Source organism: Gossypium hirsutum, chromosome D10 (assembly GCF_007990345.1).
Source record: "Gossypium hirsutum isolate 1008001.06 chromosome D10, Gossypium_hirsutum_v2.1, whole genome shotgun sequence".
In the NCBI taxonomy this organism is placed as follows: Eukaryota; Viridiplantae; Streptophyta; class Magnoliopsida; order Malvales; family Malvaceae; genus Gossypium; species Gossypium hirsutum.
The window spans coordinates 26,695,686-26,767,774 of NC_053446.1; the positions used below are offsets into that span (position 1 = coordinate 26,695,686).

At 34.3% G+C, this 72,089-nt stretch overlaps 1 protein-coding gene across 2 annotated transcripts; it reads right to left on the reverse strand.

Annotated features, from left to right (window-relative positions):
* Positions 1 to 16,780: 16,780 nt before the first annotated feature.
* On the reverse strand, positions 16,781 to 37,377 carry LOC107914742 (small subunit processome component 20 homolog). Of its 2 annotated transcripts, XM_041102283.1 has the most exons (31): positions 37,069 to 37,377; positions 36,853 to 36,975; positions 36,442 to 36,599; positions 35,247 to 35,291; positions 33,414 to 33,492; positions 33,210 to 33,283; positions 32,381 to 32,487; positions 31,818 to 32,000; positions 30,817 to 31,020; positions 30,494 to 30,704; positions 30,330 to 30,404; positions 29,891 to 30,240; positions 29,508 to 29,700; positions 28,928 to 29,180; positions 28,502 to 28,841; positions 28,145 to 28,325; positions 27,907 to 28,047; positions 26,966 to 27,227; positions 26,387 to 26,836; positions 25,656 to 26,119; positions 24,456 to 24,592; positions 24,196 to 24,377; positions 23,715 to 24,107; positions 23,089 to 23,214; positions 22,827 to 22,892; positions 20,922 to 22,741; positions 20,561 to 20,840; positions 19,534 to 19,767; positions 18,070 to 18,654; positions 17,349 to 17,481; positions 16,781 to 17,239 (listed from the first exon to the last, which is right to left on the reverse strand). In XM_041102283.1, exons 1-31 carry the CDS (start codon positions 37,135 to 37,137, stop codon positions 16,983 to 16,985), a joined length of 8,175 nt encoding a protein of 2,724 aa, XP_040958217.1. In that variant the 5' UTR covers positions 37,138 to 37,377; the 3' UTR covers positions 16,781 to 16,982. The 2 variants fall into 2 exon arrangements, with proteins under 2 accessions (XP_040958217.1, XP_040958218.1); XM_041102284.1 differs by lacking the exons at positions 30,817 to 31,020; positions 31,818 to 32,000; positions 32,381 to 32,487; ... (4 more) ...; positions 36,853 to 36,975; positions 37,069 to 37,377 and having other exon boundaries at positions 30,494 to 30,525; positions 30,633 to 30,692.
* Between the last annotated feature and the right edge of the window lie 34,712 nt (positions 37,378 to 72,089).

Consider the following 72,089-nt stretch of genomic DNA (forward strand, 5'->3'; position numbering starts at 1 on the left):
TTTCTCACCCAACCTGACATCAACCTATCCAAACAATTTTTATACCATTACAAGTCACTATAAAACATTCAATTCAAGCCAATTTCAAGTTCAATACATGCCATAACATCTCATTTATCCAAGTATTTGATCTTCCCTAATTGGCCATATAAAAATATGAGTAAATTTTACCCATTCATTCAACCATTTCAATACACACATCAAGCATGATAAGACCTTATATAACTACATTAAAATATGCTTAACAGTAGTCATTCCAATGGCTAGTTACAACCAAAATATTTCATCATTATGCCTAACTTAGCTTATACATGCCATTATACCAAAAGTTAGCTTGCTTTATATACCGAGGAGTTCAAGAGATAGTGTGATGTGTCTCCAGCCAAGTTCCAGCCTTCACGAGCTTCCGAGCACTATAAAGTAGATAAAGTAAAACAGAGTAAGCATATTATGCTTAGTAATTTTGTATAATAGAAGATTTACTTTCCAATCATTTACATTTAATATAAGCATACAAAATTCATCCAAAAGAAATTTGGCAATTTGCCTAAACACATACAATCTCAAGAAACTTTTTAGTCATGTATTACATGTAAATATCAAGAATCAAGGATGAGCTCATCATGTAATAACTTTCATATACATATGCTTTTCATATCATATTTTCATTTAACATGTTCATTTCGATGACAAATTATCTTCATCTCATTTTAACCTTGTTAGAACTTTACCCGTTGAATTTATTTGAAATATCGGTGGACACACATGTAGTACACTCGAAGTGTACAAAACTGTAATCCGTCAACTCATATTCAGAGGTACCCATTAAGGCACATAATCAGGAAGCAGTCTCTCGAGCCATGTAACAGGATATTCATGTGATCCATGTAACAGGAAGCTTATCCAAGCTATAATAGGAAACTCATAAGAGTTTAAAACAGGAAGCTCAATGAGCTTAACAGGTAACTCCGAAGAGTTATTATTAGGGAGCTCCGTGTAGCCATATAACATAAAGTTCAAGCGAGCCATATCAGAAAGCTCACAAAGAGCCTATATCAGGACGCTTATAAAGAGTTGTGGTATGTCTGCATTATATGCAGAATCCATACCGATCATATAATAGGACGCTCACAAAGAGCTGCGGTATGACTGTAACACATGCAGGATCAATACTGATCAAGATGGTCACAAGAACCATGTAACGGAAAGCTCGAGAGGGCTTATAACAGGATGCTCGTAAGAGCTATAGTGTGTCCGCATCATATGCAGGACCACAACCAATATGGGATATCATTTATCCATCGAACTTCATTTATTCAAACTGGACTTAGCACTTGTCAGACATTATCAAATATGTGATTAATGTTTATACATGGCAATCATATAGTTCACAATTATAACATTAAATTTAAACATATAAACATACATTTTAGTTACACAAACTTACCTCGACACTTTTTCGTATTCTAGAATCTACTAATTTGGTACATTTTCTTTTCCTCGATCTAGGGTTTTCATGTATTTTAATTTGGGGAAGATGATGAAATAATATTATATTAGCTTATTTCCTTCTTTAATTAATTCAATTTCCAATTTAGTCCTTTTCTTTTTCTAATTTTTCATGGATGAATTATCATAAATATCTATTAACTCCATTTAATGGTTTAATTTCCATATAATGACCTCAAATTTTTGAATACTATAGCTACTTAATCCTTTTAGTTAGTAGAACTCAACTTTTTCATTTTATGCAATTTGATCCTTTCTATAATTAAACATGTAATCGGTAAAATTTTCGCAACTAAATTTTGATACATTATTTCTATCATAATGCAGACCATGTAATAATATTAAAATAATTTTTCTTTCTAACTAGGATTTGTAGTCTCAAAACCACTGTTATGATTTAATTGAAAATGGGCTTTTACATTTTTCATATAGAAAAACCATGTCAACTGAATCAAATTGAGTTATTTCTGATAAAGTTGAAAATAGTGTTCCTGCTTCTAGACAGGGAGCTGGTGTTAGTGTTCCCGTTTCATAAAGGCTAGGGAATGAGGAAAGTGATGCCTTTTTCTAATTGATTAACCAGTGAATTACCCAATACTTGGGAGCTACTCTTTCAACTTCGTAGCTGCAAATGCACTTCCCCCAGTTATGCCATCTGTGGAACCCCCTCATCCTCAATGTCCTAATCCAGTATCTAAAAATTCTTCACTAATTAATAAACTATGTAATTGTGGGACGAATGAATTCATTGGTAAAAAGGAGGACATGTGTAATGAGAAAGAGCAACATGGGTTCAAGATTAGAGATTCTGAAAAAGCAGTACATCCAAGCCATTTTTGACACCTCTACCTAAAAACTCGAGATAGTTCGTGGTTAAGATGAGGAATATTAGCATTATGGATAAAATAGTTTGAAAACATTGTTGGAGAAACCACATAGGTGTTGGATTTGGTGCTTTAAGTGTAGTATTCTCACTAATATACACTTGTAATTTTTTTGAACAGATTGGTTAAAAAAAATTCATTGATTACATTAATATAATTTGTATAATTATCCTCACATGATTTTTGCATGCTAAGAAAAATAGAAGCAAATGTTGCTAATTGGTTGTCTATTGTTTAACTAATACTAAACAATATTACGTGGTCAGATCGTAGTACAGAAAGATAGCTTGTATGAGTAGATGACCCTAAACGTGTCCTTAGTCTAATCTGAAATGAACAAATTGATTGAAAGACTAATATGTTGTCTATCAAGTCCAATTGGGGAGATGTTTTGTCTTGGGCGTCAGAGCTAATGACTCGTAAAAGATAGATACACAGATGTGACTGACTGGACTGACAATACATCGAACAAGACCCAAGTAGAATAGATCTTAAATCCATTTATGGATTTATTCACTTATGACGTTCATAGTGTGGCATACCCAAATCCTAAGTGGATGGCGAACTATGTATACGTGACTCATACACTTTGAAGTAAGTAAAAGCCTGGGTTCAAATAGATAAGAAACTAAAAGCTGGTGCGTTGGATGTATGACTTCTATAGTATGTAACATCATTCATAATAGTGGAATTCATAGCCCAACACATGGGTAAATGATATCCTCTCATTGGCATTACATGGTTGATTAAAAGTAAACGTGGCCATAGGTCGTCTATCTTTGTAATGGATGACTTGATCACTATTTGATAGTGATTGACTTTTCATGAAGGAAGATGTAATGGTTACAATGAGATAAAATAGAATCATATTGTGAGAACATATATTATCTGAAAGAGATCAAGGATATCTTATGAGAGTAAAACATTAATGACAAGGTCATTGGACGAGCATTGAGTAGTTCCTTTTGTAATGGTATGTCATTGGGGAGAGCTCAGTCATGATAATAAAGTGGAATGAATTCGTGACTAAATAAATTTATAACTAATAGGCAAAAAGCTGGAACTTAATTATAAATAATTTGAGCCTCAACTAAATATGTCCAATTGGTCTCTCTATTAGCTCGTTGAAACCACAAATGAATTATGTGTTTGAATAAAAATGAACAGAATGAATAAAAAAGAGAAACGGGAAACATTCAGGAATGATTATGGTTTTCTTTAAAATAGAGAAATGGAATCATTGATAAATGAATGTAGGTTTCCAAAAATAGAAATGAAAATGAAAATGGAAACTTGCAATCCTATATAAGATTACTTAAAAAATCATAGAAGAATGGGTTTATGTTTTTGGACTATTCTGAAGCTCGAAAATGAAAATAAATCATTTGGTCATAGTGAACATGTTGAGTTGTGACATATTGAACGAACTTTCTCGAAATTTTATCGAGGGTAAAATCGTCAAAATTTTACCAAGGGTAAAATTGCCAAAAACTTTACTAGGGTAAAATTGGGATGAGAAAATTACTTAATATGTAAATATTAAAGTTTATTTTGGAAAATAAAAAAATTGGACCGAATTGGATCACATTACAAATTATTGGGTCAAAAAGGTTAGGAAGTACTCGTAATTGGACCTGATGTGAGGGAGGCCCAAAACCCCTCATACAACATGAAGGAGGTGACAGCCCTAGTAGAAATGCAAGGGTGAGTCATTCAACCCTCTCCTACTCTAAGTAGTATGTTGTTTTTTTATTTAAAATAAACTTCTACAACTCTACAACTCTATAAATAGATGACACTAGTAGAGCTATTAACACAACTTTTGAGAGATTGTTATTCTGCCAAAAAATAGAGATAATTTATTATCAACTTATAAATATATTTTTCAAAATAAAAATTTTACTGATTTCTCTTAAAGAAGAGAATTTTCGTTTTGACCCTAAAAGGAAAACTTTTTCTAGTTTTGTGTTTTGATTCAATTCGTTCGAGCCTACACTCGAAGCAGTTTGTGGTACGAGAATAGTAGAAAAGATCATTTGGTTGAAAGATGAGAACAAGGAACGCCCGCTAAGTCAAAAACACATGTACGAATTCGGATATGGTTTATGCTATAAATATCACAAATTGGGTTAGTTTTCAAAATTTTAATTTTTCACTATGTAAAAAAATGTTTTCAAATCAAGTTTTTTTCCAGTAATTGGTATCAAGAGCTAGGTTGTGCTATGTTTATGGTGTAAACCGAGACCGAATCTCTCTTTTTGTAACAACCCATTTTTCATTGATGTTGGAAACAATAGTTTCGGGACCAAAAATCTGACAAGTAAGTTCGTATAATAAGTATTTAAATCATACGAGTCAATAATAAATTTTATATTGAATTTTGATTTGTTGAATTTAGCTGACTGAACTAAAAGTTAGTATAAGTGGTTTGATTCAAAAGTCAAGTGGTTATTGAAAACAAGGTATTAGGACATTGTTTTTGTAATTTAAGGTCGTAAATATTTTTATTAAATATTTACAGAGTCGTATTATAGGTGAATTGAAGTTTGGTTTGCTAATCTTGATGATTGATTGCTTAATTAAGGTAAAAGGATTAAATTGTAAATGAGGTAAAAGTTAATTGCTATAGATTTAAAATGCTAAAAGGACCAAAATGGTAATTAAACTATGGTCAAAAAGTCCAAGCGATGGTGACATGATTAAATCCGCTAACTTCTGTGCTATTTGCTTATTTAGTCCTAATTAGTTTAGGGTTAAATTAAAATTAAGTTTGTTTAGTTAGAATTTAATATAATTGAAGGATTAATTGTGTAATTAAACCCTCCTTGAATGGTAAATATACTATAGGTGATGATTATGGGCGGTAATGGGCTTGAAATTGTTAAGATTGAATGGAAATTAATAGGGTAAAATGGTAATGGGATAATTAAACATAATGTAAATAAAATAAAAGCTAAATAAACTATCATCTTCTAGATTTTCTTCTTTCTAAAACCGGATAGCCATGGGAGAAGGGAGAAGAAACTTTCGGTCAACTAGGGTTCTTGGATCTAGGAGGTAAACCTCACCCGTTTTTAGTAACTTTTATGTTTTTGAGCTCGTATTAGCTTAATCTAGCTAACTCGGGTATTAATTTGTAAAAATATCATGTTTTGGATTATGTCATTGATGAGTTTTGGATATTGTTGAATTTTTATGGTAGATTATTGAGCTTAGTTGTTAAATAGGACTATTTTTTAAAGTAATTTTTGGTAATTTTAATGTTTATGGACTAAAATGTTAAAGTGATAAAGTTAAGAGGACTTAATGTGACATAGCAGCATGAATAGGCCGTATAGAAATAATGAATAATTTGGCTGAAATGAGATTTGGTTAAAATTGGTTAAATTGCAAGTTTTGGGCTTAAGGACTAAATTGAATAAAAGCAAAATGTTGAAGGCAATTTTGTAAAAATGTCAAAAAAGATTTAATTGCATAAAATGAATTAATTTTTTTGTTAGAATAGTGAATTGAATAGAATTATTATTTGAGATCTTGAACGAGGGCAAAACCAAAGAAAAGAGAAAATTATCGAATAACCCTTGTACTTTGTTGTTGTTGCAGATTAGTCTGGTAAGTTCGTATGGTTTAATTTTAGTACATTTTAAGTGTATTATATGAACCTAATTGCATAATTTTGGATTTGTATGTAATTGAAAATGGAAATAATGAATAAACACAACGTCGATCATTGACTGAGCTGCTCTGGACCATTATTGCAAATCAGTCCTGTAAATTCATTCTGTTTTATTCTAATACATTTAAATGCATATTAAATGAATTAAATTGTTTTGGTTTGAACATTATAATGATGCTATGTATATGAGTAATGAAACAGTGTATTGTTGTAGCATTGAGCACTAATGAGATATTCTGAGTCGATGAATGTTTGGTTGATGAACTAATGCTTGTATACGGAATATGAGATAGTGAGTTATTCATATATTGTTCTGTGTTAGAATAATCTAAAACGATGAATGTAGAATAGAGTACGGTTGGCATGCCAGTAGGTTATGTTGCTCAGGGTACAGGGTTGATGGGAGCAGTAGAGATGATTACAGTAGATTCTGTATTTACTAAATATGTCAAGGTCCTACATTTGTTGTAGACTAACGAGATAAATTACAGTGGTATTTGGTGTGCTAGATAGATTAGTTAATACGAGCATTTGGTATGTTGGATGGATTAGCTCATATGAGCATTTGCTGTGCTAGATGAATTAGCTCATACGAGCATTTGCTGTGCTGGATTGATTAGCTTATATGAACATTTGGTGTGCTGGATGGATTAGCTCATACAAGAATCTGGTGTGTTGGATGGTTAACTGTGTACTCGTATCCACTTATCATTCATCGGGCTATGTTTTATTGATCTTTAAAAATTTATTGAAATGTGGAATCTAATTTTTATTATTGTATTGAGCATTTTTCACATGTTGTGAGTTGTGATTGACAGGAATTCTGATAGTAACCTCGTTCACAGGAACTCTGTTCATTAATCTTTTATTTGAATTATTATTATGTTTGATTCAGTAAGTTTTACTATTCAATCGACGAACTTACTAATCTTTACAAAAGCTTACTCGTGTTATTTATCTTATTTCTTATAGATATGTTTTGTGGATTGGAAGATCTGATCAACCCAAAGAAATCACACTATCGAGGATCTTGGTAGATTTTGAATTTGAATTTGGCTTATATAGCATGTGATAGGATAATTTGGTTATGTTTGCAAAAGTTCATAATTTATTTTTAGGTGTAAGTGTTATGCTTTGATATAATTTGTTTGAACAACTATAAGTGGTATGCATGGTTGATTCAAAGTTGTGCTTAAATGACCTAATATGAAATAGTAATTGTCATGTTCAAGATATGGTATGATGAAAGTGAAATAGGTTGGTTTGTATGTATGTCATGGTTTGTAGGTGATACCTATGATAATGATTGGATATAAGCATTATTTTTATGGTTTCATGTATGGTACAATGGTTGGGTCTTAGGTGGTTAAAGTTGGCATGTTTTGGTTGCTTTTAAGTGTGTTTATAACATTGGGATCACGTTTTATGAATTGGTTTAGGTACATATGCGATTAGGTGAAAAATAAGCATGGTTTAGGTACATATTTATTTTGATAATTTTAGAAAGATTATTTTAAAATATGTTTTCTATGTACCAAGTTTCAAAAGAAACATAATGTCTGTTGCATGTTTATATAAAGACGGCTTAACTGTACTTTTAATCATGGAATTGCAATATTTAGAAATCACAATCTTATCTGTAATTGTTGGATGTCAAATAATCTCTATTTTATCAAACTAAAGATGTACACACTACTTGAGACTAAAATATCAAATAAAAGACTTAAAACTTCTCACTCTTACAAGACATGCATTTGGCATTTGAAACTTGGTCATATTAACCGAGAAAGAATCACTAGACTTGTGAAAGACGACATCTTAAGTTCGCTTAAAGAAGTTGATCTTCCATAATATGAATTTTTCTTGGAAGGTAAGATAACTAAGTGATCTTTTAATACAAAAGGAACAAGGGCCGGAAAACCCTTTGAACTTGTGCACACTGATGTGTGTGGCCTTACTGAGAGAGTTACATAGGTGAGAGAACAGTCTGGGACTCGGCCATGTGTCCCTCGTTCGAAGGTTACACGGCTTGAGACATAGGTGTGTCTCTCAAACATGTGAGACACATGGCCGTGTGTCCCCTTTTTTCAAATTTCACTACTTTTTCCCAAATCTTTCTTAATTGATTCATAGTGGTCCAGAATTTGTTCTAAGTTATTTTTAGAGCCTCGATGGCTCGATTTAGGGATAGTATGTATGCGTATGAATGTTATATGTTTTGATTATAATATCAAATGATATGATGCCCAAATGTTGCTGATTGTTTAGTAATACCCTGTAACCCTAATTCGATGTCAGAGACGAGTTAGGAGTGTTACATTTAGTGGTATTAGAGCTACGATTTAGTTGATTCTTGGACTGAGTGTAATGTGTTTAAACTTAGAAGGTACATGTCGTATAACCTGTGATAGTGTTATATAAATTAATCCAGTCTAACCCTATTTCTTTGTAGATTCTAAAGGAGGCCATCAGATATTGAACACGAAGTGACTAATCAAGTGGACAGTAATGTCTTGACTACTGAAACTGGTACGAGCCATAGTATACTGATCCTACCAATGTCTGAAAATGAGGTCAAGAATATGTTCTTTGGGCTCATGAGACAGTGGTTCCCTGAATTTATGCAAAGTAATCCAATGCTGCCCCAACCATTGCCTCATCCTGCACCATATACAGTACCACCTACTGCTCCTCTTACGATACCTCCTAAAGTACCACCTACTATACCTCTTGCGATGCCACTACCCCCTCCGACAATTGGGTTGAACCAACGAATTCCTACTGATAAAGTCAGGAAGTATGGGGTTGAAGAATTTCGGGGTAGATCAGAGGATAATCCTGTAAAGGCTAAATACTGGCTTGAAACTATTCAACGGGTTTTTAATGAAATGGCCTGTCCCCCTGAGGATTATCTCAGGTGTGTTGTATCACTGTTGAGAGAAGAAGCTTACAGTTGGTGGGCAACAATAAATGCAGTACTCCCGGAAAATTATTTTCACTGGGAATTTTTCAAATAGGAATTTAAGATGAAATACATCATCAAGAGGTACCTAGACAAGAAAAAGAAAGACTTTCTGAAATTGAAACAGGGAAATAAATTAGTGGTTGAGTACGAGAGAGAGTTCACCTATCTCAGCAAGTATGCTCGGGAGATTGTGTCGTCGTTAAAAGAAATGTGTACTCGATTTGAAGACGAATTAAATGGTGAATCAAAACAATGATAGGTGGCACAGAAACACAATAGTTTGTAGTATTGTCCGACCGGGCTCAGAAGATGGAGGAAATTCTTAACCAAAAGAGACAGAGAGAAAGAAAGGCACGAGACTTCAGTAAAAGAAAGTTTCCTAGTAGGTTCTCCGCGTCGCCACCTAAGAAAGTAAGAGAAGAAGATAAATGTGTTACTGTATTATCAGAACTTTCTAGTCAAAGCAGACCCAGACAGCCTGATTTGAAGTTACAAAATCGACCTGCTGATAGTATGTCTAGTGTTCATAATGCCCCGAAACTGTTATGTGATTTCTGTGGTAAGCGACATACTGGAGAATACAGGTATAAGTAGGTGCGTGCCTAATATGTGGAACGAATAATCATTTAGTACGAAACTTTTCGAAACCACCAGGAGAAAAAGATGATCGAAGTGTAAAACGCCCCATCAACGCCACAAAAGGGCAAATGCCCTAGTCAGAACAGTAATGCAGGGATGAGGCAGAGAGGAGGCTACTGTGCCTGATGTTGTTATTGGTATATTTTGTCTTTTGATGTTACTTTATATGCTTTGAATGACCTTGGATCAACCTATTCATATATTTGCACTGTATTAGCCACTGATAAAAATTTACTGGTTGAATCAACTGAATTTGATATTCAAGTTACAAATCCACTAGGTCATAGTATAATAGTTAATTTAATTTGTCGCAATTGTCCACTGAAAGTCTAGGGCTATGATTTTTCTACCGATTTGATGTTATTTCCTTTTCATGAGTGTTATATAATACGGGGTATGGACTGGCTATCGTTACATGATGTAGTGGTTAACTGTAGACAAAAAGGAGAAATGCCTTATAGGTGAATTAATCACAGTTGAATCAAACAGATTAAACAATGTTACCAGAGTCGTATCGACGATCATCGCACAGAAGATGATTTCTAAGGGTTGTGAAGCATTTCTAGCTTAAATACTAGATACTTGGGATCCTGGCTTGAAGTTGAATCATAGTTTATGTTGATAATGAATTTGCAAACATATTTTCTAAAGAATTACCAAGTTTACCACCGGAACGTGAAGTTGAATTTGTTATTGACTTGATACCGGGAACTACACCGATATCGATTGCACCGTATAGAATGACACCGACTGAGTTGAAAGAACTTAAAGTATAGTTGCAAGAATTATTAGATGGAGGTTTTATTTGTCCGAGTGTGTCTCCTTGAGGTGCACCAGTACTATTTCTAAAAAAGAAAGATGGTACATTGAGATTGTATATAGATTATCAACAACATCGTTTGAGGCTTTATACGGAAGAAAATGTAGAACGCCACTGTACTAGTCATAGTTGAGCGAATCTAAGCTTGTTGGTACTAATCTGATACGGGAAAAGGAGGATAAAGTATGGATAATTCGTAACTGTTTAAAAGCGGCATCTAATCGTCAAAAGTCTCATGCAGATTTAAAACGGAAGGATATAGAGTTTACCATTGGCAACCGAGTATTTCTGAAAGTTTCTTCTTGGAGAAAAGTGCTACGTTTCTTGAAGAAGGGAAAACTGAGTCTGAGATTTATTGTACTATATAAGATTACTAAGAGAGTTGGCCCTGTAGCATATAGATTAGTGTTGCCCTCAAAACTTGAGAAAATTCATAATGTCTTTCATGTTTCAATGTTAGGACGATATCAGTCAGACCCTTCACATGTAATCACTCCCTGTGAGATTGAGATACAGCCGAACTTATAGTATTCTGAAAAACCAATCAGGGTTTTGGCACGATAAGTAAAAAAACTTCAGTATAAGAAAGTACCACTAGTTAAAGTCTTATGGAATCGTCATGGGGCAGAGGAAGCTACTTGGGAGACTGAAGACTCAATGAGATCATAGTACCCACATCTATTTATTGGTAAGAAATTTTGAGGACAAAATTTCTTAAAGGGGGAGAGCTGTAACAGTTCAATTTTTTGTGGTGTCGAAAATAGTTGTTTTGAGACCATAATTCTGGAAAAATACTTTGTAAATATTATTTAATTAGTCTATTTATTAGGTTTCTAGCGTCATATTAAATTTTGGTTGTGAAATTTATTTGTTTGGATAGTTTAATAAGTAAAAATGACTGGATCATAAAAACTGCAAAGGTTGAGTAGTTAAATTAAAAAGACTAAATGAACAATTTAACCATGGAAAAATTAGTTAGTGGGATTTGGTGAGGTTATGTTTGATAAATTGATTTAATTAGGCTTAATTATGATTATTAAAGCTTAATTAAGAAATTTAAAGTATTTACAAAAATGCCAAAGTATATATATTAGATTAAACCTAAAATTTAAAGGAAATTTTCATATTCTCTTCATCTTCTCCACGGAAGAGAAAGGAAAGGTTAGGGTTTTCAACCTTGAATTTTAAACTTTGTTTTGATCAAGAACGTGCTAATAATCGTGGAAAAAGGAAAACCGTGAAATAGTCCCTGTATTCTAGACTCACCTGTAAATCAGTCCAGTAAGTTCGTATGTTCAATTATACTTATAAATGCTTACATCCTTGTTAATATGTTGTTAGTGAATGTTGTATCATCTACTAAAAGTACGCTCTATATCGAGCCAAATCTGACTATTATACTGAATGAAGCTCAACCGAGTAAATCGTACCATTATACTAAATGAAGCTCAATTGAGTAAATTTCAATGTTATATTGATTGATGTTTATTTGATCAAATTTTACTGTTATACTGAGTGAAGCCCAAATGAGTAGAAATATACGGATATACTGATGAAAAGTTCAATCAAGCAATGCTCACTGAGTATACTGAACTATTGAATTGGTCGTGATTACTGTTATAAACTACGTATAATGGAAATCTTTATGCTTTAGTTGATTAAATCTATGTTGGATTAAAAAGGTTATGAATTTCTAAGTGATCTTAATAAGCTTCATATAAGCTTACCTTTAAATTTGTTTATTTTGTATATCACATTTTGAAGGCTAAGAAGATCGGGTCAATGCTAGGAATCACACTATCTGGGAATCTTGGTAAACTTAATTTCTCGGTTTGGTATATGGCATGTACTAGGACCCTATGTAATGTTATGTCAAATGCCTAACTTTTGAGTAAAATGTGTGACATGTTGTGCACTTGATCAACTTGTGATTTTCTACTTGTTACTTAGATATGTTTGAAATGTCATGATATAAAATGGTATGTTATTGGTTACCTGTATGCTTGTAATGAAATGGATGTATGCTTAAAGAAATAAATGTGTTTGTGGTTACAAGTTGAGAATGGATATATGACCATGTTAGAGAATGTTTGTAATTGAATTGCATCTTCCATATGTGTATTTGAAAGTGTGTAGGTACCTATGCCATAAGGGAGTGAAATTGAGCAAGAAATAGGTAAATTTGGGCTCACACGGCCTGAGACACGGGCGTGTGACTCGATCGTGTGAGGCATACTGCCTGGCAGCACGGCTGTGTGACACTTGATGGTTTTTTTTATGCAAGTCAGTGAGTTACACAGCCTACACACGACCTGGCACACGGGCATGTAACACGGCTGTGTGGCCTTACTCAGAGAGCTAAACGGGTGAGAGCACGAGCTAGGACATGGCCGTGTGTCCCTTGTTCGAAGTTTACACGACCTAAGACATGGGCATGTCTTTCAACAGTGTGAGACACGGCTATGTGCAAGTCACAAATGCCAACAACTCAAGATACATTTTAATTGTGCAACAATGTAACAATTGAAATAAATAGATGGATAAAGTTCCCAACAAACAAAAAAAAACTTTAACACTCATGGATGTTGAGATCCTTGAATTGTATTTCTTTAGTACTTCTACTGACAACTAGGGTCGTGGATTACATGAAGAATATATCACATAAACCTTAACACCAAGGTATCAAAGTATTCGTCAAAAATATTTATTCTAAAAAAAAATTTCCTATATGCATATATTAAGAAAAAAATTATATTATTGTAATAATAAATCAAAAAATGGTATCATAACTAATTGAAGCAAACCTAAAGCCCAAGTTACTTTTCAAATGCATTTGGGATGAATATAAGTATGGTAAATTTTGATATTTATAGACATTTTAAATTTATTTTTTTATAAATTTTGATATCGAAAATGAAAGTTCTGAAATGATACTTGCAAGAAAAAACAAGCATTTCCAGAAACAGTGCTTAAGGGCAGTGCCAACTACTTCAGGCACTAATTATGGACAAGGCAAAAAAAAAACATTGGATATGTTTACGTAGTCTAGTTTCCCTATGTCTATAAGGCATTTCTTAGAGAGATAATCCACTATCTTAACAACTCGTACACCAAGTGATTACAACCTCTTACACTCACTAAATTAGATTCCTCACTTTTGCACTTAAGATCTAAACAACTCTCCTCTAGATTTTCCCCTGAAAACTTAGGATAATAATCAAGTAATACTTGATTTTGTACTCAATGCACTTACAAGAAATGTTCCTCAATGAGCAAGAATAAGTGTTCTTAGATCAATACATCACCTATACAAGTCTCTTCAATTTATATGGAATCGAGACTTGCTAACATATTATATCAGTTATAACTAATCTTCCCATAAAACTAGCAATATAACAAGAAAAAAGGAATATTTTCAATAATCTTAAGATAAGTCTTGAATCTACAAGATATGCTTCCAAGTTTTACTCGATTTGATCTAATCTCTCCAAAGTTGGGAAGTCGATTACCTTCATCAAATTCAAACCAATTTCTTCAGGATATGTTGTTATAAACATTTTGGATATCATAGATGGGTTTGTAGTCGTCCAAAGTATCACTAAGAATCAAAGTCTAAGGATTTTGTTACTAAAATTATCTAACACTAATCATGGCAAGTTTCTAAGTTAAGCACTACCAAACACTAGTGGACACTACTCCTTGGCACTGCTCAAATTTGCCTCAACAATCTCCCCTAATTGAGCATATAGTCGACATAATAGTCCCCTATTATTTAAATCATTAGCTCAATTTGATTCTAGAAACTATGAACAATTTAGATTACTTACTAATATAAGTTTCCTGCATTATAATTTGTCCATACAATGCAACTTAATATTTGTTAAATATTAAGTAATTAATGAGCCAATATTTGCTTGTATATTTTGCTTTTCATGCAAAAAAATCATTGAGGACAATCTAGCATAGAGATGAATGACGTTTGTTCATTTCCATGAATAATCAGTTTGACTATTTCAATATTTTATCAAATATTATAAAATTACTACACTAATGGCACAAATTTCCTAACAGCAAAAACTCTAGTCCCACACCAAAACTACCTCTAAGTCCTATTGTACAACAACAAAAAAAAAACTCTAGTATCACATGAAAAATAGCTCATAATCTAACTCATAGCAAGAAAGATTTAGCTCTACACTAGATTTAGCTCACTACTTCATCCAATAAAGTTTTAGCTCCATACATGCCATAGCCAACTCACAATCTTACTTCACAACAAGAAAGTTTTGGCTTTTCACCAAAGTTAGCTTACAAACTTGTTCCATAGCATAAACATCCTACTCCCCACAACCCAAACTCCTACTCCATAACAACAAATTCATGCTCCAAATAACATAAAGTTCTACTCCATAGCAATGAAATCCTACTCCACAATGCCCAAATTCTTGCTTTATAACAGCAAAATCTTTCTCCAAACAACCTAAATTCCTACTTCATAGCGAAATCTTACTCTATGCAACCTGAAGTCTTATTTTGTAATAGCAAAATCTTGCTCCTTGTAGCCCAATATTGTTCATAGTAGCAAAATCTCGCTACTCCATATAGCTCAAACTCTTCCTTAGTAGTAGCGAAATCAAGCTTCGAGCAACTCAAATTCCTACTCCATAACAATGAAATATTACTTCTTGTAAGCCAATTTTTTACTTCATAGAAACAAAATCCTGCTTTGTGCAACCTAAACTATTGTTCTATAATAGAAAATTCCTACTTTATGCCATTCAAACTTATGCTTTGTAACAACCTTAAACTTGCTCCCAAAAAAGCGAAATCTCCCTATCAGTCTCAAACTTTCCCCAAGCAACAAATCAAGGCTTCATAAAAGCCATAAATATGCTTAAGCAACACATTAAAGTCCCATAATAGCCAAAAATGTGCTCCAAGAGCACATTAAAGTTCCTCAACAACCCATCAACTATTGCAAATAACAAATTAAAACTTTACAAAAGCCACAAATCTACTCCCAAGTAACAAACACAAGCCTCTTGCTCAAACACACATGCACCTTCACTCTACAACACCACCAAGCACCCAACAAGAAATTTGGAAAAGCAAACATCTTTCGAGGGATGCAACCAAGTAAATCTTCAAATACACAAAGCTTGACGAAAAACTTGACGCTCTCCACATCTATAATCTACTCATTATGTAATACTTTTTTGCTTGTTTTGGCCTTCGCCTAGTCACTTTATAACTTGCCCCAAATCTAGAGGAACAATTGTTATGCTAAAATATAAAAAAGGCTAACTGTTAAGCATAACAAAAAGTTGTTAAAAGCTTAAACAATAATTAAACAGCCAAGCTTGTCTAGTCAAGTGCTAGCCACTAGCCATTGAGGTAGACTTATAGTCATGTAACCCTTGAGCAACCTAGAATCATGTATTTTAAGACAACACAATAGATACACGTTATTCCATGATAGAAGGCATCGTTTTCATCTCAACTCATTATTCATTACATGTTACCCTCCCTTCTCCTTATATTGACTTAAGCATTAGATAATGCTACAAAAACACATATTCTAACACCTCGTTCATTCTTTAAGAATCTAAAAATACCCAAATCTATCTCACCTTCTTCAAATATACTTGGTCTATCACCTAAAATACATCAATCAATTATATAAGATTCATTTCTTTCTTTGCCTTCATTGACTCGATCTTCATCAATTCAAAATTGTTGAAATGTATACATTTTGCATTAATTTTTAAAAATTTATCATTCTTTATATGTTAAAATATCTAATATATCCCATCTAAGATAATTGCATGTTTATGGTGAATTAAAGTTATAATGAATTTATTCTAAATTAAAATTTAATTCTAAATGTGGATTACTAAAGCATGGTAGTTAATCGAGGGTTGGTTTGAATGAGGGAGAGATTGATTCAACATAATATAATAACATAATGATTGTCATGAGATTAATTACCAAAATAGTAAAATTAAACATAGCTCCCAGTGAGATTTACGTTTGAATTTAAATCCCACACTAATAGTAAAGGTCAAAGATTAATTGCAAAATTAATATTTTATTTATCATCTTTGTTCAAATTTAAAGATAAAACAAGTGTATTATGTAATAAATATATATAAATATATGTGACACTTGTCGCACCCTCAACTTACTTATGAAATCTAAAAAACACCACAGACAATGTATCAAATAATTACCCTATATATAATGTTAGAGAAAGGATCGACTTGCAAAATTCAAGAAGTCACACATGGTTAACGATTAACTGAACTTTACTTCTATTTGAATATTACGGTACTGTTACAAGTGAAGGCAGATTCCTCAGCAGGTGAATTTCTCAAAATTTTCTTGGGAAAAATGCAACGGCTTTCCAAGTTAATGATATCATGTGTAAGTTACTATACAATGCAACTAACGAAATTTCCTAATGATTTAATGGAGAAACAGGGATGGGATTTACCGCATCCATCTTTCCATTTTCATTGCCATTATCCTCCTCTTCTTGTTAGCACGATTCTTGGCTGCAATCCGCAACTTCCTCTTGGCATTGCGGACCGGGTTGATAACAGCCATGCGCTTCTCGTCTCTTTTCCTTTTATCCCTCTTCGATTTTAGTTTTTTCTTGATCTCACTGTAAACTTGTGCAAATTCTTGGCTGCCAATACTGTTTCGAATACTCCCCAAAACTTCTTGTGCTAATTGCTTTAGATCATCTGTGAGAAAAATGAAAAAAAGGTCACTAGAGTATGAACATGTCATTCAAAACCAGGAAGCACCAAAGCTGTATGTAACGATTCTAGCATGGCAATGTCTTCAACTCACCAGTCATAATTTTTCCGGCAAACCCTTCACAAACTTTATATAACGGAAACATCATTAGCGACGCGTAATGTTGAGAATCATCCTTATCAATTTCTGGTAAAATTTTCTGGAAACTATAGAAGACAATCCTCATCTGCAAGCAGCATTTTAACTTGATTAGCACAATAGTCTCAATAACACAATCTTACAACCAACAAACAAATAAATAGGGGTGATAACAATTCCAACTCAGTTTCGGAAAAAATTTACAATTAATATGCATTACTCTGGTTTTCTAAGAACTGAACTCCATATCATGGACAACAGAACCAAATTCCTTTGCTTCGGAAAGGTCTGGTTCATCAATTTTCTAAAATTTTTAAAGATTCTTTTATATAGTATTTATACTTCTTTTACTTTAATATTATAAGAAAATTTTAAAAAGTAATTAAAAGTAAATAAAAATATAAGTTGGTTCAGTTTGAATGATTAGTCTTTTAATTTGTCAACCGAAGATGGATATTATTTTATTCAATATTTAATTAGTTTCTTACCTTATTATAATATCTGGACCTAAGACAAATCAAATTCAATAAAGACCAAAATAAACCAAACACTATGATTCAAATCGATTTTCAGTTCTCGATTTTTTCACTTAGCACTACTAGCAAATAGGGCTGAAAAGGTTTTTCAGTTGAAACAATTTTCAGGAATTCAAATAAACAGCAATACTCAGACCAACCTGAATAGCCTCCATTTGAAGAGCAAGCTTGCCCAGCTCCTTAAGCAGATTTGAGACAAGCAGATATTGAAGGTCCTCAGAATGGTCTGCATCATTTTGGTCATCTGTGGCACCAGTAACAGACAGAAGCATCCCAGTTGCTTCCCTCGAATTAAGCAATCGAAAGGCTTTAAGAAACCGCTCCTGCTCATGCTGTTCAAAAGTAGACCAGAACTCTCTGCGGTTCACACCAGCCCACTCTTTCATCAAGGAGTTCAGACAACAAATAGAGAACACAAGATTTTTTGTAATCAAACCACTCCGGTGATTATGGTTCTTCTCATTTTCCTTCTTAGCACCAAGCTTTACGTCCTTAACAGCAGCCTCATCATCGTCAATAGGTCCTTTCAGTTGGCAGCAAAGAGAAGCAGCAATCATAAAAAGTCTACTTGGCTTCATAAGAAATAAAGATCCATTTGACTTCACAACACTTCCTCTTTTAGACTCATTTGCACAAGTAAAATACAAGGAAAGAAGGCGATTGGATACGTTGCGTAACCATGCATGTGGATGCAACAGCAACTCACAGATCATTTCCCAAATCACCTGAAAATAAGTAGAGTAGGGGTCAAGATGGATTCAATACAATGATCGAGTATAAAGGGACAAAGCATATCCCATCATTACAATACAAATGGGCATATTATTGTTTGATGTACAATTTCTAAAACTCCTTTGATTCTGTTGGCATTTGCCTAAACAGACAGGTTCCCATCTCATGGAAAACAGCTACGCTAATTGGACAGGAATGTGAGTCAAATACATGTTCCCAACAAAGATATATTCAATTAAAAAAAATCCATGCACTTCAAGAGTCACCAAGGGGTCATATCCCGATACCCATGTCCACAACCATGCCAGACACAGATATTTCAAGAAATAGTCAGAAAAACATAGGAAAACGAGTATGGAGCAACTGTTGATCAGGATCATAGGTCAAGTTACTGTAATGTTTTGAACCTTGTCGTATACGTTTATAAAAGCATCACTTAGGTTTCTAAAGAACATTTCATTTTAAGTTTTCCCATTATTTGAAGGGTCCTTGGAGGATCATATTGGCCACAAATTAGCAATACTCAGTTACCCTATCTCTCAACATATATACAGGGGTACCACTTGCTATTCAATAATAGATGGACCCTAGTTTCATAGGGATAATGTTTACTCGGACTCAGGCATGTGTGGGACATAAGCATGTGTCAACCATGGGTATGTTCAATTTCTTTTTTAATTTTTTTCCATGAATTTGGATGGTCCTTTAAGGGTCATATCCTCATACCCATGTCGAACACAAATACTTCAGGAAAAAAAATGAATAGCCAGAGCAACATAGTTATAGAGAACATAGATAAGACAAGAGGGTGAAAATGGAAGTCTTATCTCAATAACATTTTTACTCAACAATAAGAAACGGCCAGGCCCTACCTCAAGCTCCCTTTCAAATATTAAATCACGAAAATGATGTAGCATCTTCTCCAACATAATTAGTGAATAGTATGACTCTTTCCAGAAAGGAATAGCAGCTTCATCAGGAAGATCCATCTGCATGTTGGTAAAAGCATCAATAGCAGAGTGCAAAATTCTTTTAGTCACTGGCAATATGCTACTTATATGCCTCTGAAAATTTTTCTTCATGACCTCGACCACTAATCCTAATACCTGCACAAAGACATCCAAGATCATCATAAAAGAAACATGATAAACATGGAACCTAAACTAAATATATTTATAGTTAACTTGATAGTTTTGAACTGCAGGCACTTTTCAGAGCGATATATCTATCAACATATTAATTTCATAATGATTATTACTCTCAACATCACCTGTGGAGCTTCCAAACTCCAAAGTGGAGTTGAAATTTTCTACATGTCCCTTTATTTAGCAACTATCATATTAATTTATTAATATTTTAAACACACCCTAGTATTTATAGTTAACTTGATAGTTTTGAACTCCATTAACCGGTTCATTTTTCTTCATAATATGAATAAAAACTTAGAAGAGAACAAATTCCAACTCTATACATTGAAACCTTGATCATGAGTTGGAAAGGGTCTGCAGACATTGAGCATAACAGCAGAAATAAAACCATTACTACATTCAAAGGGTTTTTATTGGTGTCATACGGAGAAACAGCAAATTTTAGAACTGTGCCTAATATATGGTCAAGAATGCAGAAATCAATAGGAAGACAAACAAGGATGAGGATCATTTATAACGAAGATCTTCAAAGAGATGAATCATTTCTACCTACAGCAATAAATTCAGAAATCATGCCATAACATAAGAAGCAGCACTTAAGGTTAGAAGGTCATACTTGCATTTCAAGAACCCCCCCCCCCCTACAACAAAACTCCTAAAACATTTCCCGCATTTTATTTAATTCTGAAACTCCAAGTACATAGCAACATTCTGAAACAAAAATCTGACAGACACCTTTAGAGAACAATACCTGTGCACCTGCACTCCACAGTTGCTGCTTCTCACCCAAATACCAGGACAGACTATACTCAAGAATGGAATTCAGCGAATGTTGGCTTATACGACCAATAAGGAGCTTTATAACAGCACCAGTCATAGAACGAACTTTATTATCTTGATCGTTAGCCAAGCACACCACCAGGTGGACAAATATGGTCTGTGACTGCTCATCAACAATGGCTTTAGGAAATTTTATCATAATTGTGTGGAGCATTTCAAGCACAGATTCTCTCCCAGTTGGATGCTGATACCTGCAAGAAAAGTAAATTGGCTGTAAGACATCAATAACTTAAAAAAAAAAAAAAAAAACTCTTTAATATTTCAATACATGCCTTAGATTTGCAAGCAGGAAATCTAAATGTTGCTGCAAGCGTTTCTCTGAAAGATGATAATCAAGTAAGAACTGCAACAAGATCTGACTGCATTTCTTGCGAATTGGTTCCACTTGACTAGTTACCATCAATTCTGCAACCTGAACTACAATATCGTAGATCTCATGAACCACTAGCTTGCGGTTAACAATTGCCTTTAGAAGTGAGAGGGCAACAAAGGAGGGATTCCTTTCAAGATCCACAAACACTGGAAACTGGACTAACATATGTAACTGATCCGAGGATAATGTGATTTTTGTGCTTCGCAAAAGTACAGTCAACAATTTTAGACACGATTCCATAAGAGGATTGCCAGCATTCACTGAACCTTGTGCGATACCCAACAGTATCACCTTCAATTTATCAGCCTGGGATTCAAGGGATGGAAGAGGCAGCCTCACCAATGGAGTAAGACATCTAAGGCATGCAGATAAAATATCTTCATATTTGGAACTCAAGCAGTTGCCAAGCAATTGGACAAATGGATCCAACATTGATAATAGTTGCTCATCATTTCTGTCCAATTTCATGCTTTTTATTCTATTTTGTAAAACCCCTAGTGCAAACGTGGTAATAAGGTGAGAACATGCAGATTTTGTTTTAAAAGCATGGTCTGTAGAAACAATTTTCTCACTGACAATATTTCCATGTTTATTTGCTTCTGTGCCAATTGAACTCACACCGGACCCATTTTCGTCATTAGTTGCATCTGTTATGAGGCCATATACAAAAATGAAGAGATCAGTCTGATTTACTGATTGATTACACTCAATTCCATCCGCAATGTGCTTTAACATATTCTCCAATTTTGATTTCACTTTTGGAGTCAGATGCTTTTGCAAGTGACTTGTAACGGGAGAAAGAAGCTTTAATGCATGGATTTTGAAAGTTATGCTTTGGGCAATCAGTTTCAAGGCTTCAAAAGACTTGCACTTTCTCGTTTCTTTCATTTTAGAAGCAATCTTGTCCACCTCTTTCTCCTCAGCAACATCTCCAAGAATATCATTTTCAACCACACCAAGGAGATCTTCTAAACAATAATCCAAACTCCCATCAGAAGAACTTGAAAGAGTCTTTGACAAAAGAAAATTAAGTGTATATCCTAGAACATGCAGCTCAAATCCACGTTTCAAGGTCGCTCTCAAAACTCGAATTATAAACTGCAGATATTCAAGTCCAAGCACCTTCAAACATTCAGCCAATGCAGATCTAGCTTCATCACGAATACTTTCTAGACGGTTCTTTAGAAAGTTCGAAATCCGATGAATGATGCTAGAAAGCTGAGACTCCATTACATCTCCTGGAAGCAATTTCAGAAGTTTCAGTGCTGCAAGACTGATACTAACATTGACATTATCAGAATCAGAACTCAATAATTTCTGTATCTTTGGCAAAACAGTTTTCTGAAGAGAAGTCTGTATCTCAGAAACCATAATAGAACTGCCACCTTTCTGCATTGCTGAAGAAACAATACTATTGGTTTCAGAACCTAAAATGTTGTCAACGGAATTTATTGCTTCTTGACTGGAACAAAATTTTGAATAATCAAATCTGTCCAAGATAAAGCAAATTAACCGTAAGAGAACTTTCCGCTTGTCTGGATTCTTCTTCATCTCACTAAAGCAGCGAAGCAGTAATGCATAGTATGATTTCCATTCCATCTTAGCAGAAACTGAAGCAAGTGCTTGCATGCAAGCAGTTCTAATATGTTCATCTTTTCCATGTTGTAAATCAAACAACATGTTGAAAAAGAGCGGAAGGAACACTTTATTAATGATATCCTGCAAGGTGAAAAGCAGCATAGAAAGCTTTAGCACCGATTGAAAAAACTTCCCATTGCTAGAAAACAAGAGTCAAGACAGTTACCATAGACATATAGGTTTTATTGATAACATCTGCAAAGCGAGACAAAGCCTTTGCTCTCTTATGTTTCTGCACCCAAGAAAAAGGAAATTAAGAAAATATTGAAACATTCTTGTGGCTCCATTTATGTTTATAGCTTAAGCAAATTAGTTCTATTAACATTACTAAAAGCAAAAATAGAGAGGCACGAGAGGTTGTAAGATCCAATTGGAGAATAAAGAACAAACATAAATGAACAAAGGAGCATATAAAATAAGAACATAACCTGTAAATGAATGATATTATTGAAAAAATCTTGATCAGCATCTTCAGAGCATAAAGCTCTGAAAAAATTAAGATTCTCTAACTGCGGAAGCTTTATAACCATTTCTCGCAGTAAATCAATCCATTCCTGAAACCATTCCCATCCATTAGAAAATGTACTGAATATTATGAATAGAAGCAACTGTATTTCTCACATTTTTTTATAGAACTTATTGAAACTATATTGCAAATATTTTTGCATATTTCTCACTAAGCTGAGCTTGGAAACCTAAAATGAACCCCTAACAAACTGGCAATGATAACAGCAAAATATACTAGTAAAGTAAAAATAGTATATGGATCCATGAGAATCCACAGAGGAAGGCAAGCCCACCACACCGGGCTCCAGTGAGAAAAAAGAAGCCTCAGTGCAGTGGGGTTGCTCCCCATTGGGGATAAGTATATGCATGTGTATCACATTGGGTGTTACAATAACCAAATTGCTTCACCCAAGTAGAGTTAAGAGCATCTATGGTGGCTCTTATGCACATTAGTACATCTGTGTATAGATTGGAGCATGCGAGTTAGATGGGGTGGTTAGTAAAATATCATCTATTTCTACCAGAGGACTAAAAGTACGCTAGATACCTTTCTCACAGAAGTTCCCCGACTAATTGCATCCCCCATATGCTTTAAAAGAAACTTGTTAATGATGCACTGAACACATGCTCGTGTCCAACAGCCTTCATCAACTTTCATAATCTCTTCAGCAGTCTCATGATGATCTGTAACTTCTTGGCCAAGAATTTTGGCAGAAAAATCTAGAAATGTAAGCAATAACCTATAAGCATAGTGCCTTAAGATTAATTCGTCTGATGACATATCATATACAGTTTGTGACAAAATAAGTAATGCATGCTCCACTGGCACAGAATGGAAGAATCCAATTCCAATTCCTTCATATGCCTGTCCTATAGTGTCATAATCAAGCTCATCCAACTCAAAAGCTGAGGTTGCATTTAATTGTCTGACATGTCTAGCCTGCATTTCCATCACCAGAATTAAAACTTAACGATATTTATAGAACAAAGGAACTCCAAAATTATAACAAAAAAGAGGCAAACATTACCACCACAAGTACAGACGAATTAGTTCTAGCAAGTGCTTCAAGAAGATTGCAAATTAACACTCGAATATCCAATTTAGCATAAACAAGAAGTGGAGCAACTGCATTAAGTATTTCAGGGGTTCTCTCATTCCCTAGCACAGGAATGATATCTTGAATGACTTGTATGGCTTCGAGACAGATGTCTGGAACAACAAAAAATGTGTTGATACAACAAAGGAAGAGAGTAAATTGTATAGATACTAATTCTAAAACATTCTTACCAGAACCTTGAACTCTTTTTGATAAGAAAGGAAGCAAGATATCAACAAATTTCTTTGCCAGCAATGGATTTCTGATGTACTTCAACAGCAATTTGAAAATTCTGATTTCTGTTTCCCCAGGACATCTGACCAATTTTCTGTAACAGCGAAAAGAATGGATCAAAGAATAATCCAGAGTTGACATTTTCCATCCCCTAAGAACTTCGAAATTGAAAGCAAACAACTCAAGTATATATGAATCATTAATGCAGAAACCATAAAAGGGGAACTCAGAATGAAAAAAGGCACAAAAGATTCATATATTGAGAAAAGAAAACAAAATTTTCATAGCACCTGATACAGATCAAAATAAAAGAACAAATTATTAGTTACAACAAAAAGAGGTTTTTGTTACCAATGCGGTCTTAAGGTCTCGAGGAAAGAAGACAAACGATAGTTTTCTTAGTTTAGTTAACTGACATTTTCTGTTATGCTCAATATCTACACAACCTATATGTGCCCTCCTATGGACTTCAACTTCAATTTTGGGGGTAAAAAAGTTCAAAATTTTAGACTTGAATGTTAAAACTAGGAACTAGTTTTTTGTTTTCACACCAAGAATAGGTAAGGCCACCCATGTTTCTCATTGGTCCTGTGACAGGCCTTAAGTGGAACTGATTTAAAGATTACCATACTTGGAAATCCCCTTACCTCTCCCCCTCCCCCCCCCCCATAACAAATATCTCTAATTGCCAATTATCTTTATTTTCTTTTAAATGCAATTCCCTCAAACCACGACTATTTATCACTAAAATTAATCTGCTGCCCCAAGTGAACAGCACTACACTGAAGGCACCAAAGAACTGAATTACATGTTCAAATCACTGACACTTCTTTGAACATTCCATTGATGATTATGAGGAAACTTCTTATTTATACAATATCAGCACATTGATTAACCAGTATGAAAATGGATAAACAATAAGGTTTAGCAGAAGGGAAAGCAAAGAAAAACAACTAAAAACCAAAAGGACACTAACAAAGTAACTAACTATTAATTTCACATCTATTTAAACCAGTTGGTTCAAGAAAGATCTATATTTCATATATATAGAATATTACACATGATACGGCCATTAGTCCATCCCTTATATTATTCTATAGTCGACAGATATCAGCACACTTTTGCACATGTATTACAGGTAAATGAATCGCTCGTACCTCTTGGATGCTTTATCACTCTGAAACAGATGATGCAAGCTGCAGACAAGTGCTTCTAGGTTTGGACATATCAAACTCTTTATAGGACTGTTTTCGTAATCCAACTCACAATCAAGATCAAGCAGGTTTGAAATAAACTTCAGAACACAAGAAACAATAGCTTCTGAAGCAGTTGGAACAGTTAGAATTGAAAATATATCTGGAACAAGATTCCTTTCCCTACAAAGTAGGGACACAAGTTGCAGGCTCCGACTCATAGCCAAAAAGCAAGAGAACAAGGAGCTTGGTTTTTCACTACTAGAACCCTCCTGCTTGAAGGCATAAATTAAGGGTTTCAAAGATGTAAAAAACAGGTCCCAGAATTCAGTACCAAAATCATGGTCCTCATATTTATTGAGAACAAGAGAAACAATTTTCAAACATAGAGACCTCAAATCTTTGAACTGCTTGATGCCCGTCCCAATCTGAGAAAGAAATAATTACCGTCATCAAAGCTTAATTTTCTCAATAAAGAATCTGATTATTTTGAAAAGTTTGTTAGAAATCAAAGGAGGGAAAAAGAAAACAATGCAAGATGCTGTTACATTATTAATGGAATTCTAAAGTTCATCTACAAATAGTTTAACTTATTTGAAATTAAAAGAGAGAATAAAATATTCAAAAAGAGGAACAGCAATTGATCAAATTTAAGAAAAGAAATCTTTTTTCCTCAACATAACCGGAAATATTACCTTCACATGGTTTGCCTCTGCACTGTCTTTGTCATCAGAGATCATCTCAGCATCAGGATGATCACTTACAGGAGAGGATTCAGCAACCTTGGCAGTGTCTATGTTAGAACTGCAGCTTGCTAATACCCGAACAACACATCCCATTAATAGATCAAGAAAAGGTCTGACACGAAATTCATCAAAAACACCCATAACATCCTCAATTACATGTAGAAAACCATATCTTTTCTTCCAGGAAAGGGCTGTTATATTTTCCACGGTGAAGTATTTCAGAAAATTTAGGGAGTGAAACTCATCGATAGGGTTTGAAAACAAATTAGAAGCATAACCATCTTCATTTGGTATAATTTGCAAGGGTTTCAATAACAAGGCAAAGAAAAGATGGAGCTCATTAGAATCCAGTTGAGCTATGAAACCAAGAACTGCCTTTCGAAGATGTACACTTGCATTCTGTCAAAATTAGGTCATACAATTAACATTGGTGATAAGAATGACACATCATAGTAAAAAAAATTAGATAGAATTTAAAACCCATTGACTGAAAGGTTAGGGGACAAAAGATTTAGATGATGGGCATACCTTTCGTGGAGCAAGCGTTTTCAAGTTTCTGATTTTTGGGATCAGGAGGCGAACAACTAAAGGCACCAGATGAACCCTATGACCTTCCTCAATTAGACCGGCTTCTTTAGATAAACTCCATGTTGTCAGTTCTTCTCTCAGATATTTTGAATTGATTAGATTTTTAAGATGCTGGTCATATGGGAGTAAGAAGTCGTCTTTCCACGATAAAAGGCAATCAAGAACCCTTGCCTGTATGTCAGCATCATTGTCATCTAGCAGCCTGATAAATAAAAAGAAACAAAATCCATTAAACGCCTAAGAAACACCCGAACTTGAGTCAGCGGTTTGCATGTTATTTCAATGAAAGCATCAATTTTACATTGTTTATTGTAAATTATCATATAAAAAATAGTTCACTATTGCTATGTCCTAACATACCATATACTAATTTTTGAAATTCAGTTTGTGTCCATGCCATATCCATATTTTGTGTCTGTGCTTACTACATCTCTTCGCTTTACTTTTATTATTTCGTTCTCTCTCTGTCCTTTTTCTTTCCTCTCTCTGAAACTTTTATCTCTTTCTCAATTTCAAAGTTCACACTATTCTTTCAAGTTGTTCCTCTCAATCTGTCTTTCTTAATAACTGTTAACAGTAATTTAATGTTTAATTCATGATTAGGTTTGCTTTGGATCTAAGTTGGTTTCATCCAAACGCAGGTCCTCAAGCAAGAGGACAACTTCCTTTAGGCCAAAATCTCCTAGAAATGATCTCTAATCTTTGTTGGTATCTTTTTTCTGATCTGTGAATCGACTCATCTGAACTCGCATATTCGTGTTGTGTTGTGTTGTGTAATGTTGACATAGGTATGTTACCTTCAACTATCAAGTCCATTCACCAGAGGTGACAACTAACATAACAAAAAGGAAGCAAGAGATGAGACAATATAAAGCACTGACCTACTTTGCAGAACATCTTTTAGAAATTGACTTCGATAGATTGCTCTGGTGTTCCTCATCAGTTTTAACAAGCCTAGCCATTCTTTAAGGATACCCTTCCACTCTTTCCCTTCATAAATGTCTGAATTGAATGAACCTGGGCTGCAATCCGAATGAGAAAATATATCAAATCCTATAAGCTTATTTGTGTTGATGCTTTACATGATAAGAAAGACAAATCAGTGAAGAAGATGACTACCTCACAAGATTATCACTATCATATCCCAAAAACCTTAAAAATAGGGGTATAATTTGACGGGACCGAGATTCAGCAACAGAAGGAATCTTTTGCAAAGATTGGAGCAACAAGGACAAAACTGCTGTGCCTGGTGTGTTATCAGATGCAGGATTCACAAACAAATCGAATCTCCTTACAAGATCTGACCATAAAAACCAGGGAGAAATTAAAAATCCTAATGGTATATAATGAAAATCAAAATTGATCAAATGGCATATCCTAGACCATGTTTTCAATCATGAAATTTACAACTGACAAGATATAAAATCAAATGACAAATAGAAATCAATAATATAGCAGAAACATATCTTCACATACCACTAGATGAGTCAGATAAATTTCCATTATCTCTGTCATGTTGAACATCAGGTGCTTGTATCAGGGACTGAAAACGGTCAAAATAAGAAATAAATTTATCCCAGACTAGTCCAGTGTGATTGCTAATCAGAACTGCAAGGCACTCGGAAGCCGCATCCCATAGATAGCTAAAACGATTATGGAAGATGCCAATTATCCCGTTCAAAACGAGAGGTACATATGTTTTAGGTATCCTTCCAGCAGAGAGGCCCGTCTGTATTTTAGATATCAGTAAGGTAACCTTCCTGCTGGTAGAAATTGAAAGAGGAGTAGCCTCAATAGACATTAAGAGCTGAAGAACCTGTTTCAAAAGGAAATGTATTTGTATCAGTTATCCAATAAGTGCAGGTGACAAAGAATAAAAGCAGCAGAACATAGCACACGTACATTGCTTTCATCAGTATCAATAATACCAGCCTGAGAAACCTCTGTTTTCATTTTGTTCTCAGCATGCTGATCCTTAGCAGAAGTTTCACAATTGAGAGGCTCATAATGGCACAGAATTCTTAGACTAGGAAGACGAATTCCTTTATCTGGGTGGCACAAACTATAAGCAAATATGCCAACTGCATCCACCATATTCTCCCCTTTAAGCAAGGGATGATATGTTTCCTTGCTGCTATCAGCTTGCACTGCAGGCCTACAATTGTACGATATTTTCAGACATAACCAGTGATCAACATGCACAACAGATTTACATGATCAGAAAGAGCATGGGTGACTGTGTTCTTTAAGAATAAAATAAACAAGACCAGAATGATCATGCTTCATGAGTGCATGTGTTCTATCTGCGTTTGGAAATTTGTTCAAGGCCAGTGGGAAAGGGGGAACTCACCAGATGGGCCTTGACCCCACTAGAGAGAGAGAACCACTCAACCCTGGGTTATTTTCAAAAATGCATGTATATGTATGTGTATATATATAGACAGAGAGAGAGAGAGAAAGAAAGACAGAAATGACAACATACCCATTCACATTATCCAAGTAATCAGCGACAGCAAATAGTACTTGAGAGGATGATTTGCAGGCCTTGGCAAGGTCTAAAACTTTGCTAATTTCTCCAAATCCAACCTTTTTTACATTATGCCATTTATTACGAGAACCTAAAGCAGCACCAACTAGGCTCTCCCAAGTGTGTTTGGAAACTCCTGCAATACTTTCTGAAAGAATAGGACAAAACGAAAAGAAAAGAAAAAACACCATTAGAAGATACTACAAACAGATTGAAGAATGATAAAAATACAGATGTGGATTTCTGAACAACTCAGAGATATGTATTCCAGACAATAAGAGACAACAATGCTTCAGAGTACACACAAGAAAAGAAAGATAAAAGGCAAGATAAGTTACCATCCTCAATCATCAGAAGCCGCTGCAGTGCATCTATCAACTCTATCAGTGCAGATTCACTCGCTTGGACATCGAACATATATGGATAGCAGCTTATAATTCCCCACAAGATAGCCAACTTGACCTCATCAATTTGAGCAGTTAATGGATTACCAATTGCAATGTCATTAATAAGCTTGATCCAGTTACTGATAACCCCTTGCATATAATCACATATCTTCGAAAGTCTCCCTTTGGACATCTCATCTAAGAATTTAGTGCTTTGAGGATGCAGTTGCAGTCTCTCAAAAAAAGAAAGTAACAGGTATAAAACTTCTTCTTGTGAAGATTCTACCAGATCATTCATAGCACTGAAAATTCAAGTGCAAAATTTCAATAACTGCAGCTAAAGCGGAAAGAGTAAAGGAAGACCCAACTGCAATTTAGACGTCAATATTACCTTAAAGCATAATCTTTGAAAAAATATATTACACATGGGTCCCTCAGCAGTAGTTCTCTGAGAAAAGTTAACAAACTGAAATGCAAACAACAGCATGTCAAGAAGATAAAAGGAGCTAAGCTAAAAGATGGGGCATATCAGACTGACTCTAGAAAAGACAATACCTTGTGTTTCTTAACTCAAATATAGGAGCCCACTGCAACAAACAGCCAGAGATGGTAGACAAATTATTAGAACCGTGGAGTCCATCAAGAATGTGTAGCACTAGTTGCAGAACTTTATCAACAACATCAGATAAACTACCATTTCCTTTGCTAGAAGGCAATACAACTTTCAGCACCAAGGACTCTACAACTTCAAGCATTCGTCGATAGTCTGCACAGCATTATAACAATTAGAATTGGCAGTAAAAGGTAAAAGAATGACAGAAACAATATCAAACATAAAAAAGAAAGAAGCCAGTATATGAAGACCATTATCAACTCACCCAAAATACCACGCCCACTATTAACCTGAAGAGAAGATATTAGCAGCGATAAAAGACGACTTAGATGCAAGCAAGACCCATGAGCTAGAGTCTCGCTTATTTCCTGATACAAGCACTCCCACATTAGATTTAACTCCTTGGCTTCTAGCTCCTCAGTTAATTTTTGAAAGGAAGTAATCACAACTTCAAGAATAGCATCTGAGCCTGCAAGAGGAAATGCACACCCTAAGCATCAAATAAAACTAGATAAATAGGAAAACTACCTACTAAGCAACAGCCTCTACAAACAAGACAAACCATGCTACTACCAAACTAAGCTAAAAGAATATGGCACTTAATAAAGACCAACCAGAACCAAAAAAAGATATCAGGAAGTCAACAAAATTTGTAACCTAAAAAACATCTACCAGTAAATAAACAACTAAGTCAGTAAGCCAAAGCAACTTGACTTTAAAAGTTAATGCATCCCACAAAGAAGTGCATAAGTATATCAGATTTATTCAACCATAAATATGTAGCTTGGATAGAAGGGTGAGCTAACAAAGTGAACAGAACAGTGCTTTTAACTTTTGAAGCTCACATCTTGTAATTACTTTGTCTTCACAAAGGCATAAGGATGAAAAACTGGAAGACACCACCCAATGTAAAGGTGCCTTTATTACAATGACCTACTTTCACTAAAAAAAACCATAATTACAACGACTATTGACAGACGAACAAATGTAAACAACTCAAATCCATCTACAGATGAAATGTCTAATAAAAACAAAAACTTAATGATTATCTTCTTGTTGTTATACTATTTTAGTCCCACATATCCCCCCCCCAAAAAAAAAAAACCAATTTATATATCTGCAATGTTTTTCTTCATAGAAGCGTTAGGCCCTAACACCAACAGAGCAACAAGATGATCAGTAACTCATCTACAGGAAAATGCCATAAACACACATGTTAATAGCCTATGCTCTATAGAAAAGCATTATCAGTAAGAAATGAAATACCTTCAGGAAACTTATCACCAATGGCAAATATTGAATTATCCACCAATAATCGCAAAACTCTCTGTGCTCCAGAATGGAACCTTGATGAGGTTCCTAACATAATATAACATAACAAAGCACTAACTCCAGATTTCCGGATAGGTAATGGTTTCTTCACAACTTCAAACATGGTCTTCCTAATACCTGTTTTAAATCAAAATTTAGAAAAATATAAGCCACCATAACAAATAGAAAACCAAAATCTGATTCAACATGGCAACAAAACCAGATTAAAAAACAATAAACGTGTGTAACTAGCCTAAACACAAAACGGAATAACCAAAATCTCAGATATCAAAAAGGAATTTTGGTGGCAGATTTACCATTTTTTCATATGGACGAGAGAGACAGAGACAGAGACAGAGAGAGTTTCAAAATGCTTTAGGACTCAGAACTATTAATTTAAGCAAAATGCACTCCGAACTGGAAATAAATTACTGAGAGAAAAAAAAATCAAAACAAGTTCTAAGGATCACAAAATTAGGAAATTGTGAAACAGGTTTTAAATCATAAACAGCTGATACCTTTTATAAGTTGCTCAACAGGTGCATTCCGCAGCAAGAATGATGTAGCCTCTGCCATAAACTCTTGGACATGATCCTTCGGGTGATACCTTAACCTCACAGTAACCCTTCCATACAATGAAGAAAGAGCATAAGCCACATAGATTGCAACAACCATTTCATTATTTATAATTGATTGCAGTCTAGAAAACAAAATCTCCCATTATATTCATTTGTCAAACTCAAGGAAGAAATTGTTAATAGGTAAGTTGTCAAGATAGAATGCAACATCAAAAGCAATATATAACCATAAGATATAGAGAGAAACTCAAAAGATAACATTCAGCATAGTGAAAACATAAATATCTTTGAAGAATTCAACACTTCCCTCAGTACTGTGATGAAGCCTTAAAAACCTTTGACACATTGAGTGAGAGCCCTTCCACACAGGACTTCCGGATCAATATGTCCGACTTTCGTCTATGTTCAACCAGTCGGTCTCATAGTCAAGCAGGCTTACACTATTACGCTCACAGGCAAAATCTTAGCTTGAGCCTACCTTTGCACACCTCCATTACTCTTTAGGAGGCAATTATCTTAAACCATCTTTTAACCCCAACCATCAGCAAGACTTGATTTCTTTTCCCCATTAAGGATGAAATTTCTAAGGTACTTTCCAATGGTAGAAAATTCCTTAATAAAACATTCTTCTCTCCTAACCCAGAAAAAATACAAGGGGACAAAAAAGCTTTCGCTTCCAAAGAAACTTGAATTAAAAAGAACCACCCAACTACTTGAGCTACCTATTTATAGTACATTCTTTGAAAAAGGAAGTCAAGAAAACACTCACTTGAGAACATGTATGACATCCCGTATAAGATACTTCTGCAAATACATCATAATGTATGACCATGAAGTAAAAATCTGCATGAAAAGGATGTGGAGGTAAGAGTAAAACAACAATTACCAAGATTAAGGCCAGCATCGAACAAGAAACACAATACTAACACATGAAGGACTATTCAGATGAGAAAAAAGAGAATATAGCCCAAACCTGCTCAAGGATATCTGGCTCCCTATCTGCACCACTTTTGAGGAGAGATACTAAGGAATCAACAATCCTAGGCAGAAATCTGACCAATAAAATATGCAAATCAGTCCTGTATGCATCTAAGATGATTCAAAATGAAAATAAAAAAAATCTATAGCAAGCAACAATAGCAATAGTAAATAACTAAATAAAGAAAAAATATAACAATTGCTGAACTATATGCCAACAGTTTAAAAGTGACCAGCAAAGTTAAAAAAGATTCCGACTTTGAGAACTGAAGTAGAATTGAAAACACAACTAGCCTTCAGAATCACATGTTAGCGTCATACATATTGCTCCTATTGCTAACCTTTTAGGTGTCAAAGTGGCAAACACAAACAACAAGCACAAACCAGTCTTTAGACCTGTTCATGGTTCGGGCTACCCACTTAGGCCCAAAGGTCCGCCCGAAATTTGGGAGGGTTTGGGCAAAATCATTAGGCCCGAAAAATGGGCTTGAGCAAAAATTATTAAGCACGAAACATGGGCTTGGGCAAAATAATTAGGCCAGGCTCGGGTTTGAACATTTAAGGCCCAAACCCAGCCCGTCCCTTCCCATTTTTAAGTTTATAATACTTTATATTATGTTATTTTTATATATTGTGTAATTTATAACACAAAAAAAATAAACTTATACTAAATATATAATACTACTCTAATGTAAACATTAAAATAATGCTAAGATGACCATATAAAAAATTTCAATAAATAAAAATATATAAAAATTTATTAAATATTGAAATAAAATAAATATTTTAAGAAAAATTAAAAATAATATGGGTGGGCCTAAAATGGGCTTGTGTTAGTCTTTTGCAAATATGAGCAGGTTTGGGCAAAATTTTAAGCCCATATTTCGAGCTGGGCCAAGCTTGGGCAAGCATAAAGTATGTTAATATTATGCTTAGGCCCGACCCAAACCTAGCCCAACCCGGCCCATGAACACCTCTACCAGTCTTACACTTCTATCCCTTCTCGTTACTTCAAACCATGAAAACACCCAGTGGTATTGTCTTCGCCACTTAGATCTCTTGAGGTTCTTTGGTTAATAAGTTAAAATATTTTAATTCAAAGAGAAGATGAAAATTCCTATAATATCAGCATTTTCTCCTCCAACAAAATAAACAACCAAACCCCCTACTCTTAACAAAAGAAACCTGTAGTGACATAAATGTTAAAAATAAACAAGTAAAAGCCAATTATTTCCTAAATAATAGATCCAAGATTATCCCTAGCAGTGCATGCCTATTACTAAAGAAGAAAAAACCATCTTGCAGTTGTAGATAGCCCTTGGGTTGCATGAATTTACATCTCTGCTATATGCACCACTACAGCTTGATGCTGTAAACATCAGCAATCAAATACAGTGGCTTCCTCGCCACATCAGGATGAAGTTCCTTAGACAAAACTCCTCTCTCCAAAACAGACCAGATGTTGACATACCCAACAATGTCTCGAGTTCTCTTGCTCTTCTATTAATTGTATTTGCTCCACTTGATTTACTAAACTATGTGCTAACCCAGAAACATCAATGCATAAACATGATACCACAAAGTAATGTATCAAAACTGTATCAAGCCCATGACCCACCCATATATATGATATCTACTCTGTGCATTACTTCTAGCATAGCCATAAAATGACCTACAAGAGCAACTATAAGCATCAGGCAACTATCTATGGCAAGTTCAATTTATATAGCAGTGATATGCAATTACAGAACATGCAGCACTACTTTGTTTATTATTCAATCAAAAGGGAGGGCAAAGATGCATTTGATCAAAGGAAGAATAGACTCACGAAAGAAAATCTTTGAGAAGATCTCTAGAGAAGGCTGCCAACAATCTGCACAAGTTAAAAATTTTGTTATCTCAAACTAGTAGAGAATGGGAGCACCAGTTAAAGCAGATGAAACCAAAACATCAATACCAAGCACCAATAATACAAATCATACGAGATTTTCCTTTAACCATAAACAACAAAATAGATGCCAGTATTATAACAGAGAATGCTCTAACATTGTAGCAGCATGATTATTTCCCAAGTGAAATTATTAAGGATGCAATTCAGGAATCAAAAAGGGTAACCAAGGACAGAGTTTGGCAACCAGATACATCCAATATTGTCAAGTGTCAAAGTGCATTAGGTGCTAGAACCTTTATGTTGCCTGAGCCACAAGGCACAAATGAAGCACTTGCTTAAGCAACCTAAGCAATATGTATATGCACCTGTTTTTGTATGTATGTCTGTGTATACATATAAAATAAACTAAAGATACATCAATTTAAGGGCCAATATGCATGATTTTCATGTGGTTCAATATCTGTTGTTGAACACTCGGACACTGAGAAGAAAAGAGCCCCTATTACCCCTCTCTTACTAATAGAGTACAGTCAATGAAGAAAAGAAAAAAAAAAGCAAATAAATTATATTAAAGAGAAATTCAGTCAGGCAAGCTATTTTAGCATCTATCGCCTTACGAAAAGAACAAGGCACACCAGATGTGTGCCTTGTCAAATGCAACTTGCTCAAACGAGTCTAAGATGTTCTTATTGTCTGGTACAGGCACAACTAAACAACACTGGATACACCAGCAGACGAACTCAACTAAAAAGAAGTGGAAGTGAATGCTGTTGCAAGGCAACCCAAAACTCAAGTAATTATTGAACCATCAAGCAGATGCCATAAATTTTCACAGCAATATGAGCTTATTCTATTTATTTGTTTAAGACAGGATATAACATGTTATCAGCAAACTTCGCCACTGAGGCAGTCCTTTTTTATGCTAGATCAATATTCTCTACAGTACTGCTACAGTAATAAAATTTAGAGAGTTAATTTGATGAGATTACAGAAAAGATTTTATAGCTATTTATCTCTTCCAACACACAACTGATTGGTCAGCCATTTTATTTGAAGGAAACATTACAAAAAACCGCAACCAAGCTTATAGCAAACCAAAGGATAAAACTTAATCAAACATAAACTTGCACACCTGAGTATAGGCTCGAGAGATAATCTCGCTTTCATTTGTAACCGGGATATAAGTTTATCAAATATCAAGTCCTTGTGCAAGAGTACCGAGGGTAAGGTCTGTACAAGAGGCATTGTTTCCACATAAAATGAAATGAAATCCTCTGCTGTATTCAATTCCTGCATTAAATACAAAAAAAATGAAAAACAATGAAAGGAAAGAAAAATTAAAGACCGCCTAAAATAAAATTGTAATAGACCGTGTTAAAGAGCCAATTTCCACAGTTTCGGAAGTGATAATCCAAGAAGGCTCCCGAAAAAGCAATGAAGTAGCTAATTGAATTCAATTCTTAAAATATATAAAAAAAAAAGAGTTCTAACAAGGTAAAGAAGTTAAAAAGAAAAAAAAAAGTTTATGAAATTAAACGCATACCCTCCACTCGATAAGGCAATCACAAAGGAAAGTTGAACCTTGAGAGGGCTCTGACTTGATTTTTTCTAGGCTTCTAAATACATTAATATCAATATCATCTATTCTCTGAGAGAAAGTCTTGAACTGCAATTAACATAAAGAAAGAAACAAAGTAAGAGTTCGAAAAGGAACTGAAAGGGAAAAAAAAGGGAAAGAGAAAGAGATTAAAGATCATACAACAAAGCGCCTACGACCCTCAGATTTATTGAGCGACTTGACAGCTTGAGCATGCGAGGGTGTTGCCATTGAAGATACAAATAGAAAAGAAAAAAAAAAGGTATTGGTTTCTTTGTCTGAATAAGATAATCGAGGGTTTTCCAGAGAAAAATTAGAACTTGTGCTGTTTGTCTTTGCAGGGTTTTACAAGGGTTTAGCAGAACTGCCCTCTCCTCTGTTTATTTTCTTTCTTTGAGCAAACGAGGCCGCCGCTTCTTCGAGTCTCAGAAAACCTAGTCACGAACCAGCGCCAGTGTTTTAAAATAATGTTCCACCTATTTTCTTCATAAATTGAATTTATTATCTCTACCTATATAACTTACACTATTTTTATATGAAATCAATAACATCTCTTACAAACTTTAAACATAGTTCTATTCACTTTCTTTTTTTTTCACTTGTACTTAAATTTTTAAAATACATCAAAAATATTTTAACTTAATTAAGTCTTCACTTTTTTGTATTTAATTGAGTACTTTAAACTGTCAATATACAACAAAAAATCTTTTGACATTAAATTTTAATAGTTAACCGTTAAAGTTAACTGCCCTTAATTTTTTTCAATTAAAGCCACCCGTGTCACAATCATTATGTGATATGTGACAAAAAAATATATAAATAATAAAAATTATAAAAATTATTAAATTTTAATAAAAAATATTAAAATTTTATTAAAATCAGAAAAAAAAATTATAAAATGTATCAAAAAGCCTTTTAATCATTAACTTTAACTGTTGACCGTTAAAGTTAATGACCCTCAACTTTTTTCAATTAAAGCCATCACGTGTCGCAACACAGCATGACATGTGGCAAAAAATGATAAAAAATAAAAATCAATAAAAGTCATAGAAAATTATAAAATGCTTCTTTTGGTACGATAATTTTTATAATTTTTTATGAATTTTATATTTCTTTACATTTTTTGTACTTCTCTTACGACTTTATAAAATTTTATAATTTTTTCTATATTTCTATATTTTTTTTAATTTTTTATGATTTTTATTTTTTTTAAGATTTTTATATTTTTTATGATTTTTATAAAAATTTTTCTAATTTTTAATAAATTTTAAATGTTTTTATATATTTCTTAAAATTTAATATTTTTTTATAACTTTTATTGATTTTTATTTTTATTTTTACCATTTTTGTCACATGTCATGTCGTGGTTGTGACACGTGGTGGCTTTAACTTAAAAAAATTAGGGGCGGTTAACTTTAACTATCAAATGGCCTTTTTGATGCATTTTGGTTGTTTAAATACCAAACTAAGTGTAAAAAAAGGGGCTTATTTGTTTTTTAAAACAGTTTGTGTAACGACCCGATAGTCACGGGTGTCGGAAAGTGCATTTTCGATACTCAAGTACCGTAAATCAGACTTGTAAATATTTATTAAAAATATTTACAAAACTAGTTGTGTGGTTAATTAGGTTTTGGTTAGGTGAAATTGCATGAATTAAGAGCAATTAGGTAAAAGGACTAAATTGCATAAAGAGTGAAAGTTAAATTATAGATTAAAGAAAAATTAAAGGGACTAAAGAAGCAATTATGCCATTGGCATCAAATGAGGCCGCATAAGGTGAAATTAATAAAACAATTAAAAGTTAAAATTTACTTAAATGTTAAGTATATATATTATATTATAAAATAATATATTATATTATTATAATAAAACAAAATAAATAAAGAAATAGAAATGAAAAAAGATTGAATTGTAGAATAAATTGTAAACTTTGAGATATAGGGACTAAATTGTGAAATTTTTGAAATTTAGGGATTTAAGTGAAATTAGGGAGTTAAATCTAGCCTAAAGTGGAATTTGTATGAAAATATAAGATTGATTGTAAAGAATAAAAGTTAGTCTCGGTTTAGGGACTAAATTGGAATTTAGGCAAATATTGAGTAAAAATTGAAATATCAAATATGAAATTGAATTGTGTTGTATTGATGAATTTTAATTGTTTTAATTCCGTAGCTAACGTCATACCGAAATCTTCAACTAAAAAGGAAAAAGATAAAGTTGACGAGGAATATAGCTCGAAATTTCCGGTTTGTATTTCTATAATCCGAATCTAATTATTAATTGTTGTATTTTGATTTAATGCTTATGGTAAGTGGTTGAGGTGAGTATTTGGCATTTTGACATTGAATTGAATTGAATTCATATGTATATGTGATTATATGAAAAATTGATATTGGATATTGATTGTTTTTGAATTGTGAAATTAAACCTTATTAACTGCATCGGGCTGAGTCGGATATAGATGGCATGCCATAGGATTGGAAGAGTTCAGAGATTTCTTCGACTTTAAGTCGATGAGACACTAGGTGTCAATTTACTACTTCGAATTAATTCGATGAGGCATTGAGTGCCAATTTACTTCGGTTTAACCGATGAGACACTGGTTGTCAATTTATTACTTTGAATTATCCAATGAGGCACTGGGTGCCAAACTGGTGTGTTTTGGTTGGATCCGTGTATCCGTCTGAGTCCGAGTCGTGTTAATAGGGGTAAATGAATAAATAAGTTCTATAATTGATATTGAAATAGTATGGTATGAAAAATGGAAGTGAAATAGTAAATTGAATATGGAATGGATAAAGTAATTGCATAAATGAAATGTAAGTTAATTTGTGAAAAGCTATTTCTATGGCAAGTGATGGAAATTGAGTATTGTATCGTTTAAATTGTTCAATTGTGCTTGACATTTTATTATACATATTATATTGTTTTATCTTTAAATATTCGGATTATAGAAATACCATTGAGTTTTACTCAGCATACGATTTTATTTTCCGTGCGTTGGTTAGGTACTTAATTTTGATCGTCGATTCAACATCCAACAACAGTCCCGAACTCAAACGTGATGATGTTTTTCCTTTCGTGTCAGCATGTACCTAGGGTGTCTAAAAGTTAGTTATTTTTTGGATTGATTGTAAATGAGATTATAAGTTTAATGTTGGTTGGCATATATCTATAAGTATGTATTTGTGTTTGAGGTCTTATTATGGTATGTTAAATTGATGCCTAAGTGTTCATGATTTAGGTAAATTTTGATTGAAATTGGTATGTTTATAATTTGGATTAAATTGATGCTTCGATAAATTGTTTTGATGATAAAATTGTGGTACCTATGAAGATACATTGGTTAGACACCTAGGATGATTGTTTTAATATGTTTTGAAAGTGTTTAATTGTGTTTTGAACTGGTTAAATGAATGATTTTTGAGTTGCTTATTGTCCAAGCTTGCAGGGAATGGTAAACTTGTCGTTTAAGATACATTTTGAGTCCACACGGCCAGACACACGGGCGTGTGAATGGACCGTGTAAGACACACGGCTAGCACACGGACGTGCGAGTGTAACACCCCTAACCCATATCCAACGTTGGAACAGGGTCAATGAGCATTACCTAACTTATAGATCAAACAATCATACATTTCAAATTCATTCCTCATTTCATTCATATAGTCCCTAATACGAGCCCTCGAGGCCCCAAATAGACATTAGAAACAGTTCAGGACTAAACCGAGTACTCAAGAAATTTTTTGGAAAACATGTAAAACTTTCAAAGATACAGGGGACACACGCCCTTGTGGCCAGGCTGTGTGCCTCACACGGCCAAGAAACATGCCCGTGTCTCAGGCCGTGTGGGCATTCGAAATGGGGTCACACGCCCGTGTCCTTGCCCATGTCCTAGCCCGTGTCTAAACTAGTGAGCATATTGACTTAGGTCACACAGCCAGACCACATGCCCATGTGCCAGGCCGTGTACCCTTCGAAATGGCCTCACACGCCCGTGTGCTAGGCCGTGTGAAGCTATTGACTTGATTTTTAAGGAAGTTACATGGGACACATGGCCGTGTCACTTGACACACGGCTGAGACACATGCTCGTGTGGACAAAAATATGTCATTTTCAAGCCATATTTCTCACCCAAATTGGTACCAACCTACACACATCAATATGCATATAATCATGGCACAAATAGGCATTCAAAACCAACCAATATCAAGTTTATAATATGTAATAATATCACATACCATCATGATACATACAGGCACCTCAAATGGCCACTAATAATCATTAAAACCATTTCTCCAAATTTACCTAATTGGTCAAAACACATATATGCCCATAGGATCTCATGCATTTCAAAAATTCACACATTTACCACACAATTTTCATATTTCTCAATTTATCCCCTAATCCACATTTTCATTAAAATTCACTTCACAAAATTTATTTAATTAACAACAAAGATTCATTTTCTTCCATTAAATTTCAAAAGCAATTAAAATGCTCTCATAGAAAAACCCTAAACTATCAACCATATTGCAATTTAGTCCCGTATATATCTAGATTAAGTTACAACAATTCCAAAAGCATAAAAATCAACAAAAACTAACACCAAATTCACTTACATGCAAGGAAAAAGCTTGAACAAAATTTCTTCTCTTCTCCTATGGTGATTTTCGGCTATGGTGAGAAAAATGGGAGAAGATGATAGCTTTTCTTTTGTTATTTAATCTTTAATTACCTATTTACCATTTTACCCATACATAACTTTAAAAATAACAAAAATACTAAGCCATGCACATCCACTATCACCTTTAATGGTCTAATTACCATATAAGGACCTCCACTTTAATGTTCTATAGCTGTTTAACACTTTTAGCTAATAGAGCACAACTTTCGCACTTTACGTGATTTAGTCCTTTTCACAAATTGAGCATACAAACGGTAAAATTTCTTAACAAAATTTTTATACTATCATATTATCATACTGTGGATATTAAAATAATATTAAAATAAATTTTTTGACTTTGGATTTGTGGTCCCGAAATCACTATTCGGATTTCACTGAAAACGGCTGTTATAGCGAGGCCATTTCGAAAGGGCACACGGTCTGGCACACGGCCGTGTGGCTTGGCCGTGTGACCCAAGTCAGAGAGTTACACGAGTATAGACACGAGTGGGACACAGCCGTGAGTCCCTACTTCGATTACCCATACGGCCTAAGACACGGGCATGTCTCCTGACCGTATGAGTCACACGACCTGACCACACGGCCGTATGAACCCTACAACTTTGAAAATTTTAATATTTTTTGAAAAATTTTCTGAGTTTCTAAATTAGTCTCGATTTGTTTCTAACACATATTTTGGGCTTCAAGGGCTCATATAAGGGACAATATGATTGATTTATTATATGTATGTTAAATGATATGTAATGTCCGTCCGTATTTGATCGGAAAAGTCCGGTAATGCTTCGTAACCCTGTTTTGGCGATGGATAAGGGTTAGGGGTGTTACAGTTTGAGGATTTTTTATGCATTTTAAAAGTTCAAGTACACAATTGAGCGCAAAAAAAAACAGTGGCTTAATTGCTTGTTTTTGAAAAAGTTTAAGAACTTTTTACACCCTTAAGCCTTTTTATTTATTTCTTACAATAAATATATTCTTTACATAATTTTTATTATTCATTTATGTGAGTGACATAATCTAAATTATATTTAAGTTATTTATTAAGTTAATATCATGAGTCAATTAAATTTTGATACAAGTAGAAAATGACTAAAAATTGTTTCTATAAAAAAATATATCAATTTTTTTATTACAAAAGTAAGGACAAGGCCATGAAGAACTACAAAATTGATGAATGCAAGCTCTTAGGTAGGTAATCCTTTGCATTTTAACCACAACAATACTTTATATAGACAAGCTTAATATCAAATGTTATCTTCTATTATTTGTGATACAACCTCTAGATCTCAAAGGAATTAAGGCATCAATCTTTAAAGTGATCTAATCATTAGAAGTAAAGTTTCTCAAATAAAGATTAAGTTAAAGATATTAAGATATTTGTCAAGTACAGGGACTATCCATCGATAAGACATTCAAGACCAGCACCCAAAACTGTATAACCCCTAATGACCTATCCTTTGAGTTCCAAGTATTTACGAGGTTCATATGGGTCATATACCATGTCCATTTCAATTAAATTTCTTTACATTATACCATTACGAGCACACATCCATATAGTTCTTATTTATCATACATAACACGGAATTAACTAATAATGCAATTTAGTTCAATTTACTAATTGTCATATATCAATCAATTTAATTCATTCGTAACATAAATAATAACTATCATATCATATAATCATTTAAGCGTTTCTTTGTTACATGAATTCAATTATATTCTTTCCTCACTTCCAATCATGACCCTCAATTATAATTTCATTTCAATTTGATTCAATTCCACAATTTAATATTTACTATACAAGCAAATTTAAATACAAAATACTTAAATTATTCAATAATTCACAAAACAACAACTAAATCAATTACTTTATTGTGTGAACTTACAGGACTGATTTGTAGTAATGATTTAGAGTATTTCAATCAGTGCTCGACGTTGTATCAATTCATTATTTCCATTTTCATTTACACACATTAATATAATCCAACATTATGTAATTAGGTTCATATAATATCTTTAAAAATGTACTAAAACTAAACCAAACGAACCTACTAGACTAACTGCAACAATAATGAAAGTTCAAGGACTATTCAGTAATTTTCTCTTTTCCTCGATTATCAGCTCATCCTTAACCTAAATAACAATTTCATTCAATTATCAATTTCCAGCAAGATAATTAAATATTTTATGCAATTAAATTATTTTTGACATTTTTACAAAATTACCCCTAACATTATACTTTTATACAGTTTAGTCCCTAAGCTCAAAACTTGCAATTTAACCAATTTTAATCAAATTTAAGTTCAGCCGAACTATATACTACCCCATTTTAGGACATACTTCCTGTTATTTCACATCAAGTCCTTATAATTTAATCACTTTAACATTTTAGTCTTTTAACCTTAAAATTACTAAAAATTACTTTACAAAATAGTCTTATTCAACAACCAAACTCAATGATCTATCATAAAATTCCAAGAATGTTAATAAATCATCAATGACATAATCCAAAACATTTGACAATTTTACAAATTAATCATCGGGTTAGTTAAATCGAGCTAAAACGAGCTCAGAAACATAAAAATTACTAAAAACGAACAAGGTTTACCTATCAAATGAGGAACCCTAAGCTTGGACGAAAGCTTGCTCCTTTCCTCCCATGGCTATTCGATTTTTGAAAGAAGAAAATTAAAAAGATGATAGTTATTTTAGCTTTTATTTTATTTACATTATGTTTAATTATCAAATTACCGTTTTACCCTTTTAGTTTCCATTCAATTTTAACAATTTCAAGCCCATTACCGTCCACAATCATCACCTACGGTATATTTACCATTCAAGGAGGGTTTAATTGCACAATTGGTCCTTCAAATGTTTTAGTTTATTAGTTAATTAAACTTTATTTCAGTTTAACCCTAAACTAAATGAACAAATAACCCAAAAGTTAGTGGATTAATCTTATCCACCACCGCTTGGAATTTTTTACCATAGTTAAATTACCATTTTGGTCCCTTTACTATTTTAAATCTATAGCAATTAATTTTTACCTCTTTTACAATTTAATCTTTTTACCATAATTAAGCAATAAATCATCAAAATTATTGGACCAAACTTCAATTCATATGTAATACGACTCTGTAAATATTTTTAAAAAAATTACGACCTTAAATTATGGAAATAAGGTCCTAATACCTCATTTTCAATAATCACTTGACTTTTGAATCGAACCACTTATACTAACTTTTTAATTCAGTTAGTTAAAATTCCTTAAATCAAAATTCAATATAAAAATTATTATTGACTCATATAATTTAAATACTAATTATATGAACTCACTTGTCAAATTTGTGGTCTTAAAACCACCATTTCTGACACCATTGAAAAATGGGTTGTTACAACTTGTTTGTGGCAATATGTGTCAAGTTTAGCCAAATGTATGCCAAAACTATGGTAGTTAACATGCATATATATAATTGACCGCCTCCCGACGTGCGAATGTCGAGAATGTAAATACTGCAAAAATAGAAAGATAGGAATGAAGTGTGGTGCCTGCAAGTGAACAGGTCAAATTGTAACATAGTTAGTTTACAACGAAGCACTGGTGAGTATTTCGATGATCGTACCCAAGGGATTGTAGATTGGAGAAAACTAATATTAAATCAATTATAGAAAATAATTACAATTTTAATCAATTCACGAATTTATAGTGCAAAATCTAAAACAATATTAACAACTAATTAAAATAAAATAAAATAATAATAACAATAATAAAAATAATTAACTAAACCTAAGTTAAATTATATATTTCTCCTATTCCTAGTTTCGACTTCGCAAGCTACTCTAGCCTAGATCCAATTGTGTTACCTAATTATTAACTAAATCAATAATCACCCATAATTAAGTATTTACCGCCCTTAGTTAGGAATGCCCTTTCGGTCTCATCTTCACTAAAGATTACCACCTAAGATACCATTTCGGTCTTACCGCTTGGTACAAGTTTTACTTAACAGGCTACTCTTTCAGTCTCACCTGTCTTGATATTCTACTAGAGTTGTCAATCATAGTATACTAAGTTCTCTTGAATAAATACTAAATTATAGATAATTAATTACTTTGTTAATTATTTAGATTAATCAATTGAATCATGCAAGATCTGTATGGAGCACCAATTTATTCTAATATTTACAGAAACACTTAATTAACAATGTTAAAGAAAAAGATATAAATAAAATAATAGAATAAGAGATAGAGAATGCTCATATATGTGGCGATAAAAATGCAGATCTAGAACACTCTTTGCTCGCGATAGTCTAACGTCAGAATAGGATCTTCTGATTAAGCGAACATGAAAATAAAACTAAAAACAGAAATAAAAAGTTGAAATCCAAATAACAATCTTTGTCTAAAACTGTGTCCCGCTAATATGGTTACAATGACCTTTTATATAGGCAAAAATCAGAATACTCAAGTGCCTAAAATACCCTTGTAGAAATTAGGGTTCGACTAGGAAATGAATCCCTTTTGGCCCTTGAAAGCGCGACTTCGTTTATCCAGGAATTTGTCATGACGACAAGTACCTCCATGTTGCGACATTGACCTTATTTCGGCCCTAATTGCTTTGGTGTTTGACGTCGCGATGTCGGTGTCCTGGTGTTACAACTTCGACAGCCTGTTTAGCCTTAATGCACATCTTAGCTCTTGATTCATCCTACATGACCATGTAACCTTATTTAAGTATCGAAAATGTAATAAAAAATAAAAAATAAACATAAATTAATACTTCAAACTATAAGAGCATAAATAAAAATGACTTAATTTAACCAAAAACAAGCTAAAATTACGTGAAAAAGGAATATAAATAATAATGTATATCGTAGAAGAGTAATAACCAATGTAAGTATTGAAATTTCCATCTGAACATACTAAGCATTTTAAATTCTTACTATCATTGTTTTCCCTACTTGTAGATCATCAACTTGCAAAACTCTCAAAGTCGGATATTTGCGGACATCATACTATCGTCAAAATAGTAGAAATATGTTCATTTTGGTTTCATATATTGTGGTGTTAGCTCAATTAAACAACTTGAAATTGCCAAGAGGGGGTGAATTTTCCTTTTAAAATTTTGGTGGAAGTAATGAAAATAAATAGAGACAATGAACACGACAATATATAATGGTTCGACCCTAATTGCCTACTCCACTACCTTAGCTTTCCACAATTAAGAATTTTCCCAAATTTACTAATTTGACAACCTATAGGGATAGGGTTTAACCTTACAAACTCCCTTTCTACTCAAACCTTAAGACACAAACCCTCTCAAAGAAATACAAATAAACAAACAAAGAAATAACCCTTACAAGATCAAAGTGTTTGCCAATTAAGCATAATTACAAAGAAGAACACTTGAGTTGATAGAATAGCAGTAAAGCTAACAAGTGGATGTAAGAAAAGTATAGAAAAATTAAGCACAAAGGTTGTTTGATTGATCTTTTTGGCTTTGATTCTTTCTCTTGTTTTTGCAGGACCTTTGGAAGATGGTATTTATACCCTCAAATTGATTTCCAACCGGTGTAGTTTTTCTGGAAGTTAATGGAGCTGTTAGGATGAAAATATGTAACACCCACATCTGATTTGATCATCGAATCTAAGTATGGTATGTCACAACTTAAAACCATTTGAATTTGACAAAAACACTTGAAATTTTTTATATAGCTTTAAAGCCTCAGCGTATAACCCAAAATTGGTGTTAACACTAGTATAACAATGACAAAAAGATCAAATCAATATTACGCCAAGTAAAATAAAATATGGTTTAAATAAACATCTGTCATAAGCCTTATAAAATTTGCCAAGGTGATATAAAATATAAGGTGAGTGATTTCCAATACAAAAGTTTCAAGTGCATCACTGGCAGATAAATAACATTTAAATCAGTTTGGCGTATATGACTAAAAGATGATCTTATAAACCATAATCAATTAAGGTTTAACATATACTTCAAGAGTACGTAAAATTCCCTTAAATGATGATTTGGTGAAATATGTAAATTATTACAGAAGTTGGTTACAAAATAGATCTACACTTCACTCGCCCAAACAGTCATGCATGATACAAAATTAGTCAAGTGGCTCACTATCAACAGTAACTCTAACAGAGTCCCCTTCTACCAAATCTCTTTCTACTATCTACACGCTTGAGAAGGAAAAGATAACAAAGTAAGTTCAAACAAACTTACTGAGTTCCATACAAAAGAAAAACGCAAACCATATACAGGGATACCACTAGTAAACAAGCATTAACATTTATAAAGAGCATCAAATTTTTTAGTGAAACCATGAGATACTAACACGATATGCCAAATAGCGTTCACAATACTTAGACGGACACATTCTGCCAACATAGACACAATACATGGGTGGTCATTACCCGCCAACTTAACTATGACGTTCTACAATCACGTACGTTTGCAATGATCCATCCTTGTGCCAACCATGGACCCATAACTTCATAAACATATCAATCAACCATATTCATATACATATACCACCCTAACTCCTCATATCAATTTTGTTAAGCTAAACACGTGTTTTCATGATCTGTCAGTCCGGTTTGCAAAATAGCTGCCCTACCGGAGGCATCACAAATAGATCTCATTCTCATAGATTACATATTACATATCACATATAATCAGCACTAAGCTCGTGCAACATAGAGGGTATTTACATTAGAACTAACCATACTCACGCAGAACCATGTTGATTGATACACACTTATAACCAGACACCACACCTTAACTTATTAGGAGCAAGAATACTTACCTTACACAATTTATATTACTTGGGAAGTTTATAATGCGAAAGAGTATGAAGGGACTCACCAAAAACTCCAAAACAAGAATCTACTTTGCAGGTCCTTTGCCTTTATTGCTTGGACCCTCACTAGCTTCTTAAGCTAGATGAGAAATAAATATAAATATCATATCACTAAACTACTAAAATTTAACATGTATGCATGAATCAGTAGCATGCAACCCAGAATCAAGAAGTTTCCCTCCTTACAACTAATTTTAAAAACCCATGCATGCACAATTGCAAATATGTAAATTCCTTCGACAAAAACGTAAGGGTTTACCAGAAATTTCTAGTCAGTTGGTACTAACAATAGTGTCAGCTAATTACTGAGAACCTTCTCTATTTGAAGCTTTCTACCTTAAGGTTTTTTAAAAACTAAGAGGATAATTTAGGGAAAAAGATGTAAAAGTAATACATGTAGGCAATCAATATCCTTATATACCCAGGCAATGGTTAGTGGAAGGATTAGAAAAATCCTACTATCGCCATTGATTCCCGTGAATAAACTTGCTTAATGTTTTTAAGGTCTAATAATCTATAGTATCCTAGTTTAATTCTAACTAGGTTTCAACTAAACTCCAACATTACTTACTGAGCCATCAAATTCACGTTAAAACATGGAAACGAATTTGTTGGGTTGCGAATTACTTAGCAGAAGAGTTCGCCAAATCTTAAAGTTTGCCAAATCCTGGACTCCGCCAAACGATGAACCCACAAAATACGCACAAAAAAGGGAATATTTCACTAATTTAATCATTTTCTACCCTTAGCGTAAATGACTTAAACGCTAAATAGTGACTCGATATAGTCTTCGTTAGGTGAGTTGTTTCAAAATACCAGTTCATTATTTCACTTGCAACAAAAAAGTATCAATACTTTTTGGAAAAGTATCGATAATTTTAGCATTTAATGCCTTGATTTAGTGATTGTTAAACCAAAAAAACGATACCAAAATAAACTTATTGATACCAAATAAAATGTATCGATATTGGATCGATATTTAATGAATAACTCAAAATGACAGAATGCTAATTTCATATCAATATAAAAAATGTATCCATAAAAGTGTACCAAAATTGATACCATTTTAAAATTTATTGATACCAAGAAAAAAGGTGTCAATAAGTATTGATACTTGGTAACTCATTTGCAAGCTAGTAGCCTATTTTGGTATCAATTTTTAGAAATTTATCAATACCTAACAAAAATTATAGGACTGGATAAATTTTTGGCTTGGAGCATTTTTAAGTTGTTTGAAAATTTTTGAAGTATTTTTTTTACTTAACTTGACCTTGGAAAATTTTCTAAGTATAAATTTAATTTTGTATTTTAAATATTATTTGAAGTACAATTTTTGCCAAGTGTTATTTAAAATGATTATTATTCAAAACATAGAGTTTGTTATATCAAAATGATTTTCTCAACTAAAGTTTGGGTCAACAATCTCCCTCTCTTTGATATAACAAAATAATTTGTGAATTTTTGTTTTGACTAAGTTTTCTCCTCCTTTGTAATAATTGTTTTCACTTTAAGGCTTAGAAAACTTTGTTGCTCATTGTCAAATTTAGCATTAATTTGTATTCATTTTTAGTTGAAAAACATTTTGAAACAATTGGTCACTAAATTTGACATAAAATCAATTAATCATAATCAATCAACCATTAAAATTACCTTTCTCTTCTCCCCATTTTTGTCATATCAAAATAGGACAAATAAAGCTTAAAGGAGAGAAATATCGTTAGTTCCAAAACAAAACAAAAGGATGCATGATGCAAATGTATGAGTGGTCTAAACTAGAACTAATCATCCCTAGGTGATGATTGAAAATCCGATGGAGAAAAACTAGCAAGTAGTTGAACCATTTGCTCCTCCAAAGTTCCTATCCTTGAACCTATATTACTAATATTATCATTAACACGATCAAAAGCATCATCGACTTGAGTACGAAATCCTTTAAACTCCTTAATCAAAGAAGCAACAGCACCAAGGATGGCAGCAGGCAAGTCGTTAGAGTGAAAAAGAGTTGATGGTTGAGCAAATGAAGAATCTGGTAAAGGAGCTTGCTTGGTAGGAGGTGGAGTGTCATCAAGATCAACTCCAAGGTTTTCATCGTCATTAGGCACATGCTAGCCTATTCTCTCCCATTCTAGGGTAGTAGGATTTTGTTTGGACCCGACATGATGAAGTGCCCCAATGTTGATAGGTTGATGTTTTTAGATAGGGGCATCAACACAAGTATTTATACTTAAACGAGTGAAGATGTAAGAAAGATAAGTCCCAAAAGGTAAGGTTAAAGAGCTACCTAGATCCCTACCAATAGCTTTGTTTATGTCATTGTACATAATAAGAGAACCGTTTGGACGCCTATTTGATTTAAAATAATCGATCCACCAATAACCGGTGTTTCGAATGACAATATGTTTAGAAATAGGTGTAAGAATCCAGGAAACGATAAGATGAAAGAATCGATCATGCATATCTAAATTTACAAAAAGGTTGAATGGAACATAGACATGGGATTAAACGGACCTTTTTCGTTTGACACACCACTAAGAGGTAAGGATAAAAGATTTTCGAAATCTTCTAAGATCAAGCGAATTTGTGTATTCATAAGATAAGAGTTGATAGCAATAACATTTTCACAATACTCATCATGTTCGAGCTTGACGGTACAATAAAAGGCTCAGACAAGGTTTTCGTAAGTTGGTGAATGAATATTAAAGAAGTCAAGCCATTGCCACTTATGTAAAATAGGAAGATAACGAAAATTAAACATTTCTAAGCAATCAAGGTCTAGAATTCTAGAAGTTTTAACAAGTCTAGTGGCGAAGTTTTTATTCAAAATGTTGTCGTTCTCCCAGAAAATGAAAACATTTGCCAAAAGACGAATTAGACCCACTAGAGGCAGCAACATATGAGCGACTAGAGGTCATTTCTTAACAGTCATAATGATAATCTAAAGCTCTAAAACACACTAAGTTCACTACGAAATTTCGTTTGGGAATTTCTAAAAACACTTTCTGAGCAAAAGGTTAAAACAAAATTTTCAAGAATGTAGGCAAAACTAGGCAACCCCTGCATAAGAACACAATATATAGATTCTAAATCATCCCAAAAGCACAATTTCCAAATAATAATTTAACAAATATTGAACTAAATTTGAAACAAATAAAAAAATTACCTCAAAATTTCTTCGAAATGATGGAAATTGAAAACAAACTTGTTGAATCCTTATATAAAATGACAATGTTAGTTGTTTTGATTTAAGATTTTAACTAAAATATGGACAATTTGAAGTTTTGTAAAGTTAGGGTTGAGAGCTTTTAAAAATAAGGTAAAGAAAATTGGAGATTTTATGTGTTTTGAAATAAGGAGACAAGGGCAGAATCTTTAAATCCCAATAGGTACCAATATTTTTTTTAAAAAAATCGATAGTTTTAAATAGGTATCGATACCAAATGCCCAATCTTCTTCCAAGGTGTAGAAGAATTTTCCCAACTTGATTTATAAGTTCCCATATGTTCTAAACTAACTTAAAATGACTCTTTAGCAAATTTTAATGATTTCATATGCTTAAAAATGTCAAATTTAAGTATGATGCATTTGAAACATAAAGCATTATAAGGTAGGTAAAAATTGAATATTAACATCTAATGAAGTCTAATTTAGCATATTCAAAGGCATTCAACAATCATGTAAATTAGACTTAATAAGTCAAAAATAGACTAGACATACAATATCAACTCCTCCTAACTAATAGTAGATGAGAGACATTGAAATAATTTGTTCATACTTTTTGAAACAATTTCAAGTCATAAAATATTTTGAAAACAACTAAGTGCATAAATTTATTTGAACACAAAATCAAGGCAATGTAGTAATACCTAGTTCTCTCCTAAGTGTCCAAAATCTTTCTTTATCTAAAGGTTTTGTAAAAATATCAGCTAATTGATGCAAAGTGTCTAGATACTCTAGAACAAGATCACCTCTTTAGATATGATCTCTAATGAAATGATGTCTTATTTCAATGTGCTTTGTTCTAGAATGTTGGATGAGATTTTTAGTGAGACAAATAAAACTAGTATTGTCACACTTGATAGGAATTGTATATATACAAATTCCATAGTCCTTGTTGTTTCATCTATAAAATTTGAGCACAACAACTACCGACGGGAATGTATTTTGCTTCGGTGGTGGACAATGTAATAGTATTTTATTTATGTGAAAACCATGAAATTAACATGTTGCCTAAGAAATTACAAGTACCGGAGGTGCTCTTCCTATCTAGTTTGCAACCTCCAAAATCTGTATCTGAGAAAGCATGAAAGTTAAAGGATGAATGTCTAGAATACCAAAGTCCTAAATTAGGAGTGTCTCTAAGGTACCTAGAAATTCTGTTAACGGCTTGTAAATGAGATTCCTTAGGACAAGATTTATATCTAGCCCACAAGCAAACACTAAACATAATGTCGAGTCTACTTGTGGTAAGATAAAGCAATGAACCAATAATTGACCTCTATAATTTTATATATGCATATTTACCTTCTTCATCTTTGTCAAGCTTTGAGAAGAGCTCATGGGTGTAGCTTGTGGTTTGAGATTGTCCATCTCAAACTTCTTAAGCATTTCCTTTGTGTACTTAGCTTGATTGATTAAGATGTCATCTTTCCTTTACTTGATTTAGAGTCCTAAAAAGAAGTTTAGTTCTCCTATCATGCTCATCTAAAATTCACTTTGTATTAGCTTTGGAAACTCTTCATAAAGAAAATCATTAGTAGCACCAAAGATAATGTCATCAACATAAATTTGTACCGCTAATAAATCTTTCTATTTTCTTTTGATAAAAAGTGTTGTATCAACCTTCCCTTTACAAAAACCTTTTTCAACAAGAAAATTTTGATAGTCTTTCAAAAAGCTCTAAGAGCTTGTTTCAAACCATATAAAGCTTTTGAAAGTTTGAAAACATGGTTTGAGAATTTTGGATCCTCAAAATCAGGTGCTTGTTCAACATACACTTCTTCATTTATAAAATCAGTTAGAAAAACGCTTTTGACATCCATTTTATATGATTTAAAATCATTAAAGCATTCAAAAGCTAAAAGCATTCTAATGGCTTCTATTCTAGCTACAGGAGCATACATTTCTTCATAGTCTATTCCTTCCTCTTTAGTGTGTCCTTGAACAATAAACCTAGCCTTGTTCCTCACAATGTTACCGCTATCATCTAGATTATTCCTAAAAATCCACTTAGTACCTATAGTAGATTTTTCACAAGGTCTTTCTACATGGGTCCATACATTGCTTCTCTCAAGCTGGTTTGATTCCTCTTGTATAGCCAGTATCCAATATTCATCATTTAATGTTTCTTTGATATTTTTAGGTTCAATGTGTGAGATAAATCCAACATAATTACATGTATTTCTAAGATAAGACCTTTTAGTTTCCCTTTTTTATGGATCTCGAATAGTCTTACCATCATTTACATAGTTGTACTCTCTTGGATGATTGAATTCTCTTTCCTCTATGGTAAGCTCCTTTAAAGCTTCTTATGTTTATTTTTGAATCTTGTCATTTGATGAATAATCAGGCTTATCATCATTATTTAATATTCTTACATCACAAGTATCCTTTTTAGGAAGAGGGTTAGCATAATCTAAAACAACATGTATTGATTCTTCAACTACTAAAGTTTTATTAAAGACTATAAACTTTAGAATTTAAAAAACAAACAAAAAAATTCCTCCACTTTTTGCATCAAATGCACCAAGATTGTCTTTGCCATTATTTAAAACAAAGAACTCGCATCCAAAAGATAAAAATAGCTAATGTTAGGTTTTTTTTGTTTTTGAAAAGTTCATATGGAGTTCTGTTTAAAATATGCCTAATTATTACTCTATTAACAATATAGCAAGCGGTTTTTGTGGCTTTCGGCTAAAAATATTTTGGTAAATTGTTTTCACAAAGCATGGTTCTAACTATTTCTTCTAAAGTTCTATTTTTCCTCTCAAGAACTCCATTTTGTTGAGGGGTTCTAGGTGCTGAAAAGTTATGGCTAATCCCATTTGAGTTGTGAAAATTTTCAAAACCAACATTTTGAAATTTGGTTCCATGGTCACTTCTAACACTATTGATAGTGTAACCTTTTTCATTTTGATTAATTTTTTGAAAATGTGATGAATTTTTCCAAAGCTTCATCTTTAGTACTTAAGAAAAGAATCCAAGTAAATCTAAAGTAATCATCAACAAGCACAAAAAGATATTGTTTTCCTCCCAAGCTAGTAGTCCTAATTGGTCAAAAAAGATCAATGTGAATTAATTGAAGAACTTTACTAGTAGATACATCAATTATAAGTTTAAAAGAAACGCTCTTATGTTTTCCTTTAACACATGCATCATAAACTTTATCTAAATCAAAATCAATTTTTGGAAAACCTCTTACTAAGTCATTTTTGGCTTATTTATGCAATATGCTCTTGCTAGCATGTCCTAATTTTCAATATCAAAATAAAGAATTATTTTCATTTTTAGTAATAAGGCATATGTTTGAGTCATGCATATCATCTAAATGCACAATGTAAATATTTCCTATCCTATGTCCTACAAGCATAATCTTATTAGACACAATTTGAATTACTTTACATCCATTTTATTCAAAGATGACGTTGATACATTTATCACATAATTCACTAATACTTAATAGATTATACTTAAGATCGTTTACATACAAGACATTTTCAATAAAGATTGAAGAGTTTTTACCAATAGAGCAAATTCCTTCAATAAGTCCTTTAGAGTTGTCACCAAATGTAATTTCTCCTCCACTTTTTTGCTTCAATTTGATAAAATTGCCTGTCATTGATCATGTTCCTTGAGCATCGACTATCAAGGTACCATGAGTTTTTGCTTGAATTGCCCACCTTAAAGTAATGGTCATTTTCCTACAAATATATAATTAAATTTTTTATTTATTTTTGGTACCCAAACTCTTTTGGATTCATAAGCATTAATTTCTAAGATTTTAGTCGCTTTAGGTATCCATTTAGAAAAAGATATTCTTATCTTTAGTAGTAATGAGTCATTTAAGGACGCATATACTTCTAACTAATTTTCCCTTATAAGTTTTAAAATGACCTTTACGTTTATAGTAATTAAACTATCTTTAACAAATTTTTGTTTGGAATTTTCTTCTTTTTCAAACCTTGATGGAAAAATTTTGTTAGAGTAAGCTTTTTCACTCTTAAACAACTTAAGCTGCATTTCATGATCTTCGTGATCTTTTGAGAGTAAATTATGCAAGTCTAAATTCTTCTTCTCAAAATCATTAATAATTTCTTGCATTTTTTTTACTTTCTCTTCAAGTTCATGATCAATTTTGGAAACTAAGTCATTTTCATTTTTCAAATTTGAAATATTTTTCTTATGCTTTGAAACCATGACTTCAAATTCAAAACCCAACCCATCATAGACATCTTGTAACTCATCAAATGAATAAGAAATTGAACTAGACAAGTTAAAAGTTACCTTAGAGTCATCAATGGCCATAAGGCAACGGTTGGCTACTTCTGGATCTTAATCACTCAAAGTAGGCACGTTGGCCTTAAGGTTTTGTTTGCTTAATCCCTTCTTCTTCCATTGAGGACAATCAAACTTGATATATCCTAATTTCTTGCACTCATAACAAATAATATGATCTTTCTCCTTGGTAGATTCAAGTTTCAATCCCTCATTATTTTGGAATCTTATTCCTTTATTGGATTTCATGAACCTCTTAAATCTCCTAGCAAACATGGTCATCTCTTTGTCTTCACCCCCTCTTCACTTGATTCACTATCTTCATTTTTAGTGGATTTAATAGCAATGCCAACCTTTTACTTTTTCAGCCCCTTCGTTGAGTCTCATCTCATGTGTAAGTAAAGAACCGTTGAGCTCACCTAAAGTTAATGTTTCCAAAATTCTTTGTTTCTTCAATTGCAGTCACTTTAGCTTCCCAAGATTTAGGTAAGCTTCGGAGCATCTTCCTCACCACCTCTTTATTTGGATAAATCTTCCTATAAGACTTTAAATCATTGATGATGATGGTGAAAGGATCATACATCGTCTTAATATCCTCTTTCGAATTTATCTTAAAGGTTTCATAATTGGGAGTGAGAATTTCGATTTTAGATTTCTTCATTTGACTTGTTCCTTCATGAGTGACTTTCCACTTGTGCCAAATTTCCATGGTGTTTGAGCATGATGACACTCTACTATACTCGTCCGAACCAAGTGTACAAAATAGAGTGTGCATTGCCTTGGCATTAAGTTCAATACTTCTTATATCTTAATCGTTCCATTCCTTCTAACTCTTTGGAACTAAAAGCTCTCATTCTTGTTTAAGTGGTATGGAAGGACCATCCATGATGATGTCCCATATGGTAAGATCATTTGCTTTGATGAACAACACTATCCTTTTCTTTCAATAAGAATAGTTGCACTATTAAAGTATGAAGGCTAGGAGATAGATTGGGATTCTCCAAGAAAAATTGACTCGGAAGTCAACGTCATTGTTTTGATTGAGTTGTTGATTATTTAGCTTCCTCAAGGATCTCCCCTTTGGTTGTTAAATCGTATAAAAGATACTAGCTCTGATACCAATTGTTAGCTCGATTAAACAACTCACAATTGCAAAGAGGGGTGAATTGACCTTTTAAAATTTTGGTGGAAACTGTGACAGCCCAAAATTGACCCTAGTCGGGAAGTGGTTTTGGGACCGCTAAACCGAGTCACCGAAATGTTTGAATGTGATATTTATTGTCTAGAATATGTAATTATGAATGTGTGAAAATTTCAAGCTTCGAATTAGTCGATTGCATGTGAATTTAGTCAATAGGACTTATGTGAGAAAATTTTAAAATAAGATAGGTCAATGCGTAAGGACCTATTAGTGCATGTGAAAAAAGGGGGGACTTGCATGTCAAATTCCCCCCTACTAGTAGTGGCCGGCCATGACAAGCATGGTAGACCAAGTGTGATGGGCAAGACATGTCATAGACATGTCTTGTTGGTGCATCATGGGTGGAAAAAAATAAAATAATGAGCATGGAAATTAAATAATGAAAGGGAATATGATGAAAACAAAAAAAGTGTGTGGTTGTTTCTCCCCTCCCCCATTTTGCCGAAACTAGAAAGAAAAACAAAGAAAAAAAGTGCTCATCCTTTGGTTCATCCTTGGCCAAAAGTTTTAAGGAGGAAGGAAGAAGAAAGGTTGAAGAGGTTCAGCCATGCATGTAGCTAGGCTAAGGTATGTTTGATGATGTTCCATGAGATACATGCATGTTTTAGTTGTTAGCTTGAGTCTACCTAGCCCATGGTCTAAATCTTGCTATGTGATGGAAATGACACTCGGCCATGGATGCATCATTCTTGGTTGATGTTTGATGTTGTGGTGATGAGGCATGAAGATGAGTTAAGATTCGGCCTAGGTGGATTTTGTGTTAATGCCATTGCATGCTAAATATGAAGCTTGTTAATGATGCATGTGATGGTGGATTGATGATTCTTGACTCTCCTTTTTAGCATTTTTGAGTGAGCACATATGTGCATTGGTTGCTAGATGGGGAAGAATCGGCTAGCAAGTTGTATGCTAAGGCCGAATATAACTTTTGTATGTTAATGAGCAATGCATGTGTTAAATTGATGGAAAGGGAGAGGATGCTTTACTAGTGTATATATGTGCGTATTAGCCAAGTTTTGAACTTGAAACAAAAGGGTGTTTAGTCAATACAAGTGACCATACTTGTAGAATGTATTAAGTGTTGAAATCGGCCCCAAAATGGACATGCATATTCGGCCAAGGGGGAAAATTGGCTAATGTTGAGTTTGATTCATGATTCCGTACATATGTGACTTTAATGTCTAATGTATAAATATGGGCTAAGTACCTTGTGTTCCTCTTTTCGATGCTCAAATGATTAAATCAATTTATTTGTTTAATTAAGCTCAAGAGCAAAGGGGAAATAAATCCGATAAAGGGAAGGAAAAAGTGGTCGAATAGCTATTAGAATCGTTCGACAACACCCGAGGTAAGTTCTTGAGTAAGAGAGCTTAAATTAATATTTGATTAGATCATGTTTTAAGCAAACAAAATCATGCTCTTTGTGTGTGGCTATTGAGCCGAAATTGCAAGAATGATAAATGTCTTGTGTTTGAGTTTTGCTAACGAAAACGAAATACGAATGTGCCATGATTTATTGTTAAATGTGCATGGTTATTTGAATGATGTCCGGGCTAAGTCCCGAAGGCTTTGTGCTAAGTGACCATATCCGGACTAAGATCCGAAGGCATTTGTGCGAGATACTAATTCCGGGCTAAGCCCGAAGGCATTTGTGCGATTTACTAAATCCGGGTTAAGTCCCGAAGGCATTTGTGCGAATTACTATAACCGGGCTATGTCCCGAAGGCATTTGAACGAGGAGCTATATCCGGTTAAATTCCGAAGGTACGTGATTTGGGAATGAATGAACTTGCTGTAAAATTCCAGTTAATACTCTCGAAACATCCCAACATTGGGGTATGTTTCGTATGTGCTTGAATTTAGTTGAGCCCTTACAAATAAGTATTCGCTCAGTTGATAAACGAGCTACCGGCCTTTGGCTGAGTTGATCTTTTGTGTATGTACATAAGGGTTGATAATGTGAAGCAAGTACGATATCGTAAATTTGTGCATATGAAATTATCCGTTTAGCTATATGAATGCTATACTTTTGTTGTGCTGGAATTCCTTGCTCAAAACTTACTAAGCATAAATTGCTTACTCCGTTTCATTGCTCCTCTGTTTTATAGATTTGGTTCTCCAGCTATCAGACTCGGGATCTTGAGGTCAAAGTCGCCCACACTATCAAAGCCCCCTTTTGGTACAATTTTGGTTGAACTTCGAAATGGCATGTATAGGACTACCCGTTTGTTGTGGGTCGTGGACCCTTTGGACTTGTATAAATTTTGGATAGCCATGCGAAAATGGCTTATATGTGTTTGAGTATATTGTTATAATCATTTGGTGTGGATATGCTTGACAAGGATTGGCCATGGGGATGGTTAATCACTTCCATAAATTGTGCTATTTATGCAAAAAGGGCTAGTTGAATCATGGAAACCATGAAATAGGTAAAGTCTACCTTAAAGGCAGATGCTGACAGCAGCAGTAATGTAGATTTGGAAAATCACTAAAAATAGTAGGAAGGGAATTAAATAGTGAATAAATTATGTAAACAAACCTTTATGAATCTACTTTCATAGGAAAGTAACGAAACAATCATACGGACAGTATGTTAAGAGATATTCAGGTTCTCGTGAGAAAGGGCCAGAACGGTTTCTGGATTTCCTGTTCCGACTTTGGAAATTCATTATAAATTAACCAGAGATAATTAGGAGTCATACCATATATGGATAGATTCCTCTCTGAGTCTAGTTTCTATAGAAACAAACGGCATCAGTATTGAAGCCCTGTACAGGGAGATATCCAAGTCGTAATGCGCAAAGGTCAGGGTAGTCGATCCCTGTAACATGGGAGACTTTGACTAATAAACTGTACTAATTGGCCCAACCAAAAATTCTGGAAAAAAATATGTAGATGGGCATATGAGTCTAGTTTCGGGGAAAAATCACGAAACTGATTTTCGAGTTGTGAAACTCAAGATATGATTTTTAAAGCGACTAGTACGCAGATTGGCAGTGTCTGGGAAATATTTTTATAAGGGGTTTAAAGTCTGTTAACACCTCGTGTTCGACTCCGGTGTCGGTCTCGGGTTCGGGGTGTTACATTTGATTGGTATCAGAGCTACGGTTTAGTCGATTCTAGGACTACCGTAATGCGTTGGGTCTAGCTATACATGCCATTTTATGTGATTACTTGATAGTGTGGTGATTTCTGACAATTGTAAATGTGTTTATTTATAGTAATGGATCCCGATCCCGACCGAGAGGTAGCTGATGATCTTGAGAGTGTAGCGCCTGCTCCCGCACAAGGGACAGCGCCGGCGGACTCTCAACCTAATGCTAGTAACCCGAATGATGAAGCTAGACAAGCTTTCTATAGCGTGATGAATGATTGGTTCAACCAATACATTCGAACTAATACGGCTGTTCCACAACCTCCCTTCCCGACTAATACAACCCCCGCACCTACAATACCTCTGGTAACTGACCAAATAAGGTCAAATAAGCCCCCAGTTGACAGAATCCGAAAACATGGGGCTACTGAATTTAAAGCTACGGATAGCGACGATGCCGAGCAAGCTGAATTTTGGTTGGACAACACTATCCGGGTACTCGATGAGCTATCTTGTACACCCGATGAATGCCTAAAGTGTACTATCTCCTTGCTACGCGATTCTGCCTACTATTGGTGGAGTACTCTGACTTCTGTTGTGCCCCGAGAGCAAGTAACTTGGGAGTTTTTCCAAACTGAGTTTCGGAAAAAGTATATCAGTCAGAGATTTGTTGATCAAAAACGGAAGGAATTTCTTGAGCTTAAGCAAGGTTCCATGTCGGTTACTGATTACGAGCGAAAATTTGTTAGACTTAGCAAATACGCTCGGGAATGTGTTTCGTCCGAGGCTATTATGTGTAAACGCTTCGAGGATGGGCTGAATGAAGATATAAAAATGTTCGTTGGCGTTCTTGAAATACGAGAGTTCGTAGTACTTGTCGAGCGAGCTTGTAAAGCCGAAGAGCTTAGAAAAGAAAAACAAAAAGTTGATGAGGGAACTGGAGAGTTTCGTAAAAGATCTTCAGGAAAGTCTCTTCAACAGGCATCGAAGAAATTTCGAGATGATGTGGGCTGGTCGAGAGGCACTTCGGGCCTTTTTAGACGAGATCGTGATCGACCCCCTGTGGGTACACGAGGCACTTCGGTCGCCAGTGTTGGGAATGAACGTCGAGATAGAACGAAATGTCGATATTGCGGTAAATGGCATTCGGGGAGTTGTAGATTCCCTGACCGCTCCTGTTACAAGTGCGGATCAGTTGACCACTTCATTAAAGATTGCCCGAGGTTGTCTGAACAGAATGAAAATCAGAGTGGGAAACCGGGTGCTACCACTGCTCGAGGTAGACCATCTGGAAATACGGGCAATGCTAGTGGTGGCCAGAGAGGATCTAGAGATGCTACGACCAGATCCGAGGCTCGTGCGCCTGCTAGAGCTTATGCTATACGTGCCCGCGAGGATGCTTCTTCGCCTGATGTTATTACCGGTACTTTTACTCTCTTTGATACTAATATAATTGCTTTGATTGACCCCGGTTCTACTCATTCTTACATATGTGAAACCTTAGCATCCAGTAATACTTTACCTATTGAGTCTACTGAATTCGTAATTCGGGTGTCAAATCCCTTGGGTCGTTACGTGCTTGTCGACAAAGTGTGTAAGAAATGTCCCCTAGAAATTCGAGGTTCCTGTTTTCCGGCGGACTTGATGCTTTTGCCGTTTGATGAATTTGATGTTATTCTTGGTTTGGATTGGTTGACCGCGCATTATGCGGTTGTGAATTGCAAAAGCAAGACTATTGATTTGAGGTGCGCAAATAACGAAGTAATCCGAGTTGAGTCTACGGACTTGGAGGGGATGCCAGCTGTAATATCAGCAATGTTGGCCCAGAAATATGTAAGAAAAGGGTGCGAAGCATACCTTGCATATGTACTGGATGACAAAGAATTAGACAAGAAACCCGAATCTGTGAATACCCGGATGTTTTTCCTGAAGGATTACCGGGTTTACCACCTGTTCGGGAGGTAGAGTTTGGTATTGAGCTTGTACCTGGGACTACGCCGATTTCGATAGCTCCGTATCGTATGGCACCAACCGAGTTAAAAGAGTGGAAAGCTCAGTTGCAAGAATTGACGGATAGAGGTTTTGCTCGACCAAGTTTCTCACCTTGGGGTGCACCAGTATTGTTCGTGAAAAAGAAGGACGGAACCATGAGGTTGTGCATTGACTATCGTCAACTGAATAAAGTGACGATAAAGAACAAATATCCGTTACCGCGTATCGATGATTTGTTCGACCAACTGAAGGGAGCCTCAATGTTCTCAAAAATAGATTTGAGATCGGGCTATTATCAGTTGCGAATTCGAGATTCGGACATACCCAAAACTGCCTTCAGAACGAGATATGGTCACTACGAGTTCTTAGTGATGCCGTTTGGGCTCACTAATGCCCCTGCGGTATTTATGGATTTGATGAATCGGATCTTCAGACCATATTTGGATCGGTTCATAGTTGTGTTCATTGATGACATCTTGGTCTATTCAAGAGATGAGACCGAACATGCTGAGCACCTGAGACTGGTGTTGCAAATTTTGCGGGATAAGCAGTTATATGCTAAGTTCAGTAAGTGTGAGTTCTGGTTAAGAGAGGTTAGCTTCTTGGGTCATGTGGTATCCGCATCGGGTATTCAAGTTGACCCGAGTAAAATTTCAGCCATACTTAACTGGAAGCCTCCAAGAAATATTACCGAAGTTCGGAGCTTTTTGGGGCTCGCCGGTTATTACCGACGACTTGTCAAAGGTTTCTCGATGATAGCCACACCAATGACGAAGCTACTTCAAAAGGATGTTAAGTTCGAATGGACGGAGAAATGTCAGAAAAGTTTCGATCAACTGAAAACTCATTTGACTGAAGCTCCAATTTTAGTGCAACCCGAATCAGGCAAAGAGTTTGTCATTTATAGTGACGCATCCCTACTTGGGTTGGGTTGCGTATTGATGCAAGAAGGTCGAGTTGTGGCCTATGCGTCGAGACAATTAAAGCCACATGAGAAAAATTATCCGACCCATGATCTTGAACTAGCTGCCATCGTATTTGCTTTAAAAATATGGCGACATTACTTATTTGGTGAAAAGTGCTATGTATTTTCGGATCACAAAAGTCTCAAATATTTGATGACTCAAAGAGACTTAAATCTGCGACAAAGACGTTGGCTTGAGTTGTTGAAAGATTACGAGCTTGTCATTGATCACCACCCGGGAAAAGCTAATGTGGTTGCGGACGCCTTAAGCCGGAAGTCATTGGTTGCTTTACGAGCAATGAATGTGCATTTGTCTGTTCTACCTGACAATGTGTTAGTTGCTGAATTAAAAGCCAAACCATTATTGATTCATCAAATTCGTGAAGCCCTGAAAGTTGATGATGAATTGGTTGCAAAACGGGCTGAGTGTGCTCCGAACAAGGAATCGGAGTTTCAAATTGATGATGATGATTGTTTGAGGTTCAGAAGTCGTTTGTGTATTCCAAGGAGTTCGAAACTCATTTCGATGATTCTGAACGAAGCCCATTGTAGCCGAATGTCAAGTCACCCGGGGAGTACGAAAATGTACAACGATTTGAAACGTTGGTTTTGGTGGCATGGTATGAAACGAGACATCTCCGACCTTGTTTCAAGATGTTTAATATGTCAACAAGTGAAAGCGAAACATCAAGTGCCTTCAGGATTACTTCAGCCGATCATGATACCCGAGTGGAAATGGGATCGAGTCACAATGGACTTTGTGTCCGGACTGCCATTGTCAACAAGTAAGAAGGATGCGATTTGGGTTGTTGTCGATAGACTGACTAAGTCGGCTCACTTTATCCCCGTGTGTATGGATTTTTCATTGGATAGACTAGTTGAATTGTACGTTTCTCAGATTGTGAGATTACACGGGGTACCTATTTCTATCGTGTCGGATAGAGATCCGAGATTCACCTCGCGATTTTGGAGGAAATTGCAAGAAGCTTTGGGTACCAAGCTGCATTTTAGCACTGCTTTTCATCCCCAAACCGATGGTCAATCTGAGCGGATAATTCAGATACTTGAGGATATGTTGAGATGTTGCATCCTCGAGTTCAGTAGTTCATGAGAACGGTATTTACCTTTGATTGAATTCGCTTACAACAATAGTTTTCAATCAAGTATTAAGATGGCACCTTACGAGGCTTTGTACGGTTGTAAATGCCGTACACCATTGTTTTGGACCGAGCTCGGTGAAAGTAAAATTTTCGGAGTTGATTTGATTAAGGATGCCGAACAGAAAGTAAGGGTAATCCGTGAAAGTCTGAAAGCAGCCACAGATCGTCAAAAATCGTATGCGGATTTGAAACGAAGGGACATTGAATATCAGGTGGGAGATAAAGTGTTCCTTAAAGTTTCGCCTTGGAAAAAGGTACTCAGGTTTGGCCGTAAGGGCAAGTTGAGCCCGAGATTCATTGGGCCGTACGAAATCTCCGAACGAGTTGGTCCGGTTGCGTATAGATTGATTTTACCCCTGAGCTTGAAAAGATTCACGACGTCTTTCATGTATCGATGCTTCGACGCTATCGATCTGATCCATCGCACATAATTAGCCCATCAGAGGTTGAAATTCAAGCCGATATGAGTTATGAAGAAGAACCGATGCGTATCCTAGCTCGTGAAGTGAAGGAGTTGCGAAACAAAAGGGTTCCGTTAGTGAAGGTGTTATGGCTCAAACACGAGATCGAGGAAGCTACTTGGGAAACCGAGAGCTCGATGAAAGAACGATACCCAAACCTATTTACCGGTAAGATTTTCGGGGACGAAAATTTCTTAAGTGGGGGAGAGTTGTGACAGCCCAAAATTGACCCTAGTCGGGAAGTGGTTTCGGGACCGCTAAACCGAGTCACCGAAATGTTTGAATGTGATATTTATTGTCTAGAATATGTAATTATGAATGTGTGAAAATTTCAAGCTTCGAATTAGTCGATTGCATGTGAATTTAGTCAATAGGACTTATGTGAGAAAATTTTAAAATGTGATAGGTCAATGTGTAAGGACCTATTAGTGCATGTGGAAAAAGAGGGGACTTGCATGTCAAATTCCCCCTACTAGTAGTGGCCGGCCATGACAAGCATGGTAGACCAAGTGTGATGGGCAAGACATGTCATAGACATGTCTTGTTGGTGCATCATGGGTGGAAAAAAATAAAATAATGAGCATGGAAATTAAATAATGAAAGGGAATATGATGAAAACAAAAAAAGTGTGTGGTTGTTTCTCCCCTCCCCCATTTTGCCGAAACTAGAAAGAAAAACAAAGAAAAAAAGTGCTCATCCTTTGGTTCATCCTTGGCCAAAAGTTTTAAGGAGGAAGGAAGAAGAAAGGTTGAAGAGGTTCGGCCATGCATGTAGCTAGGCTAAGGTATGTTTGATGATGTTCCATGAGATGCATGCATGTTTTAGTTGTTAGCTTGAGTCTACCTAGCCCATGGTCTAAATCTTGCTATGTGATGGAAATGACACTCGGCCATGGATGCATCATTCTTGGTTGATGTTTGATGTTGTGGTGATGAGGCATGAAGATGAGTTAAGATTCGGCCTAGGTGGATTTTGTGTTAATGCCATTGCATGCTAAATATGAAGCTTGTTAATGATGCATGTGATGGTGGATTGATGATTCTTGACTCTCCTTTTTAGCATTTTTGAGTGAGCACATATGTGCATTGGTTGCTAGATGGGGAAGAATCGGCTAGCAAGTTGTATGCTAAGGCCGAATATAACTTTTGTATGTTAATGAGCAATGCATGTGTTAAATTGATGGAAAGGGAGAGGATGCTTTACTAGTGTATATATGTGCGTATTAGCCAAGTTTTGAACTTGAAACAAAAGGGTGTTTAGTCAATACAAGTGACCATACTTGTAGAATGTATTAAGTGTTGAAATCGGCCCCAAAATGGACATGCATATTCGGCCAAGGGGGAAAATTGGCTAATGTTGAGTTTGATTCATGATTCCGTACATATGTGACTTTAATGTCTAATGTATAAATATGGGCTAAGTACCTTGTGTTCCTCTTTTCGATGCTCAAATGATTAAATCAATTTATTTGTTTAATTAAGCTCAAGAGCAAAGGGGAAATAAATCCGATAAAGGGAAGGAAAAAGTGGTCGAATAGCTATTAGAATCGTTCGACAACACCCGAGGTAAGTTCTTGAGTAAGAGAGCTTAAATTAATATTTGATTAGATCATGTTTTAAGCAAACAAAATCATGCTCTTTGTGTGTGGCTATTGAGCCGAAATTGCAAGAATGATAAATGTCTTGTGTTTGAGTTTTGCTAACGAAAACGAAATACGAATGTGCCATGATTTATTGTTAAATGTGCATGGTTATTTGAATGATGTCCGGGCTAAGTCCCGAAGGCTTTGTGCTAAGTGACCATATCCGGACTAAGATCCGAAGGCATTTGTGCGAGATACTAATTCCGGGCTAAGCCCGAAGGCATTTGTGCGATTTACTAAATCCGGGTTAAGTCCCGAAGGCATTTGTGCGAATTACTATAACCGGGCTATGTCCCGAAGGCATTTGAACGAGGAGCTATATCCGGTTAAATTCCGAAGGTACGTGATTTGGGAATGAATGAACTTGCTGTAAAATTCCAGTTAATACTCTCGAAACATCCCAACATTGGGGTATGTTTCGTATGTGCTTGAATTTAGTTGAGCCCTTACAAATAAGTATTCGCTCAGTTGATAAACGAGCTACCGGCCTTTGGCTGAGTTGATCTTTTGTGTATGTACATAAGGGTTGATAATGTGAAGCAAGTACGATATCGTAAATTTGTGCATATGAAATTATCCGTTTAGCTATATGAATGCTATACTTTTGTTGTGCTGGAATTCCTTGCTCAAAACTTACTAAGCATAAATTGCTTACTCCGTTTCATTGCTCCTCTGTTTTATAGATTTGGTTCTCCAGCTATCAGACTCGGGATCTTGAGGTCAAAGTCGCCCACACTATCAAAGCCCCCTTTTGGTACAATTTTGGTTGAACTTCGAAATGGCATGTATAGGACTACCCGTTTGTTGTGGGTCGTGGACCCTTTGGACTTGTATAAATTTTGGATAGCCATGCGAAAATGGCTTATATGTGTTTGAGTATATTGTTATAATCATTTGGTGTGGATATGCTTGACAAGGATTGGCCATGGGGATGGTTAATCACTTCCATAAATTGTGCTATTTATGCAAAAAGGGCTAGTTGAATCATGGAAACCATGAAATAGGTAAAGTCTACCTTAAAGGCAGATGCTGACAGCAGCAGTAATGTAGATTTGGAAAATCACTAAAATAGTAGGAAGGGAATTAAATAGTGAATAAATTATGTAAACAAACCTTTATGAATCTACTTTCATAGGAAAGTAACGAAACAATCATACGGACAGTATGTTAAGAGATATTCAGGTTCTCGTGAGAAAGGGCCAGAACGGTTTCTGGATTTCCTGTTCCGACTTTGGAAATTCATTATAAATTAACCAGAGATAATTAGGAGTCATACCATATATGGATAGATTCCTCTCTGAGTCTAGTTTCTATAGAAACAAACGGCATCAGTATTGAAGCCCTGTACAGGGAGATATCCAAGTCGTAATGCGCAAAGGTCAGGGTAGTCGATCCCTGTAACATGGGAGACTTTGACTAATAAACTGTACTAATTGGCCCAACCAAAAATTCTGGAAAAAAATATGTAGATGGGCATATGAGTCTAGTTTCGGGGAAAAATCACGAAACTGATTTTCGAGTTGTGAAACTCAAGATATGATTTTTAAAGCGACTAGTACGCAGATTGGCAGTGTCTGGGAAATATTTTTATAAGGGGTTTAAAGTCTGTTAACACCTCGTGTTCGACTCCGGTGTCGGTCTCGGGTTCGGGGTGTTACAGAAACAATGAAAATAAATGGAGACAATGAACATCAAAATATATAATGGTTCGGCCCCAATTGCCTACTCCATTACCTTAGCTTTCCACAACTAAGAATTTTCCTAAATCCACTAATTGACAACCTTTGAGGACAAGGTGTAACCTTACAAATTGCTTTAAGGTTTCTACCCAAACCTTAAGACATAAACCCTCTCAAAAAATACAAATAAGTAAACAAAGAAATAAACTTTACAATATCAAAGTGTTTGCCAATTAAGCACAATTAATAAGAACACTTGAGCTGATAGAATAGCAATGAAGCTCACAAGTGTATGTAAGAAAAGTATAGAAAAATTAAGGACAAAGGTTTTTTGATTGATCTTTTTAGCTATGATTCTCTCTCTTGTTATTTTAAGACCTTTAAAAGATGATATTTATACCCTTTAATTGATTTCCAATCATTGTGGTTGTTGTGGAAGTTAATAGGGCCATTGAAATGAAAATACCAATTCATTTAATTCACCTGCAATAAAATTTATCGATACTTTTTAGAAAATTATTGATAATTTTAACATTTAATGCCTTGATTCAATGATTGTTAATCTGATAAAATCGATACCAGGAGGAAATTATCGATACCAAATAAAATGTATCGATATCTGATTGATACTTAATGAATATCTCAAAATTGTAGAATGCAAATTTCGTATTGATACTAAAAAATATATCCATAAATGTGTACCAAAATTGATACCATTTTAAAATTTATCGATACTTGGCAACTCATTTGCAAGTCAGTAGCCTATTTTGGTATTGATTTTTAGAAATTTATTAATACTTGACAAGATCAATACTTTTTGGCCTGGGGCATTTTTAACTTGTTTGAAGTATTGTTTTAAAATTTTTGTATTTTAGATATGATTTGAAGTGCAATTTTTGCCAAGTGTTTTTTAAAATGAGTTTTATTCAAAACATAGTTTTTGTTATATCAAAATGATTTTTCCAAATAAAGATTGGGTCGACATGTGGCATGTATATAGGGTTATTATGTTATGTAAACGATCAACCTAATGTGTGTGCCAAAGTTCTAATTGTAGCTAAGGTTGTGTTTGCGAGTTAAACTTGGTATATGGCTTAGTTTGTGCCTAACTTGATTATACCAATACCAATTTTATTCTTGAGTTCAAAGTTTACTTAGGCCTTTTTTGTTTAGGTTGGAAAAATAAAGTAAATTTGTATGTCAAAGTTGATAAATGGCTTGGATATGCTTAAATGTTAATAATGTGTTTATGCCATATTGGATGTTTGAGTCCAAATGTTCATTTGTTGTGTTTGGTATAGATTGGCGAGAAATGATGTTGTGTTGATCTTAGAGAGAACTCATTAATGTGTAAATGTGTTTGGTAGGAAGCATGAAATGTGAACCAATGTGATTTTTGCATAAACTAGGGTAACGTCGCAACCACAAGTCCTCAATGTCGTGACTTAGTTCAATACTGAGTGGCATCATGACGTTAAGATTTCTAAAGTCGCAACGTAACTCACTAATTGATGAGGTCGCAACGTGGTAGCCATGATGTTACGACGTCAACCAACAAAATTTGAAAACTTTTCAATTAAGTCCTCAATTGAACTTGGGTTAGCAATAGTGCTTTCGTAAGCTTGTATAAGACCCAGAAATAATTGTACAACACTTTTTGAATATGTTTTATACTTATTAACATACTAAAATGGTTAAATCGTATTAGAAATCAACTGTAGTTGCTCCAGCAACAAATGTAACATCCTGTAGCTCGGACCCGGTGATCGAGTCGGGTAAGGAGTGTTAGATTTGTATTGGCACTAAAAGGTTACACACCAAAATGTGTCCATTGGTATATACCTTTTAGCAAAAGGTATATTTTTCTATTAACATTTTTTCTAGAAAGTTAAGTCTCTTAAGTTTGAAACTTTCCAACAAAAACATGTTAATTCTAATATTCCAAAAATGAAATAAAATAAATAATTATTCTAAACAAGTAAAAAAAAATTTATGGTAGCACCAGAATCAAGCCCAAATGTCGATCTTTTGACAACAATACATACACAATGTAACGACCCAAAAGTCAGTGGTGTTGAAAAGTGTGATTTTGAAACCTCATTTTTGTAAATGGGACTCGTGAATATTTTATTAAATATTTACGGAGGTTATATTTGAAGTGAATTGAATTTTAGTCAAGTGATTTTGTCAAATTAATGATCAATTAGAGTACATGAACTAAATCGTAGAAGTGTCAAAAGTTCAATTGTCAATAAATTATGATGAAGAACTTGGCTAAGGGACTCATGAGATAATTAAACCATTATCTTATTATTAATGGACGGTAACATAAAGGTTAACTATTAAAAACAAATGCTATAAATTATATTAAGTTAATAATTAAAATAAAACCATTAGTGATAAAAAATAGTTAGTGGGAAAAACCAAAACATTTCATCCATCTTTACACGTAAAAACCAAAATGGGAGAAAAAAAGAAGAGAAACATTCGGCCCTAAGTTTCTAAGGTTTTCAACTTTCAATTGGTAAGTGCAATTTAGTCATTTTCTTGTAATTTTCATGTTTTTGATATCCCGAGAGTTTAAGCTAGTTGACCCAAGTTTTATTTTTTGGTACTGTTAAATATTGAGGATGTTACCATTGTTGAATAGTTAAATTTTTAGGTGTCAATTTGATATATTTTAAGTTTAGAATTGAAAAAAAAGACTAAATTGTAAAGTGAATTGATGATTTTGTTCAATAGGAATAAAATGCACAATTTTCAAAATTTGTGGTAGAAATGAGAAATAGGAGGTACAATAAGGAATATAGTGAAATCAGCATGAAAAATTGAGCTTAGACTTGAAAGTTATGTTAGTTTTGGGTTTAGGGATTAAATTTAATAAATGAAAAAGTTGATTAAATTAGAAATTGAATGTGAAATGTGTGGTGTATTGATAATTTTATATATTTTTCTTAATCCGCTCGAAAAAGAGGATGGATGCATTTCTAGTGCAATGTCAGGGTGATCGGTTGGGTTGCCACAAATCGAAATTCTGAAAATAAGATTTGATTATGAACATGAATTGCTATATGTGGAATAAAATGATGAGTACTAAAGGTGAGTTAATAAGTAAAGAATTTGATGTAAACAAAGTGTTAAAACTCTTTGCTAATGAGATAATAAAATGAAAATTTAACATTGGTCAACTTAGACATAAATTAAAATAAAGAAACCACTAGAGCTAAGTGACCAAATTATGGAAAATTTGAAAGATTCAAATATAAATGGTGTATTTATAATACTAAAAGCGAAAGCTCATTTTAAGAGCAAGAGGATCATAATTGGAACCACCTTGATTGTGTTTTGAAATAAAAGACACGATCTAATTCTAACTGGCTTGAGTATTAATGATATACTAATAAGAGATAGGAATGAAATATCCTTAACATATGGCTAATCTTCCACAAATTGATGTGGCAAATTAGGCTTTCTCGGCATACTTAATGAGCTTATTCTCGAGCAAAATAACATCTTTTGCATAGCTTTTTGTTATTTTTAGATTTTAAGTTAATAAGTGAAAATATCTCATTTTTTCACATTTTGTGACTCAATTTGGCCAATAGTTTCATTGGGGGCCTAACATGTATTGAGTAGTGTAGGGACGTGTTGTAGGTTGAAAACGAGCAAGAATGGCACCCAAGGAAACGGTATCGCGATATCTCCAATAGTATGGAAGACTAGAGAAACCCTTCAATGGTATCCGAATATCCATTCTTCCAAGAATACCTCTTGGCTAGACACTGCCCGAGGTATCGCGATATCCTCTTCAAGGTATCGCAACAATGACATTGTCAAGGGGACACTTGGACAAAAAGGGTAGTCTTTGTCCACCCGATCCACCAATTACCCAAGGCCCGTGTAGGGGCATTTTTAGCAACAAAAACTCATCAGAAGACAA

Bases quoted from the DNA above. Each gene is read 5' to 3' on its own strand.
- LOC107914742 (XM_041102283.1), bottom strand. From the start codon at position 37,137: ATGGCAACACCCTCGCATGCTCAAGCTGTCAAGTCGCTCAATAAATCT. The intron at 33,284-33,413 runs GTTTGGGCTATA...CTTTTCATGCAG, and splicing joins AGCCAGATATCCTTGAGCAG to ATTTTTACTTCATGGTCATA. The intron at 17,482-18,069 runs GTTGGTCTGAGT...TGCTGCTTGCAG, and splicing joins TTCAAATGGAGGCTATTCAG to ATGAGGATTGTCTTCTATAG.